This window comes from Quercus lobata, chromosome 3 (assembly GCF_001633185.2).
Source record: "Quercus lobata isolate SW786 chromosome 3, ValleyOak3.0 Primary Assembly, whole genome shotgun sequence".
NCBI lineage: Eukaryota > Viridiplantae > Streptophyta > Magnoliopsida > Fagales > Fagaceae > Quercus > Quercus lobata.
In genome coordinates, this window is record NC_044906.1 from 9,490,619 (window position 1) to 9,551,566 (window position 60,948).

At 38.4% G+C, this 60,948-nt stretch overlaps 7 protein-coding genes and 1 non-coding gene across 8 annotated transcripts in view; 5 read left to right on the forward strand and 3 right to left on the reverse strand.

The window, feature by feature from the left end:
- The window catches only part of LOC115980272 (TMV resistance protein N-like), a 12,112-nt gene extending 7,011 nt beyond the window's left edge, over positions 1-5,101 (forward strand). Inside the window, exons 3-7 of the mRNA XM_031102540.1 lie at positions 1-260; positions 1,079-1,408; positions 1,713-2,417; positions 3,212-3,768; positions 4,402-5,101. The exon at positions 1-260 is cut by the window's left edge and continues 833 nt beyond it. Coding sequence (XP_030958400.1) covers positions 1-260; positions 1,079-1,408; positions 1,713-2,417; positions 3,212-3,724 — 1,808 coding nt within the window. The 3' untranslated portion in view covers positions 3,725-3,768; positions 4,402-5,101. The remainder of the gene's footprint in view (positions 261-1,078; positions 1,409-1,712; positions 2,418-3,211; positions 3,769-4,401) is intronic.
- A 9,319-nt stretch (positions 5,102-14,420) lies between these two features.
- On the forward strand, positions 14,421-15,392 carry LOC115980273. Its single transcript, XM_031102541.1, has one exon. The coding sequence runs from the start codon at positions 14,421-14,423 to the stop codon at positions 15,390-15,392; it is 972 nt and encodes a 323-aa protein (XP_030958401.1).
- Positions 15,393-19,887: 4,495 nt separating this feature from the next.
- Positions 19,888-20,921, reverse strand: LOC115980274. Its single transcript, XM_031102543.1, has 2 exons — positions 20,496-20,921; positions 19,888-20,418 (listed from the first exon to the last, which is right to left on the reverse strand). Exons 1-2 carry the CDS (start codon positions 20,919-20,921, stop codon positions 19,888-19,890), a joined length of 957 nt encoding a protein of 318 aa, XP_030958403.1.
- Positions 20,922-23,134: 2,213 nt separating this feature from the next.
- Positions 23,135-24,040, forward strand: LOC115980275. Its single transcript, XM_031102544.1, has one exon. The coding sequence runs from the start codon at positions 23,135-23,137 to the stop codon at positions 24,038-24,040; it is 906 nt and encodes a 301-aa protein (XP_030958404.1).
- A 6-nt stretch (positions 24,041-24,046) lies between these two features.
- On the forward strand, positions 24,047-25,069 carry LOC115980276. The gene has a single exon (XM_031102545.1). The coding sequence runs from the start codon at positions 24,047-24,049 to the stop codon at positions 25,067-25,069; it is 1,023 nt and encodes a 340-aa protein (XP_030958405.1).
- Positions 25,070-42,229: 17,160 nt separating this feature from the next.
- Positions 42,230-42,303, reverse strand: TRNAI-UAU. Its single transcript has one exon. It is a non-coding gene; the product is annotated as a tRNA-Ile (tRNA).
- A 5,971-nt stretch (positions 42,304-48,274) lies between these two features.
- LOC115980277 lies at positions 48,275-49,807 on the reverse strand. Its single transcript, XM_031102546.1, has 3 exons — positions 49,536-49,807; positions 48,763-49,424; positions 48,275-48,484 (listed from the first exon to the last, which is right to left on the reverse strand). The coding sequence occupies exons 1-3, from the start codon at positions 49,805-49,807 to the stop codon at positions 48,447-48,449; spliced, it is 972 nt and encodes a 323-aa protein (XP_030958406.1). The 3' UTR covers positions 48,275-48,446.
- An 8,281-nt stretch (positions 49,808-58,088) lies between these two features.
- On the forward strand, positions 58,089-59,553 carry LOC115979569 (peroxidase 5-like). The gene is made up of 2 exons (XM_031101623.1): positions 58,089-58,304; positions 58,786-59,553. The coding sequence occupies exons 1-2, from the start codon at positions 58,089-58,091 to the stop codon at positions 59,551-59,553; spliced, it is 984 nt and encodes a 327-aa protein (XP_030957483.1).
- Positions 59,554-60,948: the final 1,395 nt, after the last annotated feature.

The window sequence follows — 60,948 nt, forward strand, 5'->3', positions numbered from 1 at the left end:
ATATTGCATGTTTCTTTATAGGGAAGGCAAAAGATCGAGTAGTAGAGATATTAGAAAATTGTGGTCTTGATGCAAGAATTGGTATGAGTGTTCTCATGCATAAATCTCTCATAACCATAGAAAACAATAAATTATGTATGCATGATTTACTACAAGAAATGGGTAAAGAAATTGTCCGTCAAGAATCACGTGGAGAGCCTGGAAAGCGCAGCAGATTGTGGCTTCTTAAGGATTTGTTTCATGTATTGACTAAAAATGCGGTAAGAATAGTGGCAAAGATAAAATTTTATTTTATTTTATTTTGAGGTAAAGTTAGAATTTTATTTTAGTCAGCAAGATTGATTTGGTACAATATCATACTTTCCGTCAATAAATTAGTTTTCAAAAAAAAAAAAAAAAAAATCCAATAGATAAGTGGTTACCTAAGTACTTAATTAATGGAATATAGAGTACCAAATTTCATTTAACATGCTAATATATTGTCGCTGGAACATTTCTTATATTTTTAAAACACAATGTAATTGTGTCATTATTCATAAATTTGAAGTCATCTTTCTTGATTTAATCAGCCAATCATTCATCTCTTGATTACTACCCAAAACAAAAGGCTACTTTATTAAGAAGATACGGCTATATCAGCTTGAAGCATGGAATAAAAAATGGATAGAATACCCTCCATCCGAACAGCACAATCGAAGACATTAAGAGAATGCCTAGTTAGACTATTGGCAAGCAATGTTTTGAAAATCTTGTGTACCAAGCAATACTCTTTTACACTTGAAAACAACAATACTAGGGATACACCCATTTTTCTATCAAATTTCACGACATTTTTACTTGTTTGACTATGAGTGATTGATTAAAAGTAATAGGTTCATGTACTCAGTAGAAAATGTCTATCACTTGTGTCACACAAATCAGCAAGTTGTAAAATTTGATGTATGCCTAATTCAGTATCTTGAAAATTGATGGTGTAGATATTTTCATCTCCTTAAGCACAGTACAAACTTGAGTAATTCTAGTATTCTTATCTTTTGTTTTGCAAATAATTTACTGATTGTATGCCTTTTATTCTTAGGCAACAAAAGCAATTCAAGCCATAGTCATAAACCGTTACCAATGGGACAGAGGAGATTGGACCTTTGAAGCCCCCTTTTATGAATGGGAAGTACCACATTGGAACTTTGAAGTCATTCCTGAAGCTTTTTCAAAGATGGGTAATCTTAGATTGCTTATAGTTGACAATATGTCAATATTGGATGGCCTCAATCATCTTCCGAATGACCTAAGATTTCTTGACTGGTTTGGTTATTCTTCAAAAGTTTTGCCGTCCAGTTTCCAACCAAAAGAGCTTGTTGAACTTAATTTACAATTTAGCGAAATTAAATATCTTTGGGAAGGAGTGAAGGTAATTTTGTTCTTTTACTGTCCTTTTATTATTTTTTCGTAAGTAGTGCAATAGAGATAATGATTTTCACAACAATTAAGTTGACAAGTTTTTAGTAGTTTATATATGTGTTTACTATTGACATCACTATTTTACTTACCAATAACAACTTCTCACTTGGCAGTAGTGAAATTTTGTATGTCTCAAGACTTACGGTTTTTAGTGAGGAATGGCTTCAATAATTTTCCTTAATTTAAAAATTTATTTATCTTATGAAAGTAAATTATATGCTTAATACTTTTTTTTTTTCTTTGGGGTTGAACAGTATTTAGACAAGTTAAAATACATGGATCTTAGTTATTCAGCGAGGCTTGTTCATACACCTGACTTCAATGGGTTTCCAAGACTAGAGAGACTAATTCTTAGTTGTTGCACTAATTTGGTTGACATCCACCCATCTATTGGACAACTCAAGAGGCTTGTTGTCTTAGATCTGGAACACTGTGAATCTCTTACCAATCTTCCCAGCATATCTACTGAAATGGAGTCCCTTCAAATTCTTAATCTTTTTGGGTGTTACCAACTCAGGGAAATTCCAGAATTTAATGGAATTTTGAAAAGCCTATCAGAACTTTATTTGGGTGGTACTAGTATCAAAACACTACCCTCATCAATCGATTGTTTGACTGCCCTTACTTTATTAAATCTAAAAGACAGCACAGATCTCAATTGTCTTCCAAGTAATATGAATGGTTTGGTCTCTCTTGAAAAACTCATCCTCACGGGATGCTTCCGTCTTTACGACCTGCCAGAGAGCATTTGGAAAATAGAGTGTTTGAAGGAACTTGAGTTGATTGGAACTTCCATTTGGAAACTTCCCTCAGCCAATGATGTCTGGAAAGATCGATTGAAAAAACAACTTGTGCGGAATATACCCTGGAAGTTTTGCCGAATACCTCAATCGTCAGAACCTTCTTATGATGAGCTCAGCCGTAAAGCAGCATTTACAATATTGAACCGTTACCTACAGGTACTCAGTTTTCTCTCTCTTTCAAATGAATCAAGTATTAAAAGGTAAAGCTTTTTCATGTAATTATATTTCAAATACAAGCCGATTTCGAGTACATCACTGAACAATATATGTTCAAGCTTGACTTATTTTTTTGTTGAATAAGCTTGAACTTGTTAATGAGTTACTTGATGATTAACTTATTCTTTTCCTATATGTAGTAAAATCATAAACTAAAATTTTTTATTCCTTTAAAAATAGGGTAGTATTAACGGACACTGTAAAATGCTTGATAAGAAATTACTTTATATCACATCATTGTACTTTATGTTAGATTTTTGACTAATTTTATAAGCGGTAGAGTCAGTAAAGCTAACCTTTTTTTTTTTTTTTTTTTTTTTTTTTTTTTCACTTGTTACTTTGGTCATATTTTCAGCCGCTTTATTAATTTATACAAATTTTTTATTAAGTGAACCCACAATAAATAATCCTTAGCGAGCTTAACATTTCCTTTAAAAATATATGAATTTTTACTACTAGTATACAGTTTATATTATCATTTGATATCATGTGGACTTATTTAAAAATTTATATAATCCAATTTCAAGTACACATTAGTATGTTTGAGCTTGACTCATTCAATAGTTAAGTCTAAACTAGGATTTGAACTTGACTTGTTTGCTAAACAAATGAACATAACAAGCATTTTTCCAGACCCATCTCAAGCTGTTCTTAAACAACCTGCTTCATATACAGTACTACTCAAATTGTTAAATGGTGTATCTTTTTTATTTTCATTTTTTTTTTGGGTACAGGGACTCCTTCGTGGAAAAACTGAATTTCAGACAATTATTCCCGGATATGGAATTCCGGAGTGGATAACTTATACATTTCGGGGGGATTCAATAAGAATAGCGCTGCGTCCAAATTGGTGTAATAGTAAATGGATGGGATTCATTCTCTCTGCTCATATCTACGTAATTGAGGAAAGGTTTGGTCTTGGAGTTCGTGTGAAAGCCCTTGGTGACATACCTCACAGTCAATATGCCTCAAAAACTTTCTTTAGAATAACAGCCTCGCGGCACATCGCTCACTATAATTGTCTATTGTATTTGTGTCGTGATGATTGGTTTGCTGCTGTTCCAAATGCTGATCAATGCAGTCTGATTGAGGTTGTATTTGAGAACTATGGCTCAATAAGGAAAGTGATGCATTGTGGGGTTGGTTTGGTATACGAGCAAGATGTGGAAGAGTTCAACCAAAAAATTGCACAAACTGGGGAGTCACTGTGTCACTACGGGTTGAATGGTGTCGAGATCCTTGAGTAGCTATAACGATACTGAACCTAAATGCATTTAGGAGCTTTTCTGTGGTAATGATCATCTCAAAAATCCTTCTTGTTACATGTCTAATCTTTTTTTTTTTTTTTTTTCCTGTTCAGCTGGTTTTGTAGCTAGCAAGTAAGTCCACGTATTTCTCTGTTTATGCACAACCAGTCCCAATCATTTTATACTGTGTGTGTTCCTGAAAATTAACCTTAGATTCCCCTGCATGAGTTCATTGCCAATTGTCTGAGCCTCTACGTTATCATCATTGTTAGAATTATGGTTACATAATTAAAGTCACCATTTCCTAACTGCTTAACTTTTGTGCGAATCAGTAATTTATCAATCATCTATTACCACAAGCTTAATAACTGGTAAAACCTTATTAGGCAAGTTGTGAATATGATCTAGAAAATAAATACATTCTCAAGCTTCACTGCTCTAAGGATTTTGCTAAGTTAGATGCATGGTTCAGTCCTAGTTTGGCATCCTATATGTAATTGTCTGAGTTTTTTGCTATTTTTATATCCACCTTGTGCGGGCTAATGCAAGAAAATTTTGCCAAATAATTTTTTACACATTAAAACTACGAACTGCATAGCAACTCCTTCTCTAGCATGTTTTTATATACTTCTTTTTTTGGCTGAATAAGACATATATTAACACAAAAAAGAAAGCAGAAACAAACAGAAGCAGGGGAAGGGGAGAGACTTAGCCATCACCACCTTCCACCAAGCTAGATACAACAGAGAGAGGGGGGATCCAAAACTATTACAAAAGTAAGCCCATTGGGCAAGGGAATGAGCTACACAGTTAGAATCTCTAAATACAAAGGAGGCATTCCAACATACAAAAGAGTTAAGGACCAGCCGGATATCCTCAATGATAGCATTGATGGACCAATGAGGAGTTGTAGATGGGTTTAGGATAGCCTTTATCACTGATTGGGCATCTCCTTCTATCACAACTCTAGCAAAACCTTCTTTGCGGGCCAAACTAGCTGCTAAGAGAGCTGCTTTAGATTCCGCCCATAAGGGCTCACCTGGGCAATCTTCTTGAGAATCAGCTGCTACTATAGATCCGTTGCTGTCTCTGCAAACCACTGCCAGCACCACCTTATCAGGCTTCACTGCTGCATCAAAGTTACATTTGATCCATCCAAGAGGAGGGGGCTTCCATGAGGGGGAGTTCTCTTTATTCCCAAGAATAGAAAGCCAAGCTTACTTGTGTTGAGAAAATACCTTATTTAGCATGTTTTTATATACTTCAAAGCCATGACTTCTAGAACAGGCATGAACAAACTCCAATTACACTGATTATTAATGAGTGAACTTTTTATTTTTCTTTTATAGTACCATACTAAGTCAAGTTTTCACATCTATGCAGGTTATGACAATTGACATGTCTGCAGAAGATGACACTCATGCATAATTTGTTTATACTTTGACTGGTTACGAAACAGGGAAGATTTCCATAGGGTGAATTTCAAATCAGGCTACTGCTATTTGAAGTTCATAAGCATTTCTGTCAGTCTGACTATGTATTGGATTTTTTTTTTCTTAAGAAAAAATTCTGGTATGTTGTATTGAATTCATATTTGGTTTCAGTTATCATAATTTGAAAATGTAATTGAGTGACAAATCCTTCCATCTTGTTTCATAATGACAGTATAGCTAGGATCTTTTCTTTTATTTCATATACAAGGGGCTCTAGTCCTTACCAGATTTGCATTATATGGTTTCAGTTATAATGATTTTCTTACAATGAACTTCAATTGAGGCTACTGTTATTGGACAGCCTATATGCTGTACATTCATGTAACTTCCTCATATTTCTCTCATGTAGTGTATTTGAGTTGATGTCTATGAGAGCATGAGTTGGTATTTTTGAGAAGTTAGACTATTACTTTTTATCAATCACGCTATATAATTAGGTTAGCATTAATTCAGTCTTCAATCTAGAATATTTCCTCGCAATAAAAGTCAACAAACATTGTTGAAAGCTTCAAACAAGTTCACTCTTGAACTAATCTTCTTTCTGGGACTTGTCTAGTTGATAGTTATGGTCTAGACATTATTTTGTAAATACACAACAACAACAAAGCCTTAGTCCCAAAAATTTGGAGTTGGCTATGAATCCTTAACAGATTAGATTAGATTGGCCACATGAATTCTTTTCCTCCATTTTATTCTATTTGAAGTTATGCTCCTTGTTACTTTCCTAATTGACATGCCTTTTTTTATTACTTCTACTAATGTTATTTTTGGCCTTCCTCTGCCTTTTTTCATTCTCTCAACTAGATCAACTCACTCTTACTTACCAAATAATTTCTCGCTCTCCTCTAAACATGACCAAACCATCTCAAGCGAAGCCTCATCTTTTTATCAATAAGGACTACCAATATATTGAATCGAATCCTATCTTTCCATGTATTCCCGCTTATCCATCTTAACATTCTCATTTCCTCATTGTGAATATCTCTCTTCAAAATAAATCAGCATATCAGGCCAATGTAGAAGTCATGATTCATCCTTCATACCACTAAAGGAATCGGCTGAAAACATACAGTAAACTATGTCAATCTTGGAGCATATTATCTAATTAGGAGTCCAGTAGGTGGCTGTTTTGGCCTTTTTTGTATTCTTTAAGTCCTTTGGATTGGATTTAAAGACAAGGTCTAGCGTACAGGCATTTTTGCTTACTCATGGTACAAGTTTTAGAAATTCGCAAAAGAGGATTATTTGTACAAAAAAAAATCTTCCTTTCTATGTAGTTGTCCTCTCTCTCTTTCCCTGCAATTTATTAATATTCAACTTGATCATAAAGCTTGAATATTCTGAACCTTCTAACTATTTCAGACTAGGCTAACTGGTGTCAAATCTATATTTTGTTAAAATTGGTGGCAATTGAAACATTCTAGGCTTGTAGACTAAACTGGTTTTGAATGCTTAGTTGGAATTTTATTGATGTTTCAGGTGTCAAAAGCTAGAGAGAGGATATTTGTGGGAGATTCTCATTCTTGTAGCAGATAACATAATACAGAGAGAATTTTGTGTTTGTTTTGAATGAGAAAAAAAAAAAGATCCTATACTTTTTTGGTCTATCTTTTTATCAACATTATGCCACAATGTAAATGATGGTGTTATTAAAAAATCCTGTGAGTATTGGTCCATTTCCCAGTGACTTGTAATGAATGATATGTACACTAGTCACTAGATATCTAAAATGATTGTGAGTTGCAGCAGTTCAAGTATATTACAAAATATAGCCATATCATTTAAGTAGGTATCAATGCGCCTTTCAATATTAGATTAAGTTAAACATGAATCATGATGGATTGGAACAAAATGTAAAATCCACTGATTTGGTAGAGATTCTCAGTTATACAAGACAATCACTCAGTTATCACTTATCAATACTCTGAAAAAAACTTTGACTAGCCCAAACAAACAGTTTCTAATTACCAAAAGAAATAGTATACACAGCATTATGAAATTTAGTTGCCAGTTGTGAAACAACTGAAGTACTCCATGCTTGCTAACATGGCTTCATCTGTAGCACTAGAGATAGCATGAGAATTCATATAAAATGAATTAATATTATGATACAGCAGCTGTGTGACACAATCCATCCCCACATACACTGGCTTCTTTCAATTTGCCTCGGTAGTTGTGTGGAAAAAAAGGGGTGCTGCTGTCAGAAATTTCAACAGAAAATTGATGCAGCAAATGGCAGGTATGTTGCTTGGAAAACATGGGATTTGATTTGCCAGCCTAAGAAAAATGGGGGACTGGCTATTAAAGATTTATGGAAGAAAAAATTAAGATTATGCTTTTGAGAATCGTCAGTGGAAGTACTGCCAATACAGAATAAGGAGGAGGTTATGGAGTTAAGAGGATGTACATTGTTTACATAGTATGTATGAAGAAACAAGCTTGCAGCTTTTTTAAAAATGTGATTTTGCTAGAACTGCAGGGTTTTTCTCTAACTGGGGTTTTCAAATGGGTGAAATCAATGTGACCTCAAGTACTGATTTGGTGAAATTCAAAGTTGCTCCTCCTGCTGAAAAACTAAGTGGCAGAGTGACTGTAAGAGGAATTCTCACTATTTGCAACTCCCTAAGGAATCTTGACCATATTTAGACATTAAGGAATCTTTCTTGGTCTAAACTATTGGATCTATCTCTTCTGGAACTCCCTACCAAGGTGCTGCAGTACATTTGAGAATTTGTCTCAGTCAATAGAAGAACAAAAGCAAGCACTTATACAATTTATGCCATAAAATCCAATTTATTGGCATTTCATAAATAATTAAATTGTTTAATTATATGAGACTATTTGTAAATGAACTAATAAGACATTATCATAGTCTTTGAGATGCATTGTATGTGATTTATGTAATTTAGTCACAGAAGATATTAATCACAAGTTCCTTGTGAACTCAAAACATAGTTCGTAGTCGGTGATGAAATTGAGCGTTTCATTTGCGAAGATTATAACACATCAACTAAGATGGTTTGTCTTGATCATGGAAGTGAAAACTTCTAATTGATATGTTGATATATCTTAAGTGTTAAGACATATTGAACTGGACCATTGTGAGATTAATTATTCAATCAACAATCGTCATCTGAATAATTAATCTCACGACTTTTAATTTCATAGATTCTCAATGCTGAGAGGATAGTGAACTCGATTATGAAATGTAGGTTACTTTGATATATCAGGAGTGAGATCTAATATTGACGGTCAAAACCTTAGTATACTGGGTAACCACACGTAGTGTTGAGGGAATACATATTCTCAAGATGGAATCTATAATCTCTTTTTATAGAGACATGAAATATCCCTTTGAGATAAGTTTAATGGAAACTGGTTATTCAGAACGTCCACTTTAGTAAGGAGTTACTAAAGTTTATATTTATTGAAATTGGATTTCAATAAATATAAATAACTAAAAGATTAAACCAGGTACTCAAGGATAAAATAGTTGTTTACAAAGTAACAGTTCATTATGACTTTGTTTACTATGGATATTTCATGGGGGGGTCAAATGATATCATTAGAGTCTTGGGATATAATTTATTTATAAGGCCTAGAATGCAATTATATTTATATAGCGGTATTAAATATAATTAATGGTAATTTTGGACTTGTCAAGAGTTGACAAATAAGCCTAAGGCCTATTGGAGTTAGAGTTTTATTTGTTCCCTTTGGTTTCATCTCAAGCCACAAACTAAATCCCAATTGGGCAGACCCAAAAAGCTAACCTAATTAGATAATCAATTTTTATTTAATAAGAGTTATTAAATAAAGCAACTACCAAGGTAGTTAGAATATACGTATGATGAAAAAAAAAAAAACTGTTTTTCTCTACAATGAGAAGAAGAAGAAGAACTTCATTGAGAATCAACGTGCATAAAGATAGATTGAGAGACCACTTTTCTTGGGCACCATGTGGAATTGAGATGTTGATTAGAGGTATTCTCAAGTCTTGTTTTTGAATTTCACTGCATCAAGGTATGCTTTTTATTCTTTGTTCTAAAATTCAAGGTTACCTGTTATCTCTCATGAATGAAGTAGATCTGTGTCTGTTGTTTCCGCTGTGTGTTTTGTATGAGATGCAAAACCAGTTTTTCCAACACTATCTCTTCTGAAACTCCCTACCAAGGTATTGCAGTACATTTGAGAATTTGTCTCACTCAATAGAAGAACAAAAGCAAGCACTTATACAAAGCAACCCATGAAGTGGCAGAAACCCTCTTGTAAATACATTCAAAATAAATTGTGGTTCAGCTCTGACAGCAGAAAATTCCTACTTGCAGGACTGTCATCACAGAAGCACAGACGGTGAGATGAAGTGTAATGTTTGACATAGGAGTAAAAAGCAACTAATTGTGGAAAACAGATTTGAAGATATGCATTGATGCTTTGAACGATAAGATGTATTTATGTTATTTCTTTTGTTCAGTTTCCTCCAGTAGTGTCATCTGTATAGAAAAAGATGAACTATTGTGAAAGCAAATATTAATATTAAATCTCTTGGGTCGTAAAAGGCACCGAACCTTCAAACCTTATGTTTCTACACTAGGAAGATGGTGGCCTTAAGCCTCCTCATAAACGTCATTTAACCCAAATTTTTTCAAAATGATGAGAACTCAGCGAAGGCATTAGTTAAGGCAATAGGCTACTAAGCAGCAACAGGGAATGGAAGGAGGTTCAGACACTAATCCAGAAACCCTAATCCAAGTTTTCTGCTTTTGTTTCTTTGTTTTTTTGATTTAATATTGTTGGGATAAATCCTCGTCTATGTGTGAATTAAATTAAATACAACCCAAGCAACAAAGAAAATAGAAATCTATAGAAGCTATAAAAAAAATCAACCAATAAGAACACCAAGAAATTACGTGAAAAACCCTCCAGTGTAGAGGGAAAAATCACAGGGCAAATTCGATCAATCTACTATAATAAAAATAGAGATTACAACACTTTAGTTATACCCAAAACCTGAATTCACAATAAATTAGGAAAATACAATAATACCTCTAGGAACAAATACAACCTCATCATAAAACCCAATAGCAAGATCTTCCACTCTAAATACTTCATAATCCTACATTAAATGCTATGTCTCAGTTTTTAGATATATATAGATTCATAATCCTACATCTTATGTGATATTATACTCTAAATGCAAGTTTTTTAATGCAAAAAATCACCAAACCGATTAAAGCCAGATTAAAAGCATAAGAAAGGAATATCAATAAAAAATTTCTGCTCAAATCATATGTTCTAGCAAACAACAAGAGGATGGTGAATTAGGAAATGGGGCATTAATGCTTTATACTTCCAGTTGGCAGAAAACACACATTACACACAGACCAATTCCATTTTTCGGGGAGTTTGCAGCAAGTCACTTACAATTGTCACTGTAATATGCATCTAAATAATCATTTCTAGATAAAGGGTGAGTAGTGATTCATAAATAATGTTACCAAGGTAAATCAACACTAAACTAAGAAAAATTTGCACCTAGGAGACTTTGCTTTGCAAATGGGACAATGCTAGAACTTCATTTGTTCATGGTTTGAGATACAAAACCCCGGGTGCATGTTCTAGTTGATACCATGAAGCTTCATGATTTGCTTATTTTGACGGATGAGCTGGGGCCCTGTGGCTTGGACAGTAATTCCTGATGCCTATTTCCTCTATAGTCTTAGGGTGTTATGGAATTTCAAGATCCCATGCAATTTCTCACAAAAACTTCGTTTGCATTTAGGAATGGTTGTAATTCCAAATACTCTGCAAGAAACTGAAGGTGATAGAGACAATACCAACCACTTAGCATATCAGTTTTCTCTAACCTATTTGAAGGCTAACTGCAAAAGAACTTTCTCATTCAATCCAATCTTTTGAATTCCATTAAAATGTCTTGCTATTTATGCACAGTAAAATGCCTAAAGCATACCTGCTCCATACCTCCAACATATTTAATTAGTTAGCATTACCATTAGCTTGTACAACAAATAAACAAAATCTTGATTACAACTCTCCCCAATGCACAAAGACACAGGCCGTGCATAGAAAGGTTCTTTTGCCAAAATCTCATTAGTATTTCATTGAGTCTAAAGAGTTTGCATATACTCACCTCCATCCTCCATATGCAAACAGAAAAGCATATTGTTCATTTGATGATCGAAACATGCACATTAACGCTAATGGAACTTGTATATGTTTGGAATCAGGTCAGTTTCGACCTGACCCATGGGCAGTTATTTGGGCGCCAAAGAAATGTAGTCATTGTAGTCATTGGAGTCAATAGGATGCCCCAATTTCAACCTGGGAATATTGAGGATTGAGAGTTTTTGAGCGGAGGCTCGGCTACCTCAGATTAGTCAGATATTGTTTCTTCTATTTCTTTTTTATTCTCTTCAGTATGGGAGGGATACGTAGTTTTTTCATTGAATCGAAGCTTTTTCAGTTGGTGGTGGAGGAAGGAGGGAATTTTTTTGCGTTTGAACGGGGCAAATATTTCATGAAGTCGGTGTTTATGGGCAAAAGCGCGGCATTATGGTTGAAGAAAAATTTAGAACATATGGTGATTGGGGTGAATCCCAAACAGTTTTTCACGCTTAGAGAAGGAGATACTGCATATACCTTGCAACGGGGATCAAACTCTTTTGGTCAGTTTTTGCTAGTGACTGAACTCAAAATTGGTGGGTTCTGGAGGTCTATCATAATCCCTGAAGGGAAAGAAAAACATGGTTGGAAGGCTTTTGGTCTAGAAGTGAGGAAGATGTTAGAACCCAACCAATATGCCTTGGGTGGCTCAGGCCAAGTAAAGTTTATCCCTCAGGCACAGAAACACAATTCAGTGTTTCATCCATCTCGGTCTTTTGTTTAGACAGTGAAGGGCCCAATGCAGGCAAAAGGTGGTATTCATTCTCTCCATAAAACCAAGGTTGTAGGACAAAATATTATAGACGAGGTGATGGGGGATGAACAGCAGAATAGGATGAAGGTAACGACGGTAGTGCCTCTGAATCATCTCGGAAGCAGGTGGTTGATGGTCCGGTGGGTCAGCCTAGGGGAAGGGAGAGAGAGGAGCATTAATTTGGGCGTTAATGTAGGTGAGAATTTACCGGTACAGAATCAAATCAGATCTTCGTTAATTTTCAGTTTGAATTCAAATAAAACTGAAAATGGCAAGGGGCGTGATTTGAGGGATACACGTTGGACTGGGAAGGGATTAATTGTGGAGGTGGCTGAGAATGGGAAGAGACGTGTTTTCTGGGATAAGTTTAGAGGAGGAAAAACAGCTTTTAAATGGGTGCCACGGGCTGTCACAGAGAAGGTGAGTTTCGGGTTGGGCCCAAAACAGCCCGTAACCCACTGTGAGTCTAACTTAAGCCCATTGGAGACAAGCCCATGCACTTTAGAGGCTGGAGAATGCTCCAACAATCTTTTAGGCCCACTTTCTTCTACACTTAGTCCCGATGAGAATGAAGACTCTCCCACGGTCCTTACAAATGGGTTAGCGACACTGGAGGTTGTATTTGATAGAGAAGCGGAAAATAATTCCATCTCCAGCTCGTCCAACGGGCTCGTCCAGAGCCTACAACGCAGGATTGATCCCAGAGTTTAATCCAGAAGAAGAAGAAGCGTCCATGAATAATAGCACCACTCCATAAACTGTCCTCCAAGGAAGACATGATCGTCCATTAGGTTCGTCCATGAACAATCGATAAATATCTTTGGACGAACTAAACCGTCCTACGCTAGACAGACGGAAGCTCAACACTTAGACTTTCAACAAACCCTTCGAATAAGTTAACTTCCATTAGCAGTTACAATTTTATATCCGTTAAGGTAGTTAACTCCGGAGTTGTTGGTTTCCACAAATCCTGGAACGGTTATTGGACAAGTAACCGTCCCAGGCTCCCTATATAAGGGACCGGTCTGAACCCGACAGAGGTAAGATTTTGACTCAGACAATTTTCCAAAATACTTGGAACTTCCTTCCATACAAAACTAACTTCTCCATCGGAGGGGGTTCGACCGGTCTTCTCCGGTCTCCTCTTTGATTGCGTTTCCTTCCTTGCAGGCCATCAACCGTTTCGATAGCCCACCGAAGCCAGGCCATCCACCTTACTGATTCGGAGCGATATCAGTTGGCGCCGTCTGTGGGAACAGCGAAGGTTGTTTTGCGACTTTCTTTTCCACGACAAAGGGTTAGGATGGTCAGGACCAGGTCGAGGGCTACTAGCCCTGGCCGTCAGGGAAGCAGAGGCGCTTCAAGTGATCCCCAGCGTGATCGCCAATCTGCACCAGTCATGCAGACGTCATCCGTTCAGAATATGCAATCCATGGCGGCTGCAATGGCGGAATTGACTCGCCAAAACCAGGAGTTAAGGATGGAGATCAGTCAGAGAAGACAGACACGTGAGGAACACGCAGGACAGACGCAAGACCATGGTGACAGAGAGAATACTGAGGTTGGAAGCCAGTTTAGAGGCACCACTTCACGGGTAGTGCCACACTTGAAAGAGGAGATGGTCCAAATGAAGAAAGTCATGGAGGAGATGAAGGAGAACATGAGGAAAACTAATCCTATAGAAGATTTGGTCCACAGAACAGATTCTCCTTTTACGGCTTCCATCAATGGCCACCCCTTACCATCAAAGTTCAAACTGCCTTCCCTGGACTCGTATGATGGGACGCGTGACCCCTTTGATCACATTGCAACATTCAAGACGACAATGCACCTCCAAGGGGTCCCTGATGAAATCATGTGTCGAGCCTTCCTTACTACCCTTAAAGGCCCAGCACGAGTTTGGTTCAGTAAAATCCCCCCAAGTTCCGTAAGTTCTTTCGAAAAGTTAAGCAAATTGTTTGTTAACAATTTCATCGGGGGACAGAGGCACAAGCGCTCTTCGTCCAGCTTACTGACCATAGAACAAGGGGAGAACTAAAGCTTACGGTCATTCATCACTCGCTTCAACAGAGAAGCCCTTAGCGTGGACGAGGTGGACGACAAGCTTCTACTGGCAGCCTTCCACAATGGGATTAATTCGGATTTGTTTATCCACAAGCTATACGAGAAGGAGCCTCAAACCATGGCCGAGCTCGTCCATTCGGCTCAGAACTTCATGAATGCAGAAGATGCAATCATAGCCAAGAAGAGGAAAAGAGCTGAGAGGATGGAAGCGCACCCAGCTCGACACTCAGAACAAGCCCTTCGTCCAAAGAAGGGACGGACGGAAGATAGGAAGGAACGAGATGGCAGGAAGACAGGTCCCATGGGAAGAAGCCAGAACTATACGCCCCTGAACGCTCCACTTAATCAGGTGTTCATGCAAATCAAAGACGATCCTTCTTTAAAATGGCCAGAGAAGATGAAAGGGGATCCCAACAAGCGCAATAAGAACAAATATTGTCGCTTTCACAGGGACCATGGGCATGACACGGATGAATGTTATGACCTAAAACAGCAAATTGAGAACCTCATCAGGCAAGGAAAGTTGAAGCACTTCGTTGGAAGGGATCGTACAGATGAGAAGCTGAAAGGCAAAATGGAGGAATCATCCCGGCCCCCACTTGGAGAGATAAGGATTATCGTTGGAGGGAACCCGATGGGGCAATCTTTCAAGTCGAAGAAGACGTATCTCAAAGCGGTACAAAATGTCCAGCTCTCTGGACGACCACCAAGGACGAGATTAATGGACGAGCCAACCATTTCCTTCACCGATGAAGATGCTGAGAGGATCCATCACCCGCACGACGATGCGATCGTCATTACACTGCTCATTGCAGATTATACAACCAGAAGAGTATTAGTTGACAATGGAAGTTCAGCAGACATATTGTACTACCCCGCCTTCCAACAGATGAGGCTTGGACGAGATCAACTTCGTCCAGTATGCTCGCCGCTGATAGGATTTGGAGGAATGAAGGTGCAGCCCGTGGGTACCATTACATTACCAGTGGTGGTAGGGTCATACCCGCAACAGATAACCAAGGAAGTCAATTTCCTCGTGGTAGACTGTACTTCTTCATACAATGCCATCATTGGAAGACCCACTCTTAATAGTTGGAAGGCGATAACCTCGACCTACCATCTATCAGTCAAATTCCCTACTGAGTACGGGATAGGACAAGCACAAGGAGATTAGTTGGCAGCTAGAGAATGCTACTTAGCCATGATGGCTTTGGACGAACAGATGCAAACAATGAGCATCGAGGAGAGAAGAGTTATTGCAGAGCCCACGGAAGTGTTGGAAGATGTTCTTTTGCAAGAAGATGATCCTGAGAAATTTACCAGAATTGGAACAGGTATGAAGGAGAAGGCAAGAGAAGACCTCATCCAGTTCCTGAGAAAAAGTATCGACGTTTTTGCATGGAGTCATGACGACATGCCAGGAATCGACCCAAGTGTGATCACTCATCGATTGAATGTATACCCCCTTTTTAAGCCTATCCGTCAGAAGAAGAGGGTATTCGCTCCCGAGAGGGACAAGGCAATCAAGGAAGAGGTTCAAAAACTAACCACGGCAAAGTTCATTAAGGAAGTCTATTACCCGGACTGGTTAGCCAATGTGGTGATGGTGAAGAAAGTTAATGGAAAGTGGAGAATGTGTGTAGACTTCACTGACTTGAACAAAGCATGTCCCAAGGATAGTTATCCTCTACCACGCATTGATCAATTGGTGGACTCTACTGCTGGCCATCAGTTGCTGAGCTTCATGGATGCCTTCTCAGGATATAATCAGATCAAGATGGATGAAGCCGATCAGGAAAAAACTTCCTTCATTACCAGCCAAGGCTTGTTTTGCTACAAAGTGATGCCCTTCGGCTTGAAGAACGCAAGGGCAACTTATCAAAGGTTAGTGAATCATATGTTTCGTCCACAAATAGGACGGAATGTGGAGGTTTATGTCGACGACATGCTTGTGAAGAGCATAGACGAGGGAAGCCATCTAGACGACCTACAGGAAACCTTTGAAACACTTCGGCGATATAAGATGAAGTTGAACCCAAGCAAGTGTGCATTCGGAGTATCGTCGGGAAAGTTTCTGGGATTCATGGTCTCGCAAAGAGGAATTGAGGCAAATCCGGACAAGATCCAGGCTATATTGAACATGGAGCCACCAAAGAATATTAAAGAAGTCCAATCCCTCACAGGACGAGTTGCCGCCTTGAACAGGTTTGTTTCGAAAGCCACAGATAAGTGTTTACCTTTCTTTAAAGTCCTCAGGAAGGCATTTGAGTGGACGGACGAATGCCAAAGGGCCTTCCAAGACCTGAAGGACTATCTCACAACTGCCCCATTATTAAGTCCATCCGTGCAAGGAGAAGATCTGTACTTATACTTAGCGGTGTCCCCACACGCTGTAAGTTCAGCTTTAATCAGAGAAGAGGGGAAAATACAAAAACCGGTGTACTACACTAGCCGGGCACTCAGAGGAGCAGAGGAAAGATATCCGCTCATGGAGAAATTGGCTTTTGCACTGATAACGGCTTCTAGGAAGTTGAGACATTACTTCCAAGTTCATGTCATCAATGTCATGACGGATCATCCGCTTAAGAAGGCAATGAACAAGTTGGAAGCCGCAGGACGACTGATTCAGTGGGCAGTTGAACTTAGCGAATTCGACATTCGGTACCAACCGAGAAATGCAATAAAGGCTCAAGCCCTAGCAGATTTCATCGCAGAGTTCACTCCAAGTTACGAAGACCTGGGGGAAAGAGAGTACAACAAATGGGTCGACCATGTAGATGGATCATCTACATTATATGCTGGAGGAATAGGAGTTGTTTTGCAGTCGTCGGAAGGGGACAAATTGAAATACAAGGCCCGTCTGCAATACCAGACTACTAACAATGAAGTGGAGTATGAAGCCCTTTTAAAGGGGTTGGAACTGGCCAAATCTGTAGAAGCAGACACAATACTTGTCATGGGAGATTCTCAACTGGTCATGGGCCAAGTCAATGGAACATATGAAGCCAAGGAAGACAGAATGAAGAAGTATCTAAGGAAGGTAGTACGCCTTGTGAAGAAATTCAAAAAAGCAGATTTTGTTCAAATCCCAAGGGAAGAGAATGTAGAGGCAGATACTCTGGCGAAGGAAGCATCTGCGAATGAGGCGTTGGACGATATAGATGGTGTATACTACATGCCAAGTATAGACCTTCCAGAACTGATGCAGATAGAGGGAGAAGGAAATTGGATGACCCCAATAGTGTCCTACTTAAAGGACGGAAGGCTTCCAGAAGAGAAGGACGAAGCTAGGAAGCTCAAGGTCAAGTCAGCCAGGTATGTGCTCATAGACGAGGTGTTATACAAGAGAGGTTTTTCCCAGCCTCTCTTAAGATGTTTGGCTCCAGACGAAGCGAATTACATGTTGAGGGAGGTTCACGAAGGAGCATGCGGAAACCATTCAGGAGCCAGATCACTCGTCCATAAAGTCATCCGTAGCGGATTCTATTGGCCAACCATCCAAGCTGATGCTAAAGCATATGTCAAAGTTTGTGATCAATGTCAACGCTTCAGCAACATTCCCAGACAACCAGCAGAATATCTCACGCCAATGATGGCCCCTTGGCATTTTGCGCAATGGGGACTAGACATTTTGGGGCCCTTTCCGACTGGAACTCGGCAAATGAAATTTCTGGTGGTGGGAATAGATTACTTCACAAAATGGGTGGAAGCCGAACCCTTAGCCAAAATTACGCAGCAGAATGTCAAGAACTTCGTCTGGAAGAACATTGTATGCAGATTCGGAGTACCTAGAGTACTAGTGTCTGACAATGGACGATAGTTTGACAATACACCTTTCAGGGAATTTTGTGAACAGCTTGGAATGAAGAACCATTACTCCTCATCTTCCCACCCACAGGCCAATGGCCAGGCAGAAGTAGCGAACCGATCCTTGCTGAAGATCATCAAGACTCGACTTGAAGGGGCAAAGGGAATATGGCCGGATGAATTACCAGGTGTTTTATGGGCTTATAGAACGACAGCGAGAACTCCAACAGGAGAAACTCCTTTTAAACTAGCCTACGGAAGCGAGGCAGTTATACCAGCAGAAGTACACATGACGAGCCACAGGGTGAGGAAGTATCAAACTGAAGAAAACGAGGAACAGCTCCGTCTTAACCTTGACCTTATGGACGAGGTCAGGATGGATGCAGAGCAGAGGACAGCAAGGTACAAAAATCTAATGGCAAGACAATATGACGCTATGGTGAAGCCTAGGCGTTTCAACATCGGGGATCTCGTCTTGAAGAGGGTTACCTTGGCAACAAGAAACCCGGCCTACGGGAAACTTGGCCCAAATTGGGAAGGACCTTATAGGGTTATCAACTGCAAAAGGCAAGGATCCTACTATTTGGAAGCTTTGGATGGGCGGAGGCTGGAACACCCTTGGAATGTTGAGCACCTCAGGAAGTACCATCAATAAGTGCTGACTCTTCACCAGTGTCCTTGGACGAGATATCCGGACGAGCAGAAGTGTTTACTACTATTAAGTGTTTTTAAGTATTTTAATAATCCCCTAGAAAGTACATTAGTGTTTTCACTTTTGTGCTATTCATGGATGAGTTGGTTTGTATTTCTAATTCAATAAGGCACTAGCTCATGAGCATGTGCCATGCCTGTGGACGAATGATTACATAAGTTTGGGTTTTCAAATATATATATTGTTTTAAAGTATATTATTGGAATCCTTATATGATCATTTAGATTGATCCGCAAAAAAGAAAGCGAGCATGGACGAATGAAATCCTTGGACGAAAGGACATATCGTCCATGAGCTCTCCTCCAAAGGAAAGATGAAAAGGTACATCCGTCCAAAGCAAGAGACGAGATGAAACCTAAGCTGAAAATGAAGCTAAGGTCCATCCGTCCGTAACACAGGACGAGATGAAACCTAACCCAAAATTGAAACTAAGGTTCATCCGTCCAGAACATAGGACGAGATGAAACCTAACCTAAAAATTGAAGCGAAGTTTCATCCGTCCAGAACATAGGACGAGATGAAAAATAAGCTGAAAATAAAGCGAAGTTTCATCCGTCCAGAACAAAGGACGAGATGAAAAGGGAATACTCGTCTAGACCTCAAGACGAGATGAATTCCCAAAAGTGTTCGTCCAAGACGCGGACGAGCGAAGACTTCAAAACTAGCTTAACAATCCATTACATTGGACGAGAAATCGCTAAAAAGTCTAATCATCAAGGACGACAAAATGATCGTCCATAATTTTGGAATAATGAAAAATCTAGCCAAAAGGAACCAATTTACTTTCTTGGTGATGTAATAAAATTCACCCCCATGCCCAAGACGAGGTGAAGTGAATTCCTAGATGGACGAACCACACATTGATGAAAATAAAAATTTCATACATAAAGCTGGAAACATATATATTCAAACACAATGGAAGTAAAAATAGAAGTATTCATTTCTTTCATGAAATTCTAAGGGTGGACGACCAACGTCCAAAAACCCCTTTAGTTTTGAATATGAAAATGTATATAAAACTCGTCCATAATCCTGGACGAGATGATTGTACTTGCATAAACTTTAAAAAAGAAAAAGAAGTAAAAAGCCCAAAACAACAGGCACTTCTATGAAAAGGAAAATAAAAGTAAATTTTCTAAGGAAATAGATTTCACTTGGGCAAGCTCGTCTTGGGATCGTCCTGAATGACTTCAGTGTTAGCATCGTCCATGATGTTGACATCCTCGGAACTCGTCTGCAACGCGGAACTCTCTGTAGCAAGAGGGAGCTTGAACGAGTTGAAGTCCAAATCAGGATACGCCTCATTGGCATCAGCACGGAAGTCTTCATACCCAGCTGCATAATGACTGTCTAGACGATTCTTGTACTCGTCAGACTTCTTAAAGGCAGCAATTGCTTCCTCACGTGCCTTCTCCAAGGACGAGGTAAGCTCTGAAACTTGTCCCTCGAGATGGACGATGCGGGTATCCTTCTCTAAGTTGTCAGCTTTGAGCTCCTCTACTTCGTTCTTCAACTTCGTCTCGCTTCCCAGCAGACGATTAAAATCCTCTGTCAACCTAATGACCTCCCCCTTCTTAAGCAAAACCTCATGGCCCAGCTCCTTAGCCTTATCCTTGGCTGTCTTGGCCTCTGTAGCAAGCTCCTTGGCCTGGCAGGTCGCTGTATAAAACTTTGACATAGCCTGCATTTCGACGAAAAGGAGTTAGACATTTCATTCAAAATTAAATGTCTACACACAAGGACGAGGAAGAAATTTACCTTGAAAAGGTCATGGATGCCAGAACGCTCAAACTCCTTCACTGACATGTTGTAACATTCGTTAACCTCATGATCAGTGACGATCCCTTTGAACGTCCTCCATGCATAACCCTCGTCCAGAACCAAATTAGAGGGACGATCAGAGGATTCAGACGAGCCAGACTTGTGAGAAGTTTTGGGAGCAGGGGGAGGATCAGACGGAACAGGATGAACCGTTTGGACGGGCTCCACGTCCACCACAGGCTCGTCCAAGTTCACTGTTGATGGCACGAACTTGGGAACCTTTGGGAGAGAAGTCCTTGGCTTTTGTTTTTTGTGGCCACGACGACTGGGGAGGTCGTCCAGATCCACAGTACTCGAGATTGATTTAGACTTCCTTCTTCCCAGCCTGGACGGAAGCCACTTTAGCAGTAGGGGCAGCAACATCCTCGTCCCCGCTAGCCACTGTTTTCTCCTTGTTTTCCCTCATCGTGCTTATTCCTATGATGAGGAAATTTAATATATAAAAAAAGAAAAAGGGAAAGGAGAGCTGAAACAGTGGACGATCACTTACTTCGACGAGTGAGCTCCTCGTGACTTAAATTCTCAGCAGTAGGAGTTGGACCGAGTCCCCAAGTTGCTAGACGAGAAAAAGTAACCAAGTCGTGGAAAGTCCTTCCTGGAAAAGTGCGAACCACTTCTATCTGATCCAAGAGAAGCTTATCCAAACGTGGACGAACGACAGCTGCATCACCAAGATAAAAGGTTAGACGAGTGACAGATAAAAATTTTTTGAAGGACAAACAAGATAAAATGGAAAGAAAAACATACCCTCAGGACGAAGACGACCTAGAGGGCTGGTAAAAGGAGGGAAGAGGGGAATACCCACATCAGCTGGGTCCCCAGCCCAATTTCCAGAAATAATAAAAAATTCTTTTTTCCAAAGCCGGTCAGACGAACTACGGCCCGTTATTAGACTGTAATATGAACCTCTGGACGAGAACTGGTAGAACCCAGCAGATTTTTTGATCTCTGAGGGCTTATAACAGTAAAGGAACTCGTCCACTGTAATTGGACGGTTCCCTTCCAATGCCTCACGCCATAATATTTGCATGGCAACTATCGTCCTCCAACCGTTGGGGTTGAGCTGGTTTGGCCCAATACCCAACCTTTGGAAGAGGTCTCTGCAGAAAGAGTTTAAGGGAAACCTAAGGCCAGCTAATAGGTAAGAAGCGTATACCCCTAAGCCAGAGGAAGGGGAACAACACCATTCTCCAGGCTGGGGTAGACGAGGGTTAAGCTCTTTAGGGATTTGGTATCTATCTACAAGAGTTTTTAACTTAGCACCGTCTAAGGTGGATGCTACCTCTGGGGCACAACTATAGATTACATCTTCGTCCTCTTCCTCGTCTTGAGGAGGACTTGATGGCTGTCTGGACGAGCTAGCCCCAGATCCAGAAGCCGCCCTACGTCGTTGTTCCTGAAATTCCTCTAAGGGAATGCCAGGAACCCCAGACGAGTAATGCTCGTCTGAGGAGTCACTACAGGACGAACTATCTACACTACCGTCACTCTCAGAAGAACCGTCCTGGTAGTCGTCTATCTCTCTCTCTAGACTAGAAGATGAAGGCATGGTTGAAATGTAGAGGACTTAAAATGAGAGCCTAAAAAGAAAAAAAGAAAGAGGAAATACCTGATGAAACTAGGACGAGAGCTAGACGAGAATCTTGGACGAGTTGGCAGAAGAGAGAATGAGGAAAAAAGTGAGGGGCATGAAAGAGAATGCGCTATTTATAGGCCCCAGCAACAGGGTCAACGAAGCGACACTCACCACTCAGAGATTGACACGTGGCGATCCCTTTGGGAAACGAGATCGACGCGACTGGCCAACCAACGGTTTCGTGACACGTGGCGTACGAAAAAGCGAAACTTTGTTGAAATCACGACAATGTCCTGGACGACCCTTTGGACAAAGGGGCAACTGATAGAGAAGCGGAAAATAATTCCATCTCCAGCTCGTCCAACGGGCTCGTCCAGAGCCTACAACGCAGGATTGATCCCAGAGTTTATCCAGAAGAAGAAGAAGCGTCCATGAATAATAGCACCACTCCATAAACTGTCCTCCATGGAAGACATGATCGTCCATTAGGTTCGTCCATGAACAATCGATAGATATCTTTGGACGAACCAAACCGTCCTACGCTAGACAGACGGAAGCTCAACACTTAGACTTTCAACAAACCCTTCGAATAAGTTAACTTCCATTAGCGGTTACAATTTTATATCCGTTGAGGTAGTTAACTCCGGAGTTGTTGGTTTCCACAAATCCTGGAACGGTTATTGGACAAGTAACCGTCCCAGGCTCCCTATATAAGGGACCGGTCTGAACCCGACAGAGGGTAAGATTTTCACTCAGACAATTTTCCAAAATACTTGGAACTTCCTTCTCTACAAAACTAACTTCTCCATCGGAGGGGGTTCGACCGGTCTTCTCCGGTCTCCTCTTTGATTGCGTTTCCTTCCTTGCAGGCCATCAACCGTTTCGATAGCCCACCGAAGCCAGGCCATCCACCTTACTGATTCGGAGCGATATCAGTTGGCGCCGTCTGTGGGAAGCGAAGGTTGTTTTGCGACTTTCTTTTCCGCGACAAAGGGTTAGGATGGTTAGGACCAGGTCGAGGGCTACTAGCCCTGGCCGTCAGGGAAGCAAAGGCGCTTCAAGTGATCCCCAGCGTGATCGCCAATCTGCACCAGTCATGCAGACGTCATCCGTTCAGAATATGCAATCCATGGCGGCTGCAATGGCGGAATTGACTCGCCAAAACCAGGAGTTAAGGATGAAGATCACTCAGAGAAGACAGACACGTGAGGAACATGCAGGGCAGACACAAGGCCATGATGACACACAGAATACTGAGATTGGAAGTCAGTTTAGAGGCACCACTTCACGGACAGTGCCACACTTAAAAGAGGAGATGGACCAAATGAAGAAAGTCATGGAGGAGATGAAGGAGAACATGAGGAGAACGAATCCTATAGAGGATTTGGTCCACAGGACTGACTCTCCTTTTACGGCTTCCATCAATGGCCACCCTCTACCATCAAAGTTCAAACTACCTTCCCTGGACTCGTATGATGGGACACGTGACCCCTTCGATCACATTGCAACATTCAAGACAACAATGCACCTTCAAGGGGTCCCTGATGAAATCATGTGTCGAGCCTTCCCTACTACTCTTAAAGGCCCGGCACGAGTTTGGTTCAGCAAGATCCCCCCAAGTTCCGTAAGTTCTTTCGAAGAGTTAAGCAAATTGTTTGTTAACAATTTCATCGGGGGACAGAGGCACAAGCGCTCTTCGTCCAGCTTACTGACCATAGAACAAGGGGAGAACGAAAGCCTGCGGTCATTCATCACTCGCTTCAACAGAGAAGCCCTCAGTGTGGACGAGGTGGACGACAAGCTTCTACTAGCAGCCTTCCACAACGGGATTAATTCGGATTTATTTATCCACAAGCTATACGAGAAGGAACCTCAAACCATGGCCGAGCTCGTCCATTCGGCTTAGAACTTCATGAATGCAGAAGATGCAATCATAGCCAAGAAGAGGAAAAGAGTTGAGAGGATGGAAGCGCACCCAGCTCGACACTCAGAACAAGCCCCTCGTCCAAAGAAGGGACGGACGGAAGATAGGAAGGAACGAGATGGCAGGAAGACAGGTCCCTTGGGAAGAAGCCAGAACTATACGCCCCTGAACGCTCCACTTAATCAGGTGCTCATGCAGATCAAAGACGATCCCTCTTTAAAATGGCCAGAGAAGATGAAAGGGGATCCCAACAAGCGCAATAAGAACAAATATTATCGCTTTCACAGGGACCATGGGCATGACACGGATGAGTGTTATGACCTAAAACAGCAAATTGAGAACCTTATCAGGCAAGGAAAGTTGAAGCACTTCGTTGGAAGGGATCGTACAGATGAGAAGCTGAAAGGCAAAATGGAGGAATCATCCCGGCCCCCACTTGGAGAGATAAGGATTATCGTTGGAGGAAACCCGATGGGGCAATCTTCCAAGTCGAAGAAGACGTATCTCAAAGCGGTACAAAATGTCCAGCTCTCTGGACGAGCACCAAGGACGAGATCAATGGACGAGCCAACCATTTCCTTCACCGATGAAGATGCTGAGAGGATCCATCACCCGCATGACGATGCGATCGTCATTACACTGCTCATTGCAGATTATACAACCAGAAGGGTGTTAGTTGACAATGGAAGTTCAGCAGACATATTGTACTACCCCGCCTTCCAACAAATGAGGCTTGGACGAGATCGACTTCGTCCAGTATGCTCGCCGCTGATAGGATTTGGAGGAATGAAGGTGCAGCCCGTGGGTACCATTACATTACCAGTTGTGGTAGGGTCATACCCGCAACAGATAACCAAGGAAGTCAATTTCCTCGTGGTAGACTGTACTTCTTCATACAATGCCATCATTGGAAGACCCACTCTTAATAGTTGGAAGGCGATAACCTCGACCTACCATCTATCAGTCAAATTCCCTACGGAGTACGGGATAGGACAAGCACAAGGAGATTAGTTGGCAGCTAGAGAATGCTACTTAGCCATGATGGCTTTGGACGAACAGGTGCAGACAATGAGCATCGAGGAAAGGAAAGTTATTGCAGAGCCCACGGAAGTGTTGGAAGATGTTCTTTTGCAAGAAGATGATCCTGAGAAATTTACCAGAATTGGAACAGGTATGAAGGAGAAGGCAAGAGAAGACCTCATCCAGTTCCTGAGAAAAAGTATCGACGTTTTTGCATGGAGTCATGACGACATGCCAGGAATCGACCCAAGTGTGATCACTCATCGATTGAATGTATACCCCTTTTTTAAGCCTATCCGTCAGAAGAAGAGGGTATTCGCTCCCGAGAGGGACAAGGCAATCAAGGAAGAAGTTCAAAAACTGACCACGGCAAAGTTCATTAAGGAAGTCTATTACCCGGATTGGTTAGCCAATGTGGTGATGGTAAAGAAAGCTAATGGAAAGTGGAAAATGTGTGTAGACTTCACTGACTTGAACAAAGCATGTCCCAAGGATAGTTATCCTCTGCCGCGCATTGATCAATTGGTGGACTCTACTGCTGGCCATCAGTTGCTGAGCTTCATGGATGCCTTCTCAGGATATAATCAGATCAAGATGGATGAAGCCGATCAGGAAAAAACTTCCTTCATTACCAGCCAAGGCTTGTTTTGCTACAAAGTGATGCCCTTCGGCTTGAAGAACGCAGGGGCAACTTATCAAAGGTTAGTGAATCATATGTTTCGTACACAAATAGGACGGAATGTGGAGGTTTATGTCGACGACATGCTTGTGAAGAGCATAGACGAGGGAAGCCATCTAGACGACCTACAGGAAACCTTTGAAACACTTCGGCGATATAAGATGAAGTTGAACCCAAGCAAGTGTGCATTCGGAGTATCGTCGGGAAAGTTTCTGGGGTTCATGGTCTCGCAAAGAGGAATTGAGGCAAATCCGGACAAGATCCAGGCTATATTGAACATGGAGCCACCGAAGAATATTAAGGAAGTCCAATCCCTCACAGGACGAGTTGCTGCTTTGAACAAGTTTGTTTCGAAAGCCACAGATAAGTGTTTACCTTTCTTTAAAGTCCTCAGGAAGGCATTTGAGTGGACGGACGAATGCCAAAGGGCCTTCCAAGACCTGAAGGACTATCTCACAACTGCCCCATTATTAAGTCCATCCGTGCAAGGAGAAGAACTATACTTATACTTAGCGGTGTCCCCACACGCCGTAAGTTCAGCTTTAATCAGAGAAGAGGGAAAAATACAAAAACCGGTGTACTACACTAGCCGGGCACTCAGAGGAGCAGAGGGAAGATATCCGCTCATGGAGAAATTGGCTTTTGCACTGATAACGGCTTCTAGGAAGTTGAGACATTACTTCCAAGTTCATGTCATCAATGTCATGACGGACCATCCGCTTAAGAAGGCAATGAACAAGCTGGAAGCCGCAGGACGACTGATTCAATGGGCAGTTGAACTTAGCGAATTCGACATTCGGTACCAACCGAGAAATGCAATAAAGGCTCAAGCCCTAGCAGATTTCATCGCAGAGTTCACTCCAAGTTACGAAGACCTGGGGGAAGGAGAGTACAACAAATGGGTCGTCCATGTAGATGGATCATCTACATTATATGCTGGAGGAATAGGAGTTGTTTTGCAGTCGCCGGAAGGGGACAAATTGAAATACAGGGCCCGTCTGCAATACCAGACTACTAACAATGAAGTGGAGTATGAAGCCCTTTTGAAGGGGTTGGAACTGGCCAAATCTGTAGAAGCAGACTCAATACTTGTCATGGGAGACTCTCAACTGGTCATAGGCCAAGTCAATGGAACATGTGAAGCCAAGGAAGACAGAATGAAGAAATACCTAAGGAAGGTAGTACGCCTTGTGAAGAAATTCAAAAAAGCAGATTTTGTTCAAATCCCAAGGGAAGAGAATGTAGAGGCAGATACTCTGGCGAAGGAAGCATCTGCGAATGAGGCGTTGGACGATATAGATGGTGTATACTACATGCCAAGTATAGACCTTCCAGAATTGATGCAGATAGAGGGAGAAGGAAATTGGATGACCCCAATAGTGTCCTACTTAAAGGACGGAAGGCTTCCAGAAGAGAAGGACGAAGCTAGGAAGCTCAAGGTCAAGTCAGCCAGGTATGTGCTTATGGACGAGGTGTTATACAAGAGAGGTTTTTCCCAACCTCTCTTAAGATGTTTGGCTCCAGACGAAGCGAATTACATGTTGAGGGAGGTTCACGAAGGAGCATGCGGGAACCATTCAGGAGCCAGATCACTCGTCCATAAAGTCATCCGTAGCGGATTCTATTGGCCAACCATCCAAGCTGATGCTAAAGCATATGTCAAAGTATGTGATCAATGTCAACGCTTCAGCAACATTCCCAGACAACCAGCAGAATATCTCACGCCAATGATGGCCCCTTGGCCTTTTGCGCAATGGGGACTAGACATTTTGGGGCCCTTTCCGACTGGAACTCGGCAAATGAAATTTCTGGTAGTGGGAATAGATTACTTCACAAAATGGGTGGAAGCCGAACCCTTAGCCAAAATTACGCAGCAGAATGTCAAGAACTTCGTCTGGAAGAACATTGTATGCAGATTCGGAGTACCTAGAGTACTAGTGTCTGACAATGGACGACAGTTTGACAACACACCTTTCAGGGAATTTTGTGAACAGCTTGGAATGAAGAACCATTACTCCTCACCTTCCCACCCACAGGCCAATGGCCAGGCAGAAGTAGCGAACCGATCCTTGCTGAAGATCATCAAGACTCGGCTCGAAGGGGCAAAGGGAATATGGCCGGATGAATTACCAGGTGTTTTATGGGCTTATAGAACGACAGCGAGAACTCCAACAGGAGAAACTCCTTTTAAACTAGCCTACGGAAGCGAGGCAGTTATACCAGCAGAAGTACACATGACGAGCCACAGGGTGAGGAAGTATCAAACTGAAGAAAACGAGGAACAGCTCCGTCTTAACCTTGACCTTATGGACGAGGTCAGGATGGATGCAGAACAGAGGACAGCAAGGTACAAAAATCTCATGGCAAGACAATATGACGCTATGGTGAAGCCTAGGCGTTTCAACATCGGGGATCTCGTCTTGAAGAGGGTTACCTTGGCAACAAGAAACCCGGCCTACGGGAAACTTGGCCCAAATTGGGAAGGACCTTATAGGGTTATCAACTGCAAAAGGCAAGGATCCTACTATTTGGAAGCTTTGGATGGGCGGAGGCTGGAACACCCTTGGAATGTTGAGCACCTCAGGAAGTACCATCAATAAGTGCTAACTCTTCACCAGTGTCCTTGGACGAGATATCCGGACGAGCAGAAGTGTTTACTACTATCAAGTGTTTTTAAGTATTTTAATAATCCCCTAGAAAGTACATTAGTGTTTTCACTTTTGTGCTATTCATGGATGAGTTGGTTTGTATTTTTAATTCAATAAGGCACTAGCTCATGAGCATGTGCCATGCCTGTGGACGAATGATTACATAAGTTTGGGTTTTCAAATATATATATTGTTTTAAAGTATATTATTGGAATCCTTATATGTTCATTCAGATTGATCCGCAAAAAAGAAAGCGAGCATGGACGAATGAAATCCTTGGACGCAAGGACATATCGTCCATAAGCTTTCCTCCAAAGGAAAGATGAAAAGGTACATCGTCCAAAGCAAGAGACGAGATGAAACCTAAACTGAAAATGAAACTAAGGTCCATCCGTCCAGAACATAGGACGAGATGAAACCTAACCTAAAATTGAAACTAAGGTTCATCCGTCCAGAACATAGGACGAGATGAAACCTAACCTAAAATTGAAACTAAGGTTCATCCGTCCAGAACATAGGACGAGATGAAAAATAAGCTGAAAATAAAGCGAAGTTTTATCCGTCCAGAACATAGGACGAGATGAAGAAGGGAATACTCGTCTAGACCTCAAGACGAGATGAATTCCCAAAAGTGTTCGTCCGAGACGCGGACGAACAAAGACTTCAAAACTAGCTTAACAATCCATTACATTGGACGAGAAATTGCTAAAAGTCTAATCATCAAGGACGACAAAATGATCGTCCATAATTTTGGAATAATGAAAAATCTAGCCAAAAGGAATCAATTTACTTTATCTTGGTGATGTAATAAAATTCACCCTCATGCCCAAGACGAGGTGAAGTGAATTCCTAGATGGACGAACCACACAGTGATGAAAATAAAAATTTCATACATAAGGCTGGAAACGTATATATTCAAACACAATGGAAGTAAAAATAGAAGTATTCATTTCTTTCATGAAATTCAAAGGGTGGACGACCAACGTCCAAAAACCCCTTTAGTTTTGAATATGAAAATGTATATAAAACTCGTCCATAATCCTGGACGAGATGATTGTACTTGCATGAACTTTAAAAAAAGAAAAAGAAGTAAAAAGCCCAAAACAACAGGCACTTCTATGAAAAGGCAAATAAAAGTAAATTTTCTAAGGAAATAGATTTCACTTGGGCAAGCTCGTCTTGGGATCGTCCTGAATGACTTCAGTGTTAGCATCGTCCATGATGTTGACGTCCTCGGAACTCGTCTGCAACGCGGAACTCTCTGTAGCAAGAGGAAGCTTGAACGAGTTGAAGTCCAAATCAGGATACGCCTCTTTGGCATCAGCACGGAAGTCTTCATACCCAGCTGCATAATGACTGTCTAGACGATTCTTATACTCGTCAGACTTCTTAAAGGCAGCAATTGCTTCTTCACGTGCCTTCTCCAAGGACGAGGTAAGCTCTGAAACTTGTCCCTCGAGATGGACGATGCGGGTATCCTTCTCTAAGTTGTCAGCTTTGAGCTCCTCTACTTCGTTCTTCAACTTCTTCTCGCTTCTCAGCAGACGATTAAAATCCTCTGTCAACCTAATGACCTCCCCCTTCTTGAGCAAAACCTCATGGCCCAGCTCCTTAGCCTTATCCTTGGCTGTCTTGGCCTCTGAAGCAAGCTCCTTGGCCTGGCAGGTCGCTGTATAAAACTTTGACATAGCCTGCATTTGGACGAAAAGGAGTTAGACATTTCATTCAAAACTAAATGTCTACACACAAGGATGAGGAAGAAACTTACCTTGAAAAGGTCATGGATGCCAGAACGCTCAAACTCCTTCACTGACATGTTATAACATTCGTTAACCTCATGATCAGTGACGATCCCTTTGAACGTCCTCCATGCATAACCCTCGTCCAGAACCAAATTAGAGGGACGATCAGAGGACTCAGACGAGCCAAGCTTGTGAGAAGTTTTGGGAGCAGGGGGAGGATCAGACGGAACAGGATGAACCGTTTGGAAGGGCTCCACGTCCACCACAGGCTCGTCCAAGTTCACTGTTGGTGGCACGAACTTGGGAACCTTTGGAAGAGAAGTCCTTGGCTTTTGTTTTTTGTGGCCACGACGACTGGGGAGGTCGTCCAGATCCACAGTACTCGAGATTGATTTAGACTTCCTCTTTCCAGCCTGGACGGAAGCCACTTTAGCAGTAGGGGCAGCAATATCCTCGTCCCCGCTAGCCACTGTTTTCTCTTTGTTTTCCCTCATCGTGCTTATTCCTATGATGAGGAAATTTAATATATATAAAAAAGAAAAGAGAAAAAAGAAAAAGGAGAGCTGAAACAGTGGACGATCACTTACTTCGACGAGTGAGCTCCTCGTGACTTAAATTCTCAGCAGTAGGAGTTGAACCGAGTCCCCAAGTTGCTAGACGAGAAAAAGTAACCAAGTCGTGGAAAGTCCTTCCTGGAAAAGTGCGAACCACTTCTATCTGATCCAAGAAAAACTTATCCAAACGTGGATGAACGACAGCTGCATCACCAAGATAAAGGGTTAGACGAGTGACAGGTAAAAATTTTTGAAGGACAAACAAGATAAAAATGGAAAGAAAAACATACCCTCAGGACGAAGACGACCTAGAGGGCTGGTAAAAGGAAGGAAGAGGGGAATACCCACATCAGCTGGGTCCCCAGCCCAATTTCCAGAAATAATAAAAAATTCTTTTTTCCAAAGCCGGTCAGACGAACTACGGCCTGTTATTAAACTGTAATATGAACCTCTGGACGAGAACTGGTAGAACCCAGCAGATTTTTTGATCTCTAAGGGCTTATAACAGTAAAGGAACTCGTCCCCTGTAATTGGACGGTTCCCTTCCAATGCCTCACGCCATAATACTTGCATGGCAACTATCGTCCTCCAACCATTGGGGTTGAGCTGGTTTGGCCCAATACCCAACCTTTGGAAGAGGTCTCTGCAGAAAGAGTTTAAGGGAAACCTAAGGCCAGCTAATAGGTAAGAAGCGTATACCCCTATGCCAGAGGAAGGGGAACAACACCATTCTCCAGGCTGGGGTAGACGAGGGTTAAGCTCTTTAGGGATTTGGTATCTATCTACAAGAGTTTTTAACTTAGCACCGTCTAAGGTTGATGCTACCTCTGGGGCACAACTATAGATTACATCTTCGTCCTCTTCCTCGTCTTGAGGAGGACTTGATGGCTGTCTGGACGAGCTAGCCCCAGATCCAGAAGCCGCCCTACGTCGTTGTTCCTGAAATTCCTCTAAGGGAATGCCAGGAACCCCAGACGAGTAATGCTCGTCTGAGGAGTCACTACAGGACGAACTATCTACACTACCGTCACTCTTAGAAGAACCGTCCTGGTAGTCATCTATCTCTCTCTCTAGACTAGAAGATGAAGGCATGGTTGAAATGTAGAGGACTTAAAATGAGAGCCTAAAAAGAAAAAAAAAAAGAGGAAATACCTGATGAAACTAGGACGAGAGCTAGACGAAAATCTTGGAAGAGTTGGCAGAAGAGAGAATGAGGAAAAAAGTGAGGGGCATGAAAGAGAATGCGCTATTTATAGGCCCCAGCAACAGGGTCAACGAAGCGACACTCACCACTCAGAGATTGACACGTGGCGATCCCTTTGGGAAACGAGATCGACGCGACTGGCCAACCAACAGTTTCGTGACACGTGGCGTACGAAAAAGCGAAATTTTGTTGAAATCACGACAATGTCCTAGACGACCCTTTGAAAAAAGGGGCAACTGATAGAGAAGCGGAAAATAATTCCATCTCCAGCTCGTCCAAAGGGCTCGTCCAGAGCCTACAACGCAGGTTGATCCCAGAGTTTATCCAGAAGAAGAAGAAGAAGCGTCCATGAATAATAGCACCACTCCATAAACTGTCCTCCATGAAAGACATGATCGTCCATTAGGTTCGTCCATGAACAATCGTTAGATATCCTTGGACGAACCAAACAGTCCTACGCTAGACGGACGGAAGCTCAACACTTAGACTTTCAACTAAACCCACAACTATCTCAACAAACCCTTCGAATAAGTTAACTTCCATTAGCGGTTACAATTTTATATCCGTTGAGGTAGTTAACTCCGGAGTTGTTGGTTTCCACAAATCCTGGGACGGTTATTGGACAAGTAACCGTCCCAGGCTTCCTATATAAGGGACCGGTCTGAACCCGACATAGGTAAGATTTTCACTTAGACAATTTTCCAAAATACTTGGAACTTCCTTCTCTACGAAACTAACTTCTCCATCGAAGGGGGTTCGATCGGTCTTCTCCGGTCTCCTCTTTGATTGCGTTTCCTTCCTTGCAGGCCATTAATTCAATTTTTTTTTTCTTAATTGATAGTAGATGATAGATGGGGGATAGGAGATTTGAATCTTAATTCTTTTTAAAAAAAATGGGAGCAGGCTATGTTAACTTAAAGCATTCCATGTAACTAAAGCATTAGATCCCTATCACTAACAATGGTAGAAGGCATTCCATGTAACTTAAGCACAAACTGCATGAACAATTGAGCAACTTTAATAGTAGTGTAATGGTGAGTCAATGGAATGAAATGAACATACTTAGTGAACCTGTCTATGACAATAAACACCACTGACTTTTGTTGAGACTTAGGTAACCCTTTCACAAAATCCATACTAATGTCAAGCCAAGGCCTATTAGGAATAGCCAAGGGCTGCAACAGACTAGCAAGGAAGCAGGTATCACTCTTCAACCTTTGGCAAGCATCACACTCCCTAACAAACTATTTTAAGTCCCTCACCATACAAGTCCAATAAAAATCCTTTTTGAGCCTTTGAAAAGACTTCAAAACCTAGAATGACCCCCTAAAGGACTAGCATGCACCTGCTGCAACACATGAACTTTTAAATCCTGAGTAGAACCTCCTAAATACAGCCTTCCTTTATAAAACAACAAGCCATTGCAAAAAGTAAAACCAACAGGAACATTCTGCCTTGACTTAATGGCAAGAATGATATTCTGAATAGCAGGATCAGATTCATAGCTGGTCTTGAGATCATCAAGCCAAGTGAGAGTGGGAAAAGAAATGATGCATAAGGTGCCCACATTATCAAACTCAGCAGCAACATCCACAGCAACCTCCCTTCTAGAGAGTGCATCAGCAACCAAATTCTCCTTGCCATGCTTATATTCAACTAGAAATGCATAACCAAGAAGCTTGGTGATCCATTTTTGCTGAGCAGGAATTCCAATTTTCTGTTTTGGCAAACTTTTGAGACTTTGATGGTTTGTCTTGATCACAAAGGGTCTTCCAAGAAGGTAAGGTCTCCACTTCTTCACTGCCACCACCAAGGCCAATAATTCTTTTTCATAAGTGGAAAGAGCAAGGTTTTTACCCTTCAAAGCCTAGCTATGAAAGGCAATTGGCCTTTGATTCTACATTAAGACAACCTTAACACCTAATCTAGATGCATCACACTCTACCAAAAAGGGCTTGGAGAAATCAGGTAATGCCAACATAAGTGGATTTGACATGGCATCTTTAAGAAGTTGAAAGGCATGAGAAGCTTCAGAAGTCCAAACAAAGGAATCCTTTCTCAACAAGGTTGTCAAAGGGGCTGCAATCTAACCATATCCCTTTACAAACTTCCTATAGTAGCTTGTTAAGCCTAAGAATCTTTTTTAGGCCTTAACATCCTTGAGAATTGACCACTGATGCATAGTAGTTGTCTTTCTTGTGTCTATTCTGACCCCATCACCTGAGATAAGATGCTCTAAATATTCCACCTCCTTACAAGCAAACACAAATTTAGATTGCTTAGCATACAATTGATGTTTAACCAAAAATTCTAACACCTAACAAAGGTGCTCCACATGATCAATCAGATTCTTACTATAAACAAGGATGTCATCAAAAAACATCAAGACAAATTTCCTTAAGTAAGGTTTAAAATGGAATTCGTGTGGGATTGAAAGGTGGAAGGAGCATTGGTTAAGCTAAATGGCATCATCAGGAACTCATAATGACCCTTATAAGTCCTAAAGGCAGCTTTAGGGATGTTTTCTTCCTTCATTCTGATCTAGTGGTAACCAAACCTTAAATCAAGCTTAGAGAAAACAGTAGCACCAAACAATTCATCTAACAGTTCATCAATGATAGGTATAGGTATTTTATCATTAATGGTTTCCTGATTTAAGGCCCTATAATCAATACACATTCTCCAAGAGCCGTCAGCATTCCTAACTAAGAGAACTGGTGAAGCAAAAGGACTACTATTGTTTCTAATAAACTCAATAGATAACAATTCTTTGACAATTTTCTTAATTTCATTTTTTTTTTGGTAATAAGGGTACCTATAAGGCCTCTGACAAATAGTCTAGTGCTCATGATCTCTTAAGGGAGGCAGTCCCTCAGGTGTAGCAAAAACAGACTTGAACTCAGTTAACACAGTAATAACTTCTTCAGGCCACTGAGCTGAACCTTCTATAGACAACAAACAAGGCTGAAGTGAAATTTGGAGAACCAATCCCCTTTTAATTGACTGTTTCAAGAAGGTATCTCCACCTTGCAATTGAGACCTTGCACTCCTCAATCCTTGTAACAGAACCTGCCCGTGATTATGACAAAAACTCATTGTAAACAACTTAAAATCCCATTGAATTACTCCCAAAGTGCGCAACCATTGAGTTTCCAAAACTAAATCACACCCCCCCCCCCAATTGGCAACACATGCAAGTGTACCAAGAACTGATGCCCTTGCAACAAGATTGGCACTTCCTCACAAACACCTTGAGTTTTGACTATCAACATGAATATGCAACTATGACACCAAGGCAGCATCAATGATGTTATGAGTACTTCCTGAATCAATGAGAATCACAAAAGTCCTATGTTTAATCCTTCCCATGACTCTTATAGTTCCTAAAGTAGGGGCATTTAAGACTTTATTTGGAGGCTATTAATTTAATGAGGTGAATTGGATGTTTTGTTTGGCAACCATGTGAATTGAATTTCTTGAGAAATCATATGGTTTTTGATTTATGTTGAGGATTGTGATTTATTTTTGAAACTGAGTTCCTTGCATTTTGGGAAAGATTTTGACATATGCGATGGTTGATGGCATTGACTATGAAATTGTTTAATTGATATGTACATTATGCTCGTTGCATGCCAAGTGTTTGATAAATTGCCTATATGAGTTATGGGATTGAATTTCTTGACTTGTGTTGTGATGATTGTTATATGAGGTTATGGGTTATAATCTTAGTTGTTTATATGTGCTAACACAAGTAGCTCTAAGGTTTAACCAAGTCTCGAAGCTTTTGGCATAGTGTTAAAATTATAGTATTTTTCTTTTCGGACCCTAAATCTGTCCCTGACAGATTTGAGTAAGCGGCACTACATGATTTTTTATAACTTATAGAAAAATCATTTTGAGCCGAATTTTTGGTGGTACATACTAGACATATAAAAACTTCTCCTTATTTAATTTCAAGCCTTTTGGATAACACTAAGTGGACCAAATGAATTTTATAATAAGGGCTGACCTATTGGAAGTTATCTGAAAGTGTGATTAGGATGCTGAGACTTTAAGGAATTTACTCCAAGCTTTTGTTGTGTGGTTTAGCTTGTAAGTTTTTATGTGCTTTCTTTAACAAGTGTTTTACTTTGGCTAATTTTATCATGGTTTGGTAGCAACGTACTTTGTATCAAGTTGGTAAATGCACATTGTTTGCAGTAGGGAAATTAAAGGCTTTGGTTGTGTTTTAGTCCTATGAGTTTCTTGTATGCTTGTTTGGTTCCCATTTGGGTAGGGGTACTTGTCTTGGGATGGTCAAGCTAGGATTTAGGGCCTTAGGTTTTATTTTTGAGGGAATCATTTCCGATTTATGGAGACAAATTTGATGGTGTAATTTTGTAGTAAGCCTTGTTATTAATTGGCTTGATACTTGTGTTTCTAGGTTCTAAGGTACTTGGTGATGGAACTAGTAACTTGATTGGTTGAATGCGGTGTCAAGTTGAGGTAAATTTGGATTGGACTGCTGAGGTAAGTGGCTTCTTAATGGGATTTTTAAAAAGGAATCATTATTGCACTAAAATATTTTATGGTTAAACCCATTTTGGAAAATTATTCATGGTTTTCCTAAAACGTATTATGTGTATTATTATTGTTAATCATTTATGGAAAATACATGAAGCATTGAAAGTGCATCGTATTTCTTATTGCATATGGGAAAATGCATGATTTTGGTATGAAAAAGAAAAGCACCTTTGATGAAATTCTTGAGAATGGATTTTATTGATTTATTGCATTATTTGCAAAGTTTAAAGGAGCTTTGATAACTGGGGAAAATGATACAAAATATTTTGGACAAGGAATGAGTTTGAAAGCTTTGAGAACCTTGTGAATATCTTCAGATATTAAAGGTTTTGTGAAACTATTTGGAAATGAACTGTGTTTTGAATTCCTGTAAACTGTAAGCTCTTTATGTTTTACCCTTGGGTTGTGACATGTGATTGTCCGTTGATTACCCAACTAGATACTATAGTCTGTGTGACATTGGTATCTTAGCACCCGTTTTTGTGATGGTTATGAGTTTTGGCTTTGTGTCGGTAGATGAGTTTCGGCTTTGTGTTGGCAATGAGTTTCAGCTTTGTGTCGGCAAATGAGTTCCGGCTTTGTGTCGGTGATTGTCATGTGGCCTTGGGTTGGATTTTTTGGTTTGGAACAATGTTGTTATTGCTCATAGTGTATAGTATGTAGTTTTATGTTGAGATATTTTAAGAAAGCTTTGTGTTTCATAGTTTTAATCATTCTTGTCATTTTACCAATGAAAATGAATTTTTTGGATTTTCATTGAAATTCCCAAAGTATAACATGTTTTGTAAAATGCCCATTATCATGAAACTTGCATTTCCCCCACCCCCATTAATTATGCTACTTACTGGGCTTTAGCTCATTTCACTCTCTAACAGTTTTTTAGATAAATTTGCTATACCTCGGGCATGGAGCTTGTTTTATTGGTGGTGTTAGAGTGTTGTGCTAATTGAGAGATTTATGCTATGATTGGTTGGTGACTCAACTTTTCGAATTTATTGAGGCCATAGCTAATTCTATCGGAGGTTGGGCTCTTGAGGTTTGTTAGCCTTAGGCATGGTAGACATAGATTCTATCATTGAGGTTGCCTATCCTAGGAAGGATTGTGATTTGATGTTGATTCATTTGGAGTTTTGGAATTTTGTGTATATTTAGAGACATTATTTGTAATTTTTATTGTTTGTAAATGTGTTATAAAGCTCTGACTTGTAATATGGATATTTTTAGTATGGTTATTTATCCTTATCGTGTGTTAAGGAGAAGGAAAAAAAAAAAAAAAAACTATTACGTTCTTTCTCTTAATGGTTCTTCTCTCACGCTTTGGACCCTTTTGGGTTTGGGGCGTGACACACTCTCTGTCTCTTGCACTTATTTGATTGAGTTTTGGTACACAAGTTTAACCATGACCAAAAGAACGGGAAAAACACTCAAGAAACTATCCCGTTAAAAGCCATACCAATCATTTGTGGAGAGAGAGAAATTGAAAATTTATAAAGAAAACAAATGAGAGGTGAGAAGGTTAAAAATGTGGTTTAAAGGGAAAGAAAATCTATTGATGACTATTAGAATTCCATATAATAGCTGCATATGAAGAGCTTGGGTTAATGGAGAGACAAACAATAGAGTTGGAGATAGAGTAGTGTCTGAATTTATGGAGAGGCTCAATAAATGTCAACTGGTAAATCAAAAAAAAAATATATGAAATAAAAAAATAAATGATGACATTATGCTAATGTGGCTTAACTAGAATGTAGCATCAATAAATGCTACGCTTTAGTTTTTAGATATATATATATATATATATATATAGATAGATGTAGTTTTCATTATCCATTTGTCATTTTTTTTTATAAAAATATTTAAAACAGAATTATAAAACTCAATCCATTGGCACTATATTAATTATTGACCCACACAACTACACTTATTAGAACATAAATAATACACTAGTTGTCTACTTAATCAATCAAATGCTTAAAACATCACCAACTTTACTTTTTTTTTCTTGAATCACTAACTTTATTACAAGGAGTTATTAAAATGTGATAACAATACACACATGTGTAACAAACCCTCTCTATTTTCTATTTATTAAATTATATAAAATTATATTATACTCATACTATATACGCACACATTCACACAAATCACCATTCACAGGAATAACATTTCAACATAACAATAATAATAATAATAATGCACACAATCAGTATCAAACACACACACACATAATATAAATTTATAATAAAGAGAGAGATACAATTCACAATTCATAAATACTCATTTTTTACTTTAAGAGTCGGAGATATCGAGGTAGTTGGCTAAAGGTCATATAAACTCTTTACTATATACAAATAAATTCAATGAGGTACTAGCATACTAAATTTTTTACCATATGCAACTAAATTCATTAAATTGATCAATTTTGGTATTAGTACTGATGATGAAACTAAATTTCCAACCATATCTCTATGCAACACCATAATAAAAGGTCTAGTATAATGAAAGGCTCCACGTGGTTTGGTGATGGATAGGTCTTTAGGTGCATTCAAATCCTAGGGAGAAATGAGTTTGATTTGCCAACAATTATTTGAAACCTACTACCTAATGCTATCTTAAGATCTTGGTGAGATTTAGTTTAAGTTATAACTAAATCATTAGAGGAAGTATTGTGAGGTTGCTAATACCTTTGAGACCTCTCAAGCTTGAATTCTCTTATTTTTAATTTTAAAATTTAGCAAGGAACTCATTTTATCGACGACAACCTCTTTGTTTTTCAGAATGAAGACATTTTATTTATTTATTAGTTTTTTGTTTTTTGAGGGGACATAGATGAGAATTTCTCAAGTAGCTTTTTTCAGACATGATAAATCATTGCCAGTTGACATCTTTGAAAGTGAAAAAAGAAAAAGAAAAAGTCTAAATCTCATGTACAAGTTAAGAAAACATTTAGAATAGAATTCCAAGCAAACGCGTTACTGATTTTTTTGTCCAGTGCCTTGTTTTACAGTTTAAGCAGCTAGTTGCTAAAGGCATTTCAAGAACAAGTAATTTTTATTCGATTGAATTTCTTGGAAGTTCATATTTCTGTGGGATTTGATACATGGAGATTGAACAAGTAGCTACAATGCATGACATGGTCAAACTTACCTGAATCATACTTATCATATTTGTCCCTTTGTTAATTACTTTATTCATTACCCTTTTAAGGTGATTGTCTAAGGACTTGAACTAACGTAATATTTTAAAAGGTAAGAGGCTCGTAAGTTCAAAATTAGTATTTTTGTTTTTTGGTGATTCTGATGCAGATTTTAAGGGTTCAAAATTATTTTTTTATTATTTTTAATTTTTTTATTACAATTTGATGAAGTGGTGGACATTTATTTTTATATGGACTTGCCACATTTTACCACCACAACTACTTAAAATTGTGTAAAAATTGAATCTATTTTTAAAGCAGAGTTTATGGTGTATCTTTGTATTAGAACTTAAGAATCCACTTTCCTCTTTAAAATTAAAAAAAAACAAAAAAAATTTGATTAGACTTTCCCTTTCAAAAATTATAAAGCTAGCTTGATGACTTCATATCTTTTTTCGGGCTGAATCGGATACTTCAATTCATATCCTACTACATGCGAATAGACTTCTTCAATATATTCATTTAAAATGTAATATAAAACGCTGATGCAAGGACGGAATTGTCAAAGTATACCCCTAAAAAAATGTAATATATAAAAAAAAAATTAATATAAAACTCATTTCATGATCAGTATGAGAATTTGTCATGGATATTTTCAGTCATGACCATAATCTTCATTCTTCATTGCCACTCGACATATTTGAAAGTCTGAAAAAAATAAAACCCATACTTTTCTGAACCAGCTGGCCGGACAAAATGGGCTTCTGCCCTTTTCAAATAAATTAATTAGCCTTTTGCCCTTCTTCCTAAACTAAATAGAGAAATGCCCCTCTTTTGAAACTCGACTTTTTCAAAATCAAGTTAAGCCCTATAATGACGTTTTCAAAGACCTATAGTGATGTTTTTAAGGACCTATAGTGGCGTTTTGTAACTTGATATCCATGAAATCGAGTTATAGGCAATCTTCTTCTTTCCTTTTACCTATAAATATGAACTTAACATCAACCATTCCCTTCAGCTCAAATCTCAATCACCTCATTTCACTATCTTCCTCTCACATTATCTTTCTTTGTAGCACACAATCCATTTCTTGCTTCGTTCTTAACTACCTTATATATTGTTCCTTACTCTTTCTTTGCGTCACACAAATTAAGGTCATTTGGGTTGTACAATGAAGATGGCAACACTACACTTGTGCTTCGTTTTCTTTCTAATTAGTACATCTACGATGGCTTCTGTCTCATCAGCATCAATCAAAGTGGGCTTTTATAAGACCAGTTGTCCTGTTAACAAAGCTGTGTCAAGGAATCCTGGCATAGCTGCTGGCCTAATCAGAATGCATTTCCATGACTGTTTTGTTAGGGTACAGCTTCTTCTCACCCTTATTGGCCACTATATTTTCAGTATTTTATAAATCAAATACACCATTTTCTCTCCAGAAAAAGCATTTATGACATCCTTAATTACTACGATGACTTTTGTATGTATTAAAAGCTATGAAGCATGGGTGCATTTTGGGACTCGGGTGCGGGTGCAAGACTCGGCAATTTTTGAAAAAGGTGGGTGTGGGTGCGGTGGGACTTGGCGATTAAAAAATTACTAAAAATATTTTTATTTATATTTTTAATATATTGCTAAGCATACTTTTTCAAATTATATAAATATATACCAAATTTAAGAGCAATAGTAGATAATAACTAAAACATGATGTTCATAAATTAAATACAACCCACAAAATTGAAACTAAAACATTCCACAAGATTGAAAGCTAATTTCAGCTAATTTATCAATTTCAAGTCTAAATATCTATCTAATAATTATAATAATACTATTAAAACAATTTTATTATTAAAATATTCTTTAAAAAAATTACTATTAAAAACGCAATATAAAGGCTCAAGTTAAATATTAAAATAAGTTTATTATTCATATATTAGTATTACATGTGGGCCCATAGAAATAAAGCTTTTGTCAAATCTCTTTATCATTTCCAACACCCAGTCACGTGCTAAGTTCACAAAACAAAAAGAAAGCATAAAGGAAAATTTAAAATAGAATTGAAAAGGACGAGTAGAGAAAACGAACAAAGGAGAAGAAGAAGAAGAAGCAGTAGCAGCAGCCGCCTCTGCCATGGCCTGGGTTCATTCTAGCAACTGTCACGTGTTGGAAAATTGCTGTAAGGGGATGAGTTCATTGGTTTTGCCGCTACGGCTCGAGTTTGAGTAGCGTCGGCGCGAGTCGGCTAAAAAAAAAAAAACACGTGGCAGGACGTGGCCCAACGCACGGGCAGCGGCGTCCCTCGCGCGTCGCAACATCGTGCCGCGTCGGACGTGGGTGTGGCTCCTCTGGCGACACGTCTGTGCTTCCCAGATTAAAAGCAAAACCTTATCTTAGAATATCACAATTTATAGAAATAACATGTCTATCAAGAGCTTATTTGATCCAAATTTATTTAATTTTTTTGGCTTAAAAGCAAAACATTTTTCCTCAAAAAAGAAAAAAAAAAAAAAGCAAAACATTTTCTTAAAATATCACATTATTAACATATATAGATATGATAACTTAAAACTTATTAACCCTTTTGCCTAGCCATGACATTGACACCAATAAAAATCATTTGAGTATTGGTCCTGGCGGGGCTTGAACCCGCGACCTTCGGCTCATAAGACCAACGCTCTAACCAACTGAGCTACGGGACCGTTGCATGAAAAACATTTCATGATATTATCTGTGGCACTTTTCCAATTTGATACTAATACAAATTAATGACATTCTTTTTGAATGGTGGATAATGGTTTTATTGTAATTGGCAGGTGTTAAAGACTACATTTCAACCCAGACAAATTAAACTGACACAAAACGCAGATTTTTTTTAGCTTCATTTTAAATGTCTATCAGGATTTTTCTAGGCAAACTAAACTAGATTGACTTTTTTTTTTCCCCTTTTTTTTTCCCAATTTCTTTTGTTGTACGACTTGTTAAAGTATTATTTTTTTTAAAGGTGTATTGTCCTTTTATCATTTTACATATTAATGAACTTTGCATTCAATATAAACTTAGTTATCATACTTCTACCACATATATTCAAACTTAAATAATGTAGTATATTTAAGTATATAGTGTCCAATATAACCTAAAATTTTAAAAAATTAGTTTCTTCCAATCCCTCATGTGTGTACTTCCTGTTATGAGAGACTAAAAAAAAAGAATCTGACTTTAAGCAATTAAAACTTACATGACAATTTCAAATAGCAAATCTGCCATTCCTAGGAACCATAATTAATCACATTGAACTAAAACTTGCAAGACAATTTCAAATACCAAATCTACCATTCCTAGGAACCACAATGAATTAAACCATAAGATTTGAGAATTTTATACCAAAAAGTTTAAAAAAGAAAAATGGCTACTGGTTTGGTCAGAAAAATATTAGTCAAATAATAATGCATAATCAATAGTACATTGGAATCTCAAATTCTAAAACCAAACCAATATATAACCCTTAAAAGGGACATTGAATCCAACTTTTTAATCACAAAAGAAAAAAGAAAAAGTTGTAGTGCATAATCAAGCCACAATATATAAACAAAACAGAATTCCACCTGCAACAAATAAAATGCATAATCAATAGTAGATGGGAATCTCAAATTCTAAAACCAAACCAATTCATAAGTCATAACCCATAAAAACAACATCGAATCTTAATCTTGACCCTAAATTTCAATTGCAAAACAAAAAAAGAAAAAGAAAAAGCTCACAATCCCGAAAAAGCTGCAATGATACAGAGAAAATTTGTTAAATAAAAGTAAATCATCTATAAGTACTCAAATCCAAAACACTAAGACATACACAATAAAAATAATCATACCATAGATTATTATTTTGAAGGTAGTCATATATATTTTTTGTTTTATTTCAATAATCTATAAGAAGTAAATCTTATGATTCACAATATTCAGTATTGTGGAATTGACTAATCTCTGTCTTATTTACACTAAATGTATCACTTTTTGTAAATATAGGACTTTAAGTCCATTTTCTATTATAACCTCTCTCAAGCCCATAGATATTAGAACCAAGTAGCCTAAAGCTAGAACTGATTTTGTCAGTCCTACTCAAATTGTGGAAGCTTTCCCTCCAAAAAGTAGCTAAGGTGGGGATTCTGCATCTGGGAACTTGCAAGATGGAAAAGCACATGGAACCTGTCCTCATCTTAACTCTAAAACTATAGAAGAGCAAGGGTCCTATACAGTTATAGATTCCACATAACACAATCAATCAGCTTTGACCTGAGGAAAAAAAAAAAAAAAATTGATAAGAGAATGATTGGAGGGAGAAAAAAAAGTTATCACAATGAACCAACTGCAAATTATCTACCACCTCAAGCATCAATGTTGCATAATGAAATATTGTAGATACTTAATTTTTTTTAGTATTCTCCCCAAAAAAATTCCAAATCTTCATTAAAGTAGAAGAGCCCAACAATCTGACATACAACTCTAAGATGCATACTATAAGCCAATTAACAATGTGTCTGTTACCAAACCAAACCAACTTTCAAACCCAAGAAAAACCAAAATAAAAGGCTTCCAATCAGACAGACCAAGGGTACATACAAAAAATGTACATACAATTAAATACAATTAGATCATGGTAATCTTCTCCAAAAATTTCTAACTCTATCAACTCCTCTGGCTTTGGAACTGACTTAACTAAATCCTCCAGAGATGAAACCACATTTAGCAAGTAATTAACATTAAAAACAAATAATTTTACTCCTCAAACATTTAGATCTTAAACCATCCATCTTACAAAACATAAAGACAATTAGAAAAGAAAAGTGAAATCCTAACAAAAATCTCTTAAATGGAAAAAAAAAAATAATAACAAAAAAGGAGAAAATTAGAACTCATATTTTTCGATTGAGATAAAAGAACAACCCAAGAAATAACTCTAACAACCATATGTAAAAGAAAAGCCAGTAGGAAATAACAAAATGCTATTCTAAAAAAGAACCATGTAAAAGCATTGTTAAATATTATGTGTATATATATATATATATATATATATAGGCAAATATTCCCTTAGGAAAAATTATTACAGGCCAACACCAAAAATCTTATAAGAAAACTATCATATACTTATTCAAAGCAGCCCAAAACACCAAGACCTACAAACATTAAAAAAAAAAAAGGTTTAGAAATCAATCATTATTGAACAACTAACATGTTTTTTCCTACACATATTCAAGAGCTAAAACTCATGATGCCACCCCAAAAACTCTGAATTATGATAAATCAAGAAGAAAGCATCTAAATAAAGAGTATAACACAATGACTTAGATTGTCCCTAATGAATAAATACAAATCATCGAATGACTTAGATTGTCCCTAATAACAGTAAATAATTAAAGATTATAACTTGAGGCCAAAACATTGAAAGAAAGAGAAAAAACGTCCGGATTTTAATTCAAATTCAAATAACAAAAAATAGCGGTGAGGATGTGAAATAAGAACTGAAATTAATGATTACATAATCATCACAAATAGAAATTCAAATCCTTCAAAACCAACACAATGTAATCATTGAGCTACATTGAATAGTAAAATTTAACAAAAACAAATAAGCCAAAATTAATTGCAAAGCCAAGCAAACATAATAATCAACATTCATGGACTAATGTAAAAAATTAATTAAAGAATAAATGAATTAGTGAATCAATAGAAGTACGCAAAATATTGTTGTTCTTTGGTCATTCAGATGGAACCAAGAATTAAAAAAAAAATGTTTGCATGATACTTTTATTGGCTTTTTAAAAAAAAAAGGTTCTTCTAAAAAGGTTTTTAAGAACCGCGACAAAGAAAGATGAAAGAGAGATTATAAAAGAAGCGGAAGCAAACATTGTAATATGGTTTTGAGTTGCAAAAAATATGAAAGATTGTTTTAGTTTTTAATAATCTATTGCCTATTTCCAATATGATGATGGTAAAGAATTTGGTTTCCATTAGCCAAGGATATATATAAATAAATACTTAAAGCACATCAAACAGTAAAACTTAAAGCAAAATTTACACTATATTTTGTAAATAAAACATAATAGTTCAATGTCATATGACCAGTGACTTTTATGAATAAGTAAACTTAGTATATATTTACACCCATTAAAAATAACAGCAACAACCAATAGCCTAAGGTAAATTGTAAATGCCAACTTCTAAATTTTAGTATGTATTTAGTGCTTTAACTTAATTCCATGAGCTTACAGATAAATATAGTCACTATTCTACTAACAAATGTGCAATTAAACAATTAGGAAAGAAATACATTAATACATCAAAACAAAGGACCATAAACTTTGCATATGAAAAAGAATCCAACAAATTTAGACAATATTTATACATTTTGGTGAAAACAGATTCAGCTCTTACAAAAGATAATCTTGAACAACATAAACAAACAATTTTTATTTTTATTTCATTATATGGTGTTCTTATTGTCAAGGAATCCATACATAATAATAGAGTAGGCATGAAGATGTAGGAAAAGGCGGAATAAATATGTTTTAAAATTACTATTTGTTAAGAATGTAAAGTGAGAGAGAAAGACTGAATAGTCTATATATTGATGTGTGTGAAATAATGTACAATAGAGAGCGCTAAACTAGTCTTTCTCTCTCACTTTATATTCTTAACATGGTATCAGAGTAACAGTGAGATAGATCAAACTGCCAACCAACTGACGATAGCGAGTAGCATCAGATATAGGTTCACCGTCCAAGGGTGTGAGCTTTGCATTGTATTCCAAAGGAGTGGAAACAGTCTTGTTATCAGTGACACCGGCTTTGGAGAGAAGATCAGAAGCATATTTAGCCTGGGAAAGATAGTATCCATTAGAGGATGAGGTAACCTCAAGCCCAAGAAAATAGCTGAGAGTGCCCAGATCTTTCATCTCAAAATGCTGATTAAGGAAGTTCTGAAGAGAGCGGATACCTACAGAATCATCTCTAGTAATAATCATATCATCAACATAAAGAAGAATAAGAGTGACACCAGCAGAGGATCTTCGAACAAAGAGAGCAGTGTCATGAGGACTCGAAGTGAAACCCTGCTGAGCAACAACTGAGCTAAAATTTTCAAACCAAGCTCGAGGAGCCTGCTTGAGGCCATAAAGAGCACGGCGAAGGCGGCAAACTTGATTGTCTGAGTGTGGATAGCCAGGGGGTGGTTGCATGTACACTTCTTCATGGAGGTCTCCATTGAGGAAAGCATTCTTCACATCCATTTGATAAAGAGGCCAACGGCGAACAGCAGCCACAGCAATGAGACATCTAACAGATGTAAGACGAGCAACAAGAGCAAATGTTTCCTCATAGTCAATACCATACTCCTGAGTAAAGCCCTTGGCAACTAGACGAGCCTTGTATCGTTCAACAGATCCATCAGCCTTGGTCTTGATCTTGTAAACCCACCTACAACCTACTACAGACTGATTAGGAGGCAAATCAACCATATCCCACGTGTGATTCTTATGAAGGGCATCTAGTTCTTCATTCATAGCTTGCTGCCAAAGAGGGTCAGTGTGAGTCTCACGATAGGTGTGAGGTTCATAGAGAGTGGCAAAAGCAAAAGAGTAATGGTAATCAGTGAGATAAGGGGGAGGAATGCTTACCCGAGTGGAACGACGAAGTTCAGGACCAATAGGAGACTCAGGAGAGGGTGGTGCCACAGGATCCAAGACAGGCGGGTCATATGCCGGAGACAGAACCGGAGATGAGTCGTCTGGAGAGGCAGTCGATGCTGAAGAATCCTCCACAAGTTCAGGATATAGAGGGAGGAAAAGATTAGTAAAAATGGGAGACTCTGAGGAAGAAGATGTAGGAAACTGCTGAAGACTCGTGAAAGGACGATGTTCCCAAAACTCAACATGACGGGAGACACGAAGGCGATGAGAAATGGGATCATAGCAGCGAAACCCTTTTTGAGACACACCATAACCAAGGAAACAACAGAGACGAGTACGAGGTTGGAGCTTTGTTCGTTCATGAGGAGGAAGAGAGACAAAGCAAGCACAACCAAAAACCCGAAGAGAGGAGTAGTCAGGAGTTTGACCATAGAGAAGCTCAAATGGTGATTTGTTGTGTGTAGTTGGTGAAGGAATACGATTAATAGTGTGCACAGCAGTGAGTGCGGTCTCACCCCAAAATCGCTCAGGAAGAGAGGCAGAAATGAGAAGGGTGCGGACAACATCAAGAATGTGACGATGTTTTCGTTCTGCACGACCATTTTGTTGAGAGGTGTAAGGACAAGACCGCTGAGGAAGAGTACCATGTCTGTCTAAAAAGGATAGGAAAGATTTATCATTATATTCTTGAGCATTATCTGATCGAAAGACTTTAACGGTGCGATTGAACTGTGTTTCAATCATTTTATGAAATGTTTGGTAAATAGACACAAGTTCAGACCTATGGTGAAGCAGATAAATCCAAGTATACCGAGAAAAATCATCCACAAATATGACAAAATACTTAGATCCCCCCTCAGTGGGAACAGGTGCAGGACCCCAAATATCAGAATGTATAAGATCAAAAGGGGCAGAAGAAAAGGAGTCACTTTTATTAAATGGCAATTTTGTTTGTTTGCCAAAATGACAGGAAGTACAATCAAATTTTGAAAACTGAACTGAACCTAAATGACCTTGAGAAGCTAACAATTGAAGACGAGATAAGGATGGATGACCAAGACGAGCATGCCATAGATCAGGTGAGGAGGTGACAGTGGTAGCAGCTGCAGAAACAACTTGTGAAGGAATCTTCAAGTCATGAACCTCAAACATGCGACCAACCTTACGGCCTGTCCCAAGCACTTGACCCGTCCGGGGATCCTGCACATCCACACCATGATTAGTAAATAGAAGATCTACGCCTAATTCGCAAAGTTGACCAACAGAAAGCAAATTGAGGGATAACTTTGGAATATGAAAAGTGTCACTAAGGGATAAACAAGGAGAAGAGATTGTTCCTTTATGACTAACAGGCATAGGAGTTCCATCAGCAGTGTAAATGGTGATTGGATGTTCTAAGGGTGCCTTATCAGAAAATTGGGATTCATCAGGAGTCATATGGTTACAACATGCAGTATCAAAAAACCAAGGTTGTTTACCTGAGGTGACAGAAAGGGCAGTGGAAGTGCGGGATAAAACCTGTTGAACAACTGCCTCAATATCAGCCGTAGTAAGTGAGGAAGCCAAAGATGGACCTGTAGGAACCGATGGATCTGAAGGACATACAGCAGCTGCCTGAGGAAGAGAAGCTTTATTCTGCTCTTGCACAAATTTCTGTAGCTTACGACAAACAGAGATGTCATGGCCTTTGGCACGGCAAAACTTGCAATGAGCACCTTTGGAAGACTGAGAGGTGGGACGCCCGGAGTTTATTCGCGGAGGAGCAGTGAATGCAACAATGGGAGGCTGTGGTGAGGGTGTAGCCAAGACATGATCAGATGATGTCATGTGATAAGTGGGCCGACGATTCTCCTCAGAAATGAGCTCCTTTACTGCAGCATCAAGAGAAGGAGTAGGAGACCGGCTAAGTAGAGAAGCCCGAGTAGGCTCAAAATCCTCACGTAAACCCATCATGAAGTGCATAAATCTACGGCGATCCCGATATTTGACAAAGAGCTCAATGTCCTTAGAACACACCAGTGGAGGATCTGCAGCAGAGAGTTGTTCCCACATAGTAGAAGTCTGAGAATAAAAATCAGAAATAGACTGACCTGTCTCTTGGCGCATTTGATAAAGCTTTGATTCAATGTGAAACTCCAAGCTTGAATCATTAGTGCAGTTATAACGATCGGCCAAAAATTTCCAAGCAGCCTCAGCAGTTTCAAGACGAGGAAGAAGATTATGAATGGAGGGAATAGAGGTATTGATAAACCAAGATAAGATCTTACTCTGAATACTCTCCCATTCTTCTAGACGTTCTTCATAATCATCTGTTGGAACAGCAGTCTTGGAAGACTCTTCAGCAGCTGTGGCTTTGGACTTAGGGTTTGGTACTGGCTTAGGAATTGAACCAGTCACATATCTCCACAGTTTACGACCCTTGAGAAAGACGGTCATATTCTGAGACCATGCATGATAGCTAGTAGGACCATCCAACATGATGGTGATAGGACGTATGATATCTCGTTCACTTTGTTGAGCCATAATGAAGAAAATGACCAAAAAGTGAGATTTAGATAGGTGTGAGGTTCATAGAGAGTGGCAAGAGCAAAAGAGCAATGGTAATCAGTGAGATAAGGGGGAGGAATGCTTACCCGAGTAGAACGACGAAGTTCAGGACCAAACCCTAGACTACTAGTACAAGCAGGAATGGGCTTGGGCCTATTACATTAGGCTAATATGTCTAATATATATCTCTAACACCCTCCCTCAAACTCAAGGCGGAAGCTCGATGAAGGCTTGAGGTTGGATAAGCATGAGAAGATCACTTGGAGATGCCTTGAAGAATGCCTTTGAAGAAACCACAATGAAGAATGTGCCAATTGACTAATTTCGGAGTCTTAAATGCAGAAACGGAGTCCAAAATCGGAATCTACGCGAAAAACTGAGCAAGATAGGCCCTTTTGGAAATTTTGACTTTTGGTCAAAGGTCAACGCAAAAAGTTAAAGTCAACAGTCAAAGTGCTCACGGGTTAGATCCGGGTGGTCTGGGTCAGGTCGGTCTGGGTCAACGGTCAGCTAGGTGACGTGGTGCTGACGAGACAACACTGCTGACGTGGTTGATGACGTGTCGCTGACGTGGACTAGGGCTGATGTGGAGGTGCTTGCATGGCTGCTGACGTGGAGTGATGACGTCATCTCATGACGTCAGATGACATCAGCAGTAGTTTTCCGGCACTGGCAGGAGCGTGCGATGTTCACCGGCACGTGGAGGAGAAGCCAGAAACTAGGGAGGCGCGTGCAACATCGGTTGAAAGCCATATTTCTTTCGTAGGTAGATCGGTGGTCGACATGGCCGATTGGACGGTGCGTGTGGCTAACAGATGAACTACACAATTGGAAATCGTGGCAGTGTGTGGGAAAGATTCGGAAACGCAGGCGGCGCGTGTTGGCGCGTGTTACCTCGTTTGATTACCAGATTCTCAGGCCAAGTGGATCGGTGGACGACAAGGCCGTCTTGGCGGCACGTGTGACTGAGATCCGAGCTGGGAGTCAAGAATCTTCGGCGGTGCGTGTGAGAGTTCCAGGAGCCATTGGTCGTGCGTGCGGCTGCTGTTGGAGGTCGGGTTTCTGGGTTTTGGTCGCAATATGCCGTGGAGCACGTATGTCTTGTTGGTTTCATCAGGCGAAGGCTTGATGTGCACAGATCTGATAAGTCAAGTCCCGGCTTTGCTTGAGTTTGTGGATCTTGGACACAGCACTGCGCCACGGTGGCTGCGAGATGCCATGGATTCTAGATCCAGCAGAGAAACATGTGTGACTTCAGATGGTGGTATGCACGTGAGAATCTTCTTTGCTTGCTAGAGATGTTTTGTTTGATGCCAAGAACGAAGTTTGGCTCTGATACCATGTTAAAAATTAGCATAGAGATGTGTTATACCATGTTGTATATGCTAGAGTGGATGTGGAAGAGGAAGCATAGAATAGGAACATTGAGAACACGAGGGTTACGTGGTTCAACCTTGATGGCCTACATCCACGGAGAAATCCCTTAAGGGCTACATCTTTATTGTATGAGAGTGTAGTACAATAACCTCCTGTGTTACAATGAACCCTAACATGTGTATATATATGCGACCAAACCCTAGACTACTAGTACAAGCAGGAATGGGCTTGGGCCTATTACATTAAGCTAATATGTCTAATATATATCTCTAACACTATTAAAAGACTTTTCTAAGTTAGGTTGAAGAAGATCACTAAACACCAATCCAATCTAACCAACAACACAAATATACATCAGAATTGAATCTCACACCAAATATTCATTTTTAAATTGCTACACTTCTTATTGCCTACCTCTCATGAATTCCTTCCCATTCAAATATTTATATTCACTGAAAACAAAGAAATTGTATTTGTAAAGAACCTGTGATTGGTGCGATTCAACACCATTTCAATCTCTCTTACCCAAAAGCAATAATCCCAAAAAGAATCCAATCTAACCCAAATACCCAAAAAAAAAAAAAAAAAAAATCAATTGTAACCCAAAGACCTTAGTTAAAACAAAATCTAACCCATTTAATCATGAACTGATATCAAAAACCTATAGTTAAAAAACAATAGTTAATATCTGCACATGAATTTATATATATTCATTTAATCTAAGGATATAAAAGCATACGAACGATGTAAAGCACATAATTCCATAGATATATCGGAATCATAACAAAGATTCTAGTGCTTCAAATATTATATGATAAAACAAAGAAGTTATATCATATCTGAATAAACATAAAAATCTTATTGGCGGTGTGCATCTGTAACCATAGGTTTTACGAATCAAGTTTGTACCCATATAAAATTATATATATGGCAAGCCACAGTATCCAAAACTTGAATTAATATATCACATATATCAATCACAGCACACAGATTTATCGAACAATAGTTCTTAAACGAAATTATACAGGAAAATTACTGCAGAAATTTGAAGAATCAATATTCTAGGGTTCTGCATTATTGTCCATGCCGTAAGAATCAATTTTCACAACAAAGCACCAAAAGGGGAAGAATGAACACAGAGAATTGATGCGTACCTTTCGTCCAATTTTCACAACAAAGCACCAAAAGGGGAAGAATGAGCACAGAGAATTGATGTGTACCTTTCGTTAGAATAGCACCGATCTCTAACTCCGTTTCTCAAAACCTATGGGACGTTTGATCGTATTTAGCTTTGATGGATGCCGATTGTGATGGTCTAAGTCCGGCAAGGTATGGCGGTGGCCGGCCGTACGAATATCCACTGGTTCGTAGAGTTTGAAGAGAAGAGATCGCTAGGGTTTTAATCGCAAAACAGATTTAGAATATTCTGTAAATTCACGGAAACAGGGGAAACTTATCCCGAAATCACAGAGAAGTTTCAAAACTGAATCAAAACAACAAAAACTCATAGAGAGAAAGAGAGAGAGAGAAATAAGAACGTACCTGGAAAACTCAAAAGGGGATAGCGATGGTCGGCCAACCGAATCTCCAGTGTGGTGCAAGTTTTTTTTTTTTTTTTCCTAGCAGAGTTTGATGTGAAGAGATTGCCTCTATCGCAGTATGGCTAGGGTTTTTTTAGAGAGAGAAAATGTTAAGAAGACTGATGTGAAGAGGCTAGGTTTTTTTCCTTTTTCCCTTTCTTTGTATCGCAGTATTGGCAGGGGTTTTCTTTTTTTAAGAGAGAGAAAATGTTAAGTTGTGTGCAGAGATCGGTAGATATTTTTTAATTTCTACGTTTTTTTTCTTTTAACAGTTTTTTTTTTAATATAAACAATTACAGCCAAATGGTGTTCATTTTTTGAAAACAATATAATGTATTGCTTTTTAAAAGTGGCACATGGCTGAATTTTAGATAACCACTTATCCTATTTGTCATCACCTCCTTAATTGCAGGAACTCAGTTTCTCTTAGCTTCTGCTATTATATATATATATAGATATAGATAGTTTTTAAATGCAGTAAGCTAATGAAAAATAAATTCTCCCAAAACGAGAAAAAAATAATTCTCTCATTATCATCGATTGGACTTAATCATAATTTTCATGCTATATGTTTCAGGGTTGTTATGCCTCTGTTTTACTTGATTCAACTCCTGGAAACCCAATAGAGAAGGAAAATATAGCCAACAATCCTAGTTTGTGAGGCTTTGAAGTGATCGATGAGGCAAAGGCTGAACTAGAAGCTTAATGCCCCCAAACTGTCTCATGTGCCACCAAACAAACTTGATAATAAGTACTACAAAGATTTGATGAATCACCATGGCTTGTTGACCTCCGATCAAACTCTTTTGAGCAGCCCCGCAACGATGGGGATTGTGAGGTACCATGCAAGAAATGATGCAGCTTGGGCTAACAAGTTTGCAGCAGCTATGGTGAAAATGGGTTCCATTGATGTTCTCACAGGAAGGCAGGGTGAGGTCAGGAAGAATTGCAGGGTTGTCAATTAGATTATTTTGTGTACTTTGGCGTGCAGGGTGGGGAAATGTCTGTACTCTAATGTTCATTTTTTTTCATTGTTTCATTGTTGATTCAACTGTAAATTTACTTTGTCAAAGTTTCTTGTTTTTGTAAGAAGATAATTCTTTCAAAAAATATATATATGAAAGAATATACTTGATGATTTCCAAAAGGGCATGCAACGTAGCATGTAATGTGAATCTCTTATTTGTGTCTTTAAAAACGCCTCAGATTTGTTGCTTTAAAACCATGGTTGGTGAAATTTTGGTGTTTATACTCTAAATGATGTTCAATGGTCCAATTTGAAAACTTTTGAAACAATATGCACAACTAGTTTGTCTTTACAGTTTGATTGAGACAGCAATATGCCTTATCTCATTGACTCTCCCTTCAGCAAAACAAGTCCTGTTCTAATGAAATAATAGTTTTAGCTCAAGTAACTGAACCTAATGGGCAATGCCAATGGGTTGCCGGTGCCAACAATGTAGTAGATGAAACCTAACTGGTATTGATTTTCGCCAATGCAAAGATAGTTTAGTTAAAATGAAAATTGCCCAAAAGATAATGATTTAAGTTTGAAAAAAAATTATAATTTTACATAGTATAATTTTAAGTTTTAAGTAAGTAATTTGAGGTTAAGCTTTCTCTCAACTTGAGATTGCGGGTGAAGTTATATATATAACTCATAATTAACTTTTTAAGGTGGCTAGAAAATTTAAAGAAAATTAGCACCTAGAATTAATCCCCATTCAAGGCTATCAAAGGGACTTTTCTAACCCGATTTTTAAGGTCAAAGACCCAGTATTTAATTTATTTAATTATTTATTTATACTTTTAATATGTCCAAATGACATTAGCAAAAAAAGCTAAGTGATTTTCATTAATCAAGAATAATGACTACAATACAACTCTGTTTTATTTTTTAATTTTTTATATAACGAATAGAGTTGATTAACATGATAAAAAATATCCTATCAAATACCTGTTAGAAGTGGAAAAAATCTTGTATGAAATGGTCTCATGAGATACTTTCTTGTTATCAATGATAATCACGTAATATAAACACCATACATAGATATACAACACAGAACACCATACGCTTAGGCTATAGTCATTTTTTGATTATGAACAATCAATTCAACTGGTTTTATATTTGAATCTCTAACCAAATATGTTATTTTATAAGATATAGATTTGTCTAAAATGTAAGGTAACTGTTCATCGCTTTTTCTTTTGGTGGTGGAGCCAGGATTTTGGTTAGGGGAGTAAAATTAAGATAAAATATTGAAGAAAAAATTAATTCCAAAATTTTAAATTAATATAAAAAAAAGAAAATATTTGATTAACATAGAAAATATAATATAAATGTAAGTTATAAAAGGAATAATATCAATTAAAAAAATTATATATTTGTAAAATAGAGAGATAGAAATCACTATTAAAAATTGTTTAATTTTTTGGGAGAACAATTCTGTCCCTTTAGGTCTATTCGGTCCATTTGGTACACTTCAATCCACTTTGGTCTAATTCGGTTTATTTTCATTTATTTGGTCCATTTCGGTTTATTTGGTCTATTTTGTTCTATTCGGTCCATATGTCCATTTGGTCCACTCCAGTCCAATTTGGTCTATATTGGTCCACTTCCATTTGATTCAGTCAACTTTGGTCCATTCAACCAATTTTGGTACACTTACTTAAAAATGAGAAAAGAAAAGTTTAGGTTGAGAGTAATATGAATTATTTGAGTAATATTAATTGTAATTATAAGATAAATTTTGATTATAATGATAATCTCCTTAAGTAAATGACAAATTTGAATAATAGATTTAAAATTTAAGAATTTTAGTTGTACCAAAATAAATTAGAAAAATATAGAAGTAATGCATAATAACAATAGTTAGAAGAATATGAATCACTTCAAAAAGGAATTATATCAATCAAAAACACAAAAACTAATAAAATTATATATTTGTAAAAATAGGGAGATAGAAATTACTTTTAAAAATTGTTTAATTTTTAGGGAGAACAATTTGGTCCCCTTAGGTCTATTCGATCTATTTCAGTCCACTTTGGTCTACTTCAGTCCACTTTTACCTATTTGACCTACTTTGGTCTATTTCGGTCTATTTGGGCCAATTTGGTCAATTTTGGCCTATTTGGTCCATTGTGTATGTAAAATTGTGATTTACAACTATATTTTATGTTGGCTTTATTTCATGACAAAAAGTGTTGTAATTGCTTTAATTTTGTTCCTTATATTTTGTGAGATTTTATTGTATTGGGTTTAGTATTAGTTGGTGAAGAATCGAGCATAAATTGAAAATTAGTGCATTTCGCGACTAGCTCGTGAGAAGCACATGACTGGAAGTTGAAAAGTCGTGTCAGGTTGTTAATTTCGTGAGTATTTCGCGGGTAAGGCTTTCCTACGAGATACTCGCAAGACTCTCTGCTTGGAGGATTTTTAAATGTGACTTTCTTACCCTTCACCTATACTATATATACCCTCATTACCTACAAATGTAAAGGAGTCCATTCAGAGAGAAAACCCCTAGATAGGTTTTCTACAACACACACACCCATCTTTTAGAGAGAGAGCTACTCATCCTTAATGAGAAATCATTGTAGCCTCTTCTCCTTCCCTCTCCCATTGACATACCTTAAGGGGAGATTTGTACCCAAACACAACCCACACATTTTCACAGTGTAGAGAGTGTTTTGGAGCTTGGGAAACTTGGGGCATTTTCCAAAAGAAGTCGGTAAGGCTTGGCAGAAGCAATCGGGTGTATTATGGGATCCGAAAAGTTAGACAAGACACGGTTTTGAGAAACCTTATTAGAGTAGAAGCTTGGAGGGCTTAGATGCAATGGGTAGATTAGGCTTGGAGGGTTTCTTGCTAACCCATGTGTCTCAACTAATTGTCTAGTAGATCGATTACCACTTAGAGGGCGGCGGAGAGGTTTTACACTAAGTACTTCGGTTTCCTCTTTGATAACACATCAGCGTGTTATCTTGTATTTGCATTCTTTTTTCCTACTCTTTTAGCTTTCATATTATTGATGTGTTATATTGAATATGGCTTAAAATAGTTTATTTGTTTATTCGCTCGCATTTATTCTATTCCGCACTTAGTATAAGTTAGAGTAAAATCTATTGAGCCGTAACTTTAATTTGGGGTTCTAAACAGTTCTTATGTTTTAACACATTTTCGAGCTTTCAATGTACAAATTTCTTTTGGATTGTACTATGATCCAATGCATAATTGTCTTTGAAAAAAAAAGAAAAAAGAAAAAAAAACATTACAAAGAAAGATGCAAGAAACACGGTTACACCAAGTGGTTGAACTAAGAAATTAGTTGTAATTTTACAGCTAGTCATTAGTCATTAGTCATTATATATGCACATAGTCCACGACTTTTTCCATTTGGATGACATGCTAAACTGAATTTTCATCTAAAATGGGTTCCCATTAATGCAGAAATGCTAGCTACTTGGTCAAGGTGAGAGACCTAGCTAGCTTGCCATGCTTATTGCTTAACCACGCGCTTTCCTGGTTGTTCCCGCTGGCAATTAATGATTTTTCCTTCCTAATCAAGTTAATCTTTAATATATGATTATGATGGTTGTCAAACACTAAACCCTTTATTTATATATATATATATATATATAAATTATGGGACAAGAAAAAAAATTATTATTATTTTTCCTTTTTTTAGTCTATTTGAAATTTATATTTAAAAAAGAAAAAGAAAAGAAAATAAATACTATAAAATATAAATTCTACTATTGTACGATTGAATCTGTTGTATTTTATTTATATCATGGTTAAACAAGAACCCCAATAAGATGAAAATTACGCTCACTGACCTCGTCTGCAAAATTTGTATGTTTGAAGAGTATGTAGGTTATTTTATCTGACCATTGCCAGTTTGACATCCATAAAAGTCAAAGAAGATACATGCTTGACCACCCACTCCAAAACCTGATAGGCTAATATGATGGAAAATCTTGTAAAATAAGCAACTGTTGAAGTGAGCCAAAGTAGACTGTTTCCTCTTAGTTACCATGGAAGCCCTCAAACATAGACAGCTTCAAGCTTTTCTTCTATGCAGCTATACACGTTTTTGTTTACAAAGTAAAACTGCCACACTCATCTTTACTATATATCTTCTTGCCTATATATACTTGGTTAACATCAACCTTTATCTCCATCTCCAACTTGCTTATAATATTCTTCTTTCAACTTTCAGCTAAGTTCTTTCTTTGCTCGTCTCTTATTCATTCATTAATTCTTTACGGTATTGGGTTATTTGGGTTGTAGAGTAACTATGCCAACCATCGAAATTTACTTGGCTTTCTTTGTTACTATGTCTATAATGGTGTCAGTGTCATCGGCAATGCCATCACTCAAAGTGGGTTACTATCAATCAACTTGTCCTTCTGTAGAGACCATTGTGAGAAACACTGTAAACAAAGCAGTGTCAAGGAACCCTGGCCTAGCAGCTGGCATCATCAGAATGCATTTCCATGATTGTTTTGTTAGGGTATGTCAGCTCTTTGCAGCACCAATTAACTTTGTTATATGTTCTATAGAATCTGTTAATTTGCCATTTTTCTTAAGCTTCTCATGCATGTTTAAAAGTAATTATTCATCGAAAAAGAGAACTTTCAAAGTCATTTTAAAGACCCATTAATATATATATATATTGTTAAGCTTCTTATGCATTTTTCGAAGTCACTTTTAAGACCCATTAATCATGGTATATTTAATAGAATCTGTAATTTTTTTTTTCTAAAATGACAGATGGAATCACCTTAATAATTAATACAAAACCATATAACTTGGAAGAATAGAAAACCAAAGTGAGAGGTGGGGATTGAACCTAGTTGATCATTACGTATAGATGTACTCATGTACCTAAATTTGTAGACCCTCCTTTTTTTGCCACTAGAAGACTGCTTTGAAAGTTACTTAATTACCAAGTTGTTAGAGCTGAATCATGTTTTGCATCTTATCTATGCCAGGGTTGTGATGCTTCTATCCTACTTGATTCAACCCCTGGAAATCTAGCCGAGAGAGATAGTCCAGTCAACAATCCAAGCCTAAGAGGTTTTGAAGTGATATTTGAGGCAAAGGCTGCACTTGAAGCTCAATGCCCACAAACAGTCTCATGTGCAGACATTATTGCATTTGCTGCTCGTGACAGTGCTTACAAAGTTGGAGGTATAAATTACAAAGTTCCATCAGGACGCCGTGATGGAAGAATTTCACATGAAAACGAGCCTATTCTAAACCTTCCACCACCTACCTTCAATGCTCAGGAACTCGAACAAAGATTTGCGCAAAAAGGACTTAGTCTTGATGAAATGGTGACACTTTCTAGTGCACATTCCATAGGAAGGTCACATTGTTCGTCTTTCTCAAAGCGATTATACACTTTCAATGAAACAAATCCACAAGACCCTTCAATGGATCCCATATTTGCTAGACACCTAAAGACCAAGTGTCCACAAAATGGTGGCAATGATGATCCAACAGTACCACTTGATGTACTTACACCACATAGGCTTGACAATAAGTATTATACAAATTTGAAGAAACACCATGGCTTATTGACATCTGATCAATCTCTTTTGAGCAGCCCTTCTACAGTTGGAATTGTCAGAAATAATGCAAGGCATGGTGAAACATGGGCTAATAAGTTTGCAGCAGCTATGGTGAAAATGGGTTACATTGATTTGCTTACAGGAAGTCAAGGTGAGATCAGGAAAGATTGTAGATTTGTGAACTAGATATTACAGGTTTATTGGTATGACTATTGAAATTATTTTGTATTATTTTTTTATATTGATTCATTAGTCAATGTTGATTCAAATGTAAATTCTTTCTTTTGTAAGTTTTTGAACAAATTTTGTTGAGAAATTAATTGGATAAACTTGTATTCGTTGGATGTTACAAAATGTGCATAGCATTCATGTGTGGAACTCTAAATTTTGTTCATTGTTTTACAACCTTTTTTTATTTAAAAAGTGTACCAAAATGATGACTAGGTCGAATCTTGGTGTGATGGTGTCTTCTATAAAAAGCAACAAATCACAAATTCAAGTACAAAAATTAAACTCTCAAATTAATTTAGAGTAAGATTGTTTATGATTACCTCTTCCAAGCTCCACAAAAATAGGAGCTTAATTTGTGCAAAACCCTTGCCAAGCAGGTTGCGATTTTGTTGCTAATGAGAAAGCTCAAGCTTGTGCCTACATACATATGGCCATAGGCTTACTTCTAGCGAGACTTAAATGTAATCATCCAAGTAGCCCATTGTGACTGTGTTAGCATTACAAAAAGTAGGATTTGAGTATAACAAGTATACTGAATCGATGGGTTGGGATTTGGGAGAGCTCAATGTCATTTCGTTGAAATCTTGGATCTAGGCCTAGTACTGTACAGTCTGTACAATGTCATTTATTGTACCTACACAAAAAAGAACATTGTAACACCCTTGAAACCACCATATTATTCAATTAGCGATATTATTATCACAATCTATCTATAGACACACCCAAATTCACATCTAATTTTACAACACACATAATTATTAACTTGTAATTGAATTTATTACTTACACATAGGTCTACTGTTGACAATTGGTGAAAAAGTAAACTAGTTACGTGCTAACTGCTAATCACAAGTTGACATCTAGGTATATTGAGGATGTGTACTGTCTATATATAGATTTTTTCTTATTATTATAATAATCAGGGATGGAACCAGGATTCAAACCTAGGGTGCCAAAGCTTAAAACAAATTTTTTTTATGAAAATAAAAACTAACATCTATTTTATATTCAACAAAATACTACATATAAAATAAGTGTTTCTTAAACATTTGATATTATAAAAATATCGACAAAGTATAACATATAAAATAAGTGTTTTTTAAACATTTCAACACATTTATCAAAATGGAATCAACGGTCTTTTAAGTCTTGAAAGTCGTCTATGATTGATTCTGTACCAAATTTTGCAGCAATATCTCCTTCTCAATGTACAGAATCATAGAGTCCATTAGAAAATCATCTTCCATCTTGTTGCGAAGCCTATTCTTGATAATACTCATGGCTAAAAATGCTCGCTCTGTAGTTGGAGTAGAAATTTGAAGAGTAATCACAAGTGTAGTCAATCTATAAA

What these genes read in the sequence shown, in the direction of transcription:
- LOC115980275 (XM_031102544.1), top strand. Translation starts at nt 23,135, where the DNA reads ATGGTTAGGACCAGGTCGAGGGCTACTAGCCCTGGCCGTCAGGGAAGC.
- LOC115979569 (XM_031101623.1), top strand. Translation starts at nt 58,089, where the DNA reads ATGCCAACCATCGAAATTTACTTGGCTTTCTTTGTTACTATGTCTATA. An exon ending in TCCATGATTGTTTTGTTAGG is followed by an intron (nt 58,305 to 58,785) that starts GTATGTCAGCTC and finishes TATCTATGCCAG; the next exon opens with GGTTGTGATGCTTCTATCCT.
- LOC115980273 (XM_031102541.1), top strand. Translation starts at nt 14,421, where the DNA reads ATGGAAGCGCACCCAGCTCGACACTCAGAACAAGCCCTTCGTCCAAAG.
- LOC115980276 (XM_031102545.1), top strand. Translation starts at nt 24,047, where the DNA reads ATGAATGCAGAAGATGCAATCATAGCCAAGAAGAGGAAAAGAGTTGAG.
- LOC115980274 (XM_031102543.1), bottom strand. Translation starts at nt 20,921, where the DNA reads ATGTTGCTGCCCCTACTGCTAAAGTGGCTTCCGTCCAGGCTGGGAAGA. An exon ending in GCATCCATGACCTTTTCAAG is followed by an intron (nt 20,419 to 20,495) that starts GTAAATTTCTTC and finishes GTCGAAATGCAG; the next exon opens with GCTATGTCAAAGTTTTATAC.
- LOC115980277 (XM_031102546.1), bottom strand. Translation starts at nt 49,807, where the DNA reads ATGGCTCAACAAAGTGAACGAGATATCATACGTCCTATCACCATCATG. An exon ending in CAGAGTAAGATCTTATCTTG is followed by an intron (nt 49,425 to 49,535) that starts GTTTATCAATAC and finishes TAATGATTCAAG; the next exon opens with CTTGGAGTTTCACATTGAAT. An exon ending in TGCCCTTTCTGTCACCTCAG is followed by an intron (nt 48,485 to 48,762) that starts GTAAACAACCTT and finishes GTGGATGTGCAG; the next exon opens with GATCCCCGGACGGGTCAAGT.